Here is a 54,219-nt window from a genome sequence, read left to right on the forward strand (position 1 = left end):
TCTTGCACAACCTCGAGAGCAGCGCCATTTACGACCACGGGTCTCGGAAGAACAAGGCCATTGTACATGACTTTAGTTTTATTTAGGTTCATTCCGAGACCCACACGTCGCGAAGAATCGCTTAGGCCGTTAAGCATCAGCTCCAACTCCTGCAGAGATTCCGCCATGATGACTATGTCATCTGCAAATCGCAGGTGTGAGATGTACTGACCGTTGATGTTCAATCCCCGTCCTTTCCAATCAAGCGTTTTAAAAACGTCCTCCAATGCGTTTGTAAACAGTTTCGGAGAGATTACGTCTCCCTGTCTTACTCCTCGACGCAATTGGATTGGTTTTGTGCTCTGTTCTTGTACTTGAACGGTCATTGTCGCGGCCTTGTACAAACACCTCAGCACCTCGACATATCGGCAGTCCACGAGACATCTCTGCATGGATTCCATCACAGCCCAGGTCTCGACGGTGTCGAAGGCTTTTTCGTAGTCCACATACGCTAGGCATAGAGGTTGATTATACTCCTCTGTCTTCTGTATAATTTGCCTTAGCGTATGTATGTGGTCCACGGTGCTGTAGCCTTTTCGAAACCCGGCCTGCTCCGGTGGCTGGAAGTCATCGAACTTTTGGGCGAGACGATTCGAGATAACCCTCGAGAACAGCTTATACACATGGCTCAGAAGTGAAATGGGGCGGTAATTTTCAAGCCGCGTATTATCGCCTTTTTTGAAAAATAATACCACCACGCTTCTGCTCCATGCCTCCGGTGTTATGCCAGTATGGATGACGGAATTGAAGAGCTTAACAAGCTCTGTCAAGACAGGTGTTCCACCTGCCTTGAGCAGCTCAGTGGTTATTCCGTCATCTCCCGGAGCTTTGTTGTTGTGTAGCTGTCCGAGAGCTATTCTAATCTCACCCATGTCAATGTCGGGAAGCTCGTCTGTAAGGTGGCGTGTAAGTCTGGCTCGTGGGTCATCCGCGCTGTGTGCTTGGGGCGGGCTCGATTTTGGTGAGTATAAGTCCCCATAATACTTTTCGACTTCAGCGAGTATCTCTGGCTTCGAGGTAACGGTAGTGCCCTGTGACGTACTGAGTTTTGTCAGGTGACAACGGGAGATATGAGCCTTGGAAAATACTTTTGAGCCTTGGTTCCGCTCTATAGCTTGCTCAATGGATCGGGTATTCGCACGCCGAGTATCGCGTCTTATCAGCTTTTTTATCTCCCTGTTAAGTACCTGACGCTCAGACGGTGTTGCGTTTATGTTTTCTCGCCGTTTCCTCATCAATTCCAGGGTCTCGCTGGTGAGTGCCGACTTGGCGTCCATTACTCATCGGTCGAAAATACTTATAGCCCACCTCACGGACAACCCGTACCAGACAATCGGTGGCGTCGTTAATATCCTGAGTAGTTTCCAACATAGCGAATCGATTTCGTAGCTCCAACTGGAAGCTTTCGCAGCCAGCCTCGACCTGGGGCAGGGTTGGTCTGAGAGTTGACTTCATCAATCGCGCTCGCTCGATTTTGAGATTTATACTCAGAGTGCCTCTTACCAGTCGGTGATCACTACCGGTATTGACCCTGTTAATCACAGAGACATCTCTGAATATCTGGCGCTTGTTTGACATAATGAAGTCTATCTCGTTCCTCGTCACTTATCGGGGCTCCGCCAGGTCCACTTCCTTTGGGGCTTCTTCTGAAAGAATGAGTTCATCAGGAAGAGCCCCTGAGCCTCGAGGAAGTTTACCAGCATTTGCCCCCTGTGATTTCTGCGCCCAAAGCCGAAGGGACCCACTCTCGACTCGCCATTCTCTTGTACTCCTACTTTGGCGTTGAAGTCACCCATGACAACAGTGTAGAATGTTTTGGTACGAGACATAGCTTTCACTATGTCTTCGTACATGGCCTCGACTTCGTCGTCTGGGTGCGAAGACGTTGGGGCATACACTTGAATGACCTTCAAAGTGTAACGCTCCGTTATTTTAAGAACAAGGTATGCCACCCTTGCCGACACACTGCCAACTTCCACAATGCTGCCCTTGAGTGACTTGTGGATCATAAAACCGACGCCACCTTGAGATGGTTGGTGTCCTTCTCGGAAATAGAGTAAGTGACCAGCCTCGAGAGTTATCGTCTCCTCCCCCTGTCTTCGAAGTTCTGATAACCCTACGATATGCCAGTTAATACGACTTAACTCTACTTCCAATTCGGCAACGTGCTCGTTCAGCCGTAGTGTACGTCCGTTATACGTCGCCAAAGTCAATTTGCGTAGGTACCCTGCCGTCACCCGGGGATTCTTAGCACCCCCCACTGCACCGTTACCGTGGCCGGTACCATGGCCAGGAATAGTGCAGCTACCGGGAACTGGGGGCCGTGAATTTAAATTGTGCTGCATAAGGGGGGGATTTGCCGTAGTCACCACGCTTGGCATGCGGGTTGGTGACCGCAGTTCTGTGGTATAGTTATTCTCCGTGGGGCGCTGCTGCCCGCCCCCGGTGTTGTTTTGTCCCTTAGTCGCCTCCTACGACACCCACGAGAAGAAATGGGGTGGTGCAATTCTAGCCCGGCACCACACGGGAAACTTACTACTTAAATAATAAATTAATATTCACTTAAAAATCAATAAATTTATTTTTAATTTTATTTTGTGCCCTTAAAATAATTTACCCGAAAATATGACTTATACCCGTAGGGCATAAAGTTCAATTTATATTTACTCCATTTTAATTAAATAGTAATGGCTTTAAAAATAATTTGGATTTATTTTTTTATTCCTCTTGTGGTTGTCGAATGACCAAATGACAATCAACCTTATAGCTTTAGAAATATGATACAATTTTGAGCATATTGTGTCCTCAGCGCCTGTAGTTTTACTTCTCACTCTTATTTTGAATCTCTCTCTTTCATTTTGGGCATGACGTCATTGGCGTGTGTTTTGTTTTAAGACCTCTGCAATGCTAATCTCTGAGTTACACTTCTTCTCGTGGTGGGATGAACTACCGTTCTCTTTCTAATTGTCTACTTTTCTCTTTCATTTCGAGCATGACGTCACTGACGTGTCTTTTGTTCGTATTAGCATAAGATATTGTCAACCTTATTTATAAGGCAATTTGCTACATTTTTGAACACATGTTGCTAGTGGCTGTAGTTTTATGTTACGTTCTTTTTGTGCTCTATCTCTTTCATTTTGGGCATGACGTCACTGCCATGTCTTTTGTTTTGATATCAAATTGAGAAACGGTAAAATTTATATGAATATTTTTTTTAGTTGTTTATCTTTCTCTTTCTAACTATCAGTCTTTCTTTTTCATTATCGACGTGACGTCATTGCCGTGTCTTTTGTTTTTACTGGAATACGACATCACGTGTGCACAGGAATGTTAATCTTACTGCGTTAGATATAAAGTTGCAATCTCAATGTCATTATCTGACGCCATTACAGCTGACAGTTTGTAAACGACCGACGCAAAGGTGCGTTTTTGATATTTGTGTTTGTATTTGTGTTCCGTAATATGGCATATATATATATTTTTATTTGGTGGACGAGAGATGCTTTCGAATTTATAATATTAGTATATAGTTTATCGGTTTATACCAAACCTTTCGCGATCAACCGCGAAAGGTTGTTAAATACCAAGATGGCATTTAAGGAATTCACCTTTATAGTACACTCGTGAGAATTATGGATAAAAATAAAACTCCATTGTACTGTTCTAGAGCATGCACATTTTATTGTTTTTCTTGTCAACATTGACACTTATATTTTTCTTGACAAACCATAGCGCGATTCAAACGCGATAGATGTCAACGCCATCTATCGCGCACAAGGGATGCTGTACAATGATTGCTTCGTAAACATACCGCCCACCAAGGACGTTACTGAAGGAACGTCCTTCTAAAACAAAAAATCTTATTAAAAAAAACAGAAAGACATATACACTATTTTTTAGGTAAAAAATAAAATAATTTATATTAAGTATATATATAATATACATCTCTATTTCAAACATATACTTGTTGAAGTCGGTGTCAAACCAATTTTCATTTGATTCGCTGCCTACAGAAAACCGTCACGTGCCCGCGATTCTCGTTACAGCGGGGATCGCTAAATTGTACTCTATGTCTAGTATGCTACGTTCCATATTGCATTGCTGATTCCCGGCTACGTTCATCGGAAGGTAAATTTAAATTAATGTTTCACCGGCCGCGTAGCTCAGAGGTCAGAGCGACCGATCCCAGCATCGGCGGTCGCAGGTTCGAATCCTGTCGTGGCCACCCAGAAGCATAAAACCTTTTGTTACTTTAAATATTATTTCTCTTAAGATGAAGTTTACACAAGTTATGTTACCAAAATAACATACATAACAAAGGCATTTATATAAGTGACTAAGTCTTATAATAATTTCATTTTTCACTTTTTAGTGGAAAGTTAGTGATTTTTAGTATGGGTAGGCCTACTAAACGCGCTGCCCAAATGAGTTCCTTGCCCCCGTGAAACTGCCCAGAATTCCCAGTGATATTTGTTCGAAAGCCTCCACCCAGTCTGTTACCATTTGAGAGTGATGTTAACTATGGAGGCCATTTTGAATAACCGAATATCTAATTATGTTTATTTTAGTTTCAGTATTGCGTTTTTTGTAAAACTTTGTAAGTGCCCTTGAACATAATTTTTTTTCGAAATAGTTTTTATAACCTTTGTAGTGACTACAAGCGTGATAATATGTTGTGTGATGGCGTAAACAATGCTTAGATATGCTATAGCAACAATTGCGGTTAATCTGCTGTTATTTATTGAAGAGTTCCCCCGATTTCTACAAGAGCCCATCATCAGATATTGAAATGGTGATAATGGGACCACACGGGAAGCACAAGCTTTCAAATAAAAAAAGAATCATGAAAATTGGTTCACCCAATCGCAAGTTACGAGGTAACAAACATAAAAAAAAATATACAGTCGAATTGAGAACCTCCTCCTTTTTTTGAAGTCGGTTAATGAACTAAATTTAAATTGTTCATCATCAGAGTGAGTTGAACTTAAATATTGAACTTTAAAATACAGTTTGAACTTGAGACTACACATCGAGGTTAACTCTTTACTAACTACAATCACAAATTTAAATTATCATAAATTGTAACACGTGAAATAAAATAGTAAAATTAGTCGATAACTTTCTTTCGTAACTACCGGTAAAATACATATTTCCGATGTAGGTATTTTTATTGTAGAACTAGTGCGTTACGTGACGACGCGAGTGATATTGTCATCACCAGGATGGTTGTCTACTATTCTACCCATCAACCAACGACTTGGCGGTACATCGTCTTCTTTGACTAGAACAAAGTCTCCAATTTTTTGTTCATCCGTTTTGGAAGCCCATTTATAGCGATTCATCAACGTAGCCAAATACTCGTGAGACCAACGTCTCCAAAACGCTTGTAGCATGCGTTGGATGAATTGCCAGCGTGCTAAGTGATTTATATTAGAGTTCTCGTAATCATAATCTGGTACATTCACTAATGGCTCTCCAATTAGAAAATGTCCAGGCGTTACTGGCATTGGTTCACCAGGATCGTCGACATTAATTGTACTCATGGGCCGTGAGTTTAAACACGCTTCTATCTGACTAAGAAGCGTAGTCAGTTCTTCGTACGTGAGTGTCGCGTCACCAATCACTCGTTTCAAGTGAAACTTTGTGGACTTCACTCCGGCCTCCCAAAGTCCTCCAAAGTTGGGACTATGAGGAGGAATGAAGTGCCACTCGGTACCATTAGCCTCGAGCTGTTCGGCTATGGTCGGTTGGATGGCCTTTAATTGTTGCAACTCCCTTGAGGCACCTACGAATGTGGTGCCATTATCACTCCACATTTTGGCACAATGACCTCGTCTAGACACAAAACGTCTAAACGCTGCTAAGAAGGCTTGAGTGCTTGTGTCTTGGCTTGTATGAACGGTGACCTCGATCTTTAGTTGATCTTAAGTTAATTGGCCTCGCGTAATCAATTGGTGTTGGCTCTTTGTTCTGCACATGTTACACACTTTATTACGTGGTACTTGACCAATTTTCTGACCCCTATAATCCAATAGGATGACCTTAAATAGTTCATCATCAGCTGAGGACCACCATGGAGGGTTTACATTCTGCATCAGCTATGATCAATAGGGTAAGGCTACTGGAACGTGGCAAAACAATGGGATTTATCATTTGTTCACTCAGTTGTGATTTCTCCAGTCTACCTCTTACTCGGATTATGCTCTTGTTGTCCAGATAGGAGCAGGGTGATATTAACGGGCTACCCTTAGATACATATCCTTTGTCCTTCAATTCCTTATATTCTGTTGTAAACAGTTCTCCTTGTGTTTTTCTTATACAACATTAGAGTGCACTATCTAGTTCTACCTTTTGTAAATATCCCATCCTGTATATTTGATTTTCCTTTAAAAGCCTTCGGCAGTATGCAACAACTCGAACCAATTTTCCTAACTTGAGAATCGTTCGAATAAGGAACTATCTGGGAGCAAAGCTACGTGTGTCTTTGTTGACTCTTCTAAATCTGTACTACAAACATTACTTGGCCTATTATAAATTATGGGTTGTCCTTTAAGGGAACTGGGCAGTATTCCTCTAGAGGCGCAGTCTGCTGGGTTGTCCTTAGTGGAAACGTGAAACCTCTGAGACGCTTTCATAGAGGTCAGGATTTCAGACGTCCTGTTAGCCACGAAAGTTATCCATAGCAAAGATGTGTGCTTTGTTGATCTTTTAAAACATTTATCAATTCTTCCATTTTCTAAGTTTAAATCTTTGATGATCAAATCAAATCAAATCAAAATTCATTTATTCAAATTAGGCTACTAAGTAGCACTTTTTGAAGGTCAGCATCATTTACATTGGACAGCACCCAGTTTCGCCCACCCTTCACCGCTTCCTAAGTGCTTTTGCTGTGAGAGAAGAAACGGCGCAACAAACTCCCCAGCAGCACGCTGTCTTTCCAATTACAAAATTATTAGATATTATTATTATACAAAACAATAACAAATAAGTGTGTAGGTGCCGTGCCAAACAAACAAAAATTTGAGGTCGCTGTATCTAAGCCTATACGAAATTAAACTGTAAGTACAAAGGCCAAGGTCAGCAGACCGACCAGCCACCGCAAGCAGCACCCGTTCACGAGTATGACGCAAGGGTCAGCCATCACCTCCCTCGCCATATTTGAGGGAAGGAGGTGACCCGACCCAAGACGCCACCGCAGGCAGTGACGACTAAGGGAGCATGACGTATCTGCTGCCGGCTAATAAAATAAAACTTAAAGAAAGAAATACCCCAAACGTTGATTTACCCGGCACAGCCCCGAACACGGAGGCGGCATAAATTGCTACGTCATTCAATTTTATAATTAATAAATTATACATGTCAAAATTTATAAAAAATAATATATACGTGTATGCGTATAATTATACCAAAAATAAAACTAAATAGGTAACACAATGTTACACACATACATAGAGTATGTCTATCAAATTACACAAATACGCGTCAAACATTAATCCACACTAAACCGTCCTGTGCAAATCACGGCGACCAACTATTTTTATCATTTAAATAATCATTGATTGATTATTTAGATGAAATAGAGTTGCTTGAATCTTGAACTGATTGTCCCGTTACATGGACGACCTTGTAAGTAAAGAAATGTTCTCACAAAATGCACTTCACACAAACACTTATACGGAATCTGCCGGTGGCGCCCCCTGCGGCTGCTTGCTGAACTGCACGTGTCGTCACCTGTGACGTCGCTTGATCTCCGCGGCTGCGTCACCTTGCTGTCCTCCAATGCGTTGTGTTGATCTAAGAGAGGTGCTCTGTGTGGCCACTCCTTGAACTGCTCCGCCGGTGCTGGCTCAGCTCGTTATCCAAGCTGGGCAAAGCTGTCGCCGCTTGTGGGCGAACTGTGTACCTTGCGCAGCGATCCACTGCAGGTACACTTGGATGGAAAAAACTGTCCGTATGATCCGGCTCGATCTAGGACCAATGTTAAATACCGAGATGGCATTTAAGGAATTCACCTTTATAGTACACTCGTGAGAATTATGGATAAAAATAAAACTCCGGTGTACTTAACTGTTCTAGAGCATGCACATTTTATTGTTTTTCTTGTCAACATTGACACATATTTTTCTTGTCAAACCATAGCGCGATTCAAACGCGATAGATGTCAACGCCATCTATCGCGCACAAGGGATGCTGTACAATAATTGCTTCGTAAACACAGATCCTTAAGTGAATTTATCCTTGTTGATACAGGTAGCCCAAAATCGGTTAGTGATTTATGGCCTATCGCATTAATTTTATCTTCAATTAAGATTAGTGCATCATTGTATATGTCATCATTATATGCTAATGTCATATCCTGATTTTCATTACGCATTCTGTTAAATATATCTTCACATAAAGCATTACGAAATTAATTCCATAACTCTAAGGGGTCAGATGGTTGGCAAAATATCAGGATGATGGTAAATAATTCTCTTAATTTTGTGGCCGGCTCGGACATGACAGCATCTGACATTGTATTTTGATTCCCTGTAGAGTGTCGAAAATTTTAGCGATAAAACAGCTGTATCTTTTTATTGCGTTGTCTTAGAAGTTCAATTTTTTCACAGCTTTAGGAGACTGTAGGCTTGAATATCCGGTATAAATATCAGCTTGATACCTCCGCGCGTTTCTGAGAAAAAAGGTCTTGACGGACAGACTAGCGGAAAGGCAACAAACTGATGCTAGAAGGGTTCCGCTATAAGCCTTTTGAGGTACGGAACCTTCAAAACCACGGGAAGTCAGTTTTTTTTTGCATTTTTTATAACATTTCTTCTTTGGATCATATCTCCGAATCTATCCGGTTTATAAGTGAGAAAAAAAATCCTGAGTGTCTCTGATAGCTGTATTTTGTAAATCCACTTCATTTTTGCCAATTTTTAAAATATTTTTATTGAGTTTAGCGCCATCTATTATACCATTGCTGTACTAACTCGCTAGAGGTGTAGAGCGCGACGCCACGTCAACACTAACGTTTGCGATGGAAGGAGTTGTGTATCGTAGTATCGTGCCTTGGTCACAGATGGCGCTATTCGCAGTCAAAATAATAAATGCGAGTCAGACTCGACCATGACGGGTACCGTAGCAGAAATTAATATTATATTGGTTTCTCGGAGCTACGCGACCGAAAATCCACCAAATCTGGTCAGGCCACTTGTTTAAGGAGCAAGGTTGGGGCGTCAGTGTTCTTATTCTACAATGATTACTTTATTCGTTCAAAATAATCATTAAATATGATAAAGAAAAGCCAAAAAAATGACTTGATACAAGCAATGGCAGATAGTGAAGGTTTTTGTCGTCAAAAAGTTCACAGGGCGCGCGCCGCGCTTCGCCGCTTCACCCAGTCAATCACTCAGAGTCATGTCACTAGATGGTGTTAAATAAAAGAGAAATAAAAGAGATATAGAGGCTGCAAGGTATAATGAAACCAATGGCGATGCATATTTCAGGATAAATCTGTTTTGCTTTAGCCTTGGTGCCATATGAAAAAGCGGTGCGGGGAGCAAAATGGGTTACAAGTACAAATCAAAATTTTACAACTTCTCAAGACGTACAGACTCAAAACTCTCACAGTTCCAGCGAAAATATTCTATGTATAGTACAATATTTATTAAATCTACAAATTACACAGAACTTCCTCAAAATTGGAAACTCAAACCCACGTATTCTGTGCCTCTAACTCAGTCATGTCCTCGAAACCAACTCATAACACACTCCGCTAATTCTCAGAGAACCCTTTTTGTACTTCTTCATCTTTTGTTATTATCACAGTTAGGTTGATTTCTGAATATTGTGAATTCGACATGTAGATGGTTGTTTTATACTTTTTGTTCATTTACGTATCTCAATGAACAAAAATTACAATTTATTAGTCTAAACGTCGCCGTCGCTTTTTATTAGCTTCACCTGTATGTTTGTTTGTAACCGACTTCTTTGGGCGCGATTTTGACCCACTTTAAACGGCCAGATTTCGTTCAAACTTTGTAGATTTATTGAGGTCCGATGACAATACACTAATTTGATAAAATTATTCCATTTTTTAATTTGCAAAATTTGATTTTTGTTAATTTATATAAAAAAAAATCGATCGTAAAGCACTCTCTGATGCTTCGCATCATGAGTCGTGCAATAGTTTAAAATTAAAAAAAACAAGCTATTATAAATAAGCCAAACTAAAAAGTAAAAAATATTTTTTTTTAACACTATTTTCTTAATTTAAATTATTTTTTTAGTCCGGTTTTCTATAAAAAACGTGTTTTTTAAAACTATTATACTGATTATCTCAAAAGAGTTTCGAATACTGGTTTTATTGATTTTCTCCGCCTTGTAGTCGGTAATTTGAAATATGTTCACCACGGCCCGTTAGCTCAGTTGAGAGAGCGTCGTGCTTACAGTACGAAGGTCGTGGGTTCGATCCCCACACGGGCCATATATCTATTTCCACACATGCCTCCTTTTTGATATTTTATCAATGTTTCGTGATGTTCCTTCATTAATCAGTAATTAATGTGCCAGCTTCAAACCAAAATCGGCAAAATTACATGCGAGATGATTAATTATAACTAGCTGCTGCCCACAACGTGGTCTGCGTGTAAACTTTTACTGAAATCCATACTCACAAATATTATACATGCGAAAGTGTCTCTGTCTGTCTGTCAAAGGACAGGGCGAGCCTCCAGTTACGACTGAAGTTTACTGTTAGGTTAGGTTAGAACTGCGACCTTCTATGAAACTAGAAACGGCTCGCATTGCGATACTGTTGGCATTTACAGTCAGCCGCTCACTCACTCATTATATAACCCTAATTTATACATTTTGACACTTGAAATTGTAATTTACAGACACTCGTTTATTTCTTTTTCTTTATGGGTCGCATAAAAAATAGTACCTAATTAAATATGTACGCGACTTCGTCCATTTTTACTGTGGGAAATGAAAGTTGAAAATAATTTCAATACATTGGTAGTTTTTATTATTTTTCTGCAGATTTATGTTCAAGCAGTGATTCCCAAAGATATTTAATGAAATTAAGTAACATTATGATTTTCAAAAAAAATCCTTTGAGAATTTCTGAGATCAGAGCGTTCAAACAAACAAACTTAAAATTCACAAAAGCTAAAAAAACCGCTACAAATTCATTTCCTCGTAAATAACTTCTGCTTACTTGGATAAAGGTTTGCGATTTCAAACAAAACACACACCAGTGACGTCATGCCTGAAATGAAAGAGATAGAACAACAACCAGACAGAGAACGGTATACAAGAAAACATTATTTTATTGAAATTTCACGTTTTGATATCCCAAGCTGTGAGACTTGAACAGAAACAAAACACACGTCAGTGACGTCATGCCCGAAAGGAAAGAGACAGTGTAAAGATTAAAAAAGCGTGTTAAAAAGAGATAGATATAAGTATGTGATAATAAAAAAAATATATATTGTTTAATTCCGGCGTTACTTAAATAATAAATTAATATTCACTTAAAAATCAATAAATTTATTTTTAATTTTATTTTGTGCCCTTAAAATAATGAACCCGAAAATATGACTTATACCCGTAAGGCATAAAGTTCAATTTATATTTACTCCATTTTAATCATTTTAATGGCTTTAAAAATAATTTAGATTTTTTTTTTATTCTTCTTGTGGTTGTCGAATGATCAAATGACAATCAACCTTATAGCTTTAGAAATATGATACAATTTTGAGCATATTGTGTCCTCAGCGCCTGTAGTTTTACTTCTCACTCTTATTTTGAATCTCTCTCTTTCATTTTGGGCATGACGTCATTGGCGTGTGTTTTGTTTTAAGACCTCTGAAATGCTAATCTCTGAGTTACACTTTTTCTCGTGTTGGGATGAACTACCGTTCTCTTTCTAATTGTCTACTTTTCTCTTTCATTTCGAGCATGACGTCACTGACGTGTCTTTTGTTTGTATTAGCATAAGATATTGTCAACCTTATTTATAAGGCAATTTGGTACATTTTTGAACACATGTTGCTAGTGGCTGTAGTTCTATGTCCCGTTCTTTTTGTGCTCCATCTCTTTCATTTTCGACGTGACGTCACTGTCATGTCTTTTGTTTTGATATCAAATTGATAAACGGTAAAATATATCTGAATATTTTTTTGAATGATTATCTTTCTCTTTCTAACTATCAGTCTTTCTTTTTCATTATCGACGTGACGTCATTGCCGTGTCTTTTGTTTTTGTCATTGTCAAGTTGCAATCTCAATGTCATTGTCTGACGCCATTACAGCTGACAGTTTGTAAACGACCGACGCAAAGGTGCGTTTTTGATATTTATGTTCGTATTTGTGTTCCGTAATATGGCATATATATATTTTTATTTGGTGGACAAGAGATGCTTTCGCATTTATAATATTAGTATACAGTTTATCGGTTTATACCAAACCTTTCGCGATCAACCGCGAAAGGTTGTTAAATACCGAGACGGCATTTCGTGAGAATTATGGATAAAGTTAAAACTCCGGTGTGCTGTTCTAGAACATGCACATTTTATTGTTTTTTATTGTCAACATTGACACTTATATTTTTCTTGACAAACCATAGCGCGATTCAAACGCGATAGATGTCAACGCCATCTATCGCGCACAAGGGATGCGGTACAATGATTGCTTCGTAAACACAGATGCTTCAGTGAATTTATCCTTTTTGATACAGGTCTGTAGCCCAAAATTGGTTAGTGATTTATCGCCAATCTCATGAATTTTATCTTCAATTAAGATTAGTGCATCATTGTATATGTCATCATTATATGCTAATGTCATATCCTGATTCTCATTACGCATTCTGTTCAATATATCTTCACATAAAGCATTACGAAATTAATTCCATAACTCTAAGGGGTCAGATGGTTGGCAAAATATCAGGATGATGGTAAATAGTTCTCTTAATTTTGTGGCCGGCTCGGACATGACAGCATCTGACATTGTATTTTGATTCCCTGTAGAGTGTCGAAACTTTTAGTGATAACACAGCTGTATCTTTTTATTGCGTTGTCTGAAGTTTTTTTTTTCACAGCTTTAGGAGACTGTAGCCTGAGTATCCGGTATAAATATCAGCTTGATACCTCCGCGCGTTTCTGAGAAAAAAGGACAGACGGTCAGACAAGCGGAAAGGCAACTTATTGATGCTAGAAGGGTTCCGCTATATGGCTTTCGAGGTACGGAACCTTAAAAACCACGGGAAGTCAGTTTTTTTGCATTTTTTATAACATTTCTTCTTTGGATCATATCTCCGAATCTATCCGGTCTATAAGTGCGAAAAAAAATCCTGAGCGTCTCTGATAGCTGCGTTTTGTAAATACACTTTATTTTTTCCGATTTCTGAAAATATTTTTTATTGAGTTTAGCGCCATCTATTACACCATTGCTGTACTAGCTCGCTAGAGGTGTAGAGCGCGACTAGACGCCACGTCCACACTAACGTTTGCGATGGAAGGAGTTGTGTATCGTAGTTGCGTGCCTTTGTGACAGATGGCGCTAAAGAAATAAAATGCGAGTCAAGTGCGAGTCAGACTCGACCACGGCGGGTGCCGTAGCAGATGTTAATATAATTTTAAATTCATGATCCTTAGCACTGCGGAAAACGACGCGACGCAAGATATGATCATTATAACTGTGATCGAAGTTTTTAACTAACTGATTGTTTTTAACTGTTGATACATGAATTTACTATTCGTTGTGACATTGTCATCTAAAATAAGTCACCTGTGAAATCTCAACTGCTCAAGAAACACAGTTCTTGTGATACTGGACGGACTGCTGCGGTCTCGGACGGACGGACAGACAGACAGCGGAGGCTCAGTATTCATGTTTATTTTCAAGTCCTGGGGATTAGCTCTGAAAAAATCAGAATAAAATATTTATCAATCTTCTATCTATATGAAACTGAAAGCCGTTTCCCGTTGTCACGCCATAACATGAAAACGGCTAGACCGATTTGGCTGATTTTTTTGTAGTTTTCTAATACTCTGTAAAAGATTCTTATGGAAAAAATAATAATAAAAATCTGTCACAAAGATTAAAAAATGTACATTTCAACGTCTGAATGCCAACGTTATTCAGACATAGACTATGTTAAAGGAGCACCGTAGGTTCGGAAACGCGGTTACGTCATTAATTAAATTCTATCGCAGTAATTTATTATTTTTGGAAATAACCTGCCACGGAATGTTTATTTATAGATAAATATTATTTAATGTACCGATTTTAACATTTAATATTTAATGTTAATAATAAGAGTGATGATTTCATTTTAATAAGTATTTAAAAATATGTATACTATGAGTTAGATTTCCGAACGCATATTAAGTTATTTAGTTATCTGTGGTGATTTGTCACATAAATAACCGCGCCAACAATGATTTTATTAAAGTTTTTGATAATCTGGTTTTTAAAGACTAATGAGGTTTTGTTTGCTAATAAGTGTTTGTTAGTCACGGTGAGTTTACAGCTTAATATCGATTTTTGGTAACTTTTGATAACTACACAATATTACTGTAAGGCGCGATATTAAATGTAATTATTTAAGAAGGTCATTTGACTAATTCGCGTGCGTGAGCAAATGAGGCTGTCTGGATATTAAAAAAAAAAATAAACGAACAGAAGAAAAATATGAAAATTGGCGGGAAGGAAAAGGGACAATTCATGACGGACAATTCTGGCGGGAGCATCGGAAAATACGTTTACGCTGGATATTCGTTTTAAAGATTATTGTTAAAGATTTAAGAAGGTGTGGTATCGGAATAAAGTTGTATTGTCGACAAAGGAATTTTATTAAATTACAATATATGGGGGCAACAACCAACCAGACGTACAAACTTAGGCCGCAGAACTCGAAATACTTCAAGTCAAAGATCCATAAGAGCAACTCAAACTGATGGCTATGCTAAGGCGGTACGAAGTTCGCCGGGTCAGCTAGTTGAATAATACAATATCTACAAGTTTGCTTTAGAACTTTGATTTTTTATTGCGTCAAAGGCTTTTAATGTACACCAGCCCAATTGTGAACTTCCATTTGTTCAAGTTGCTAAATTATACAAACTTGATTAGATGTCAAACTTGAATAAAGATCAAGAAACATTCCCAAAATATCAAAAAGCACGACTCGAGGAGGAACAGTAGCCCGTGTGGGGATCGAACCCACGACCTTCGCACTGCAAGCACGACGCTCTCTCAACTGAGCTAACGGGCCGTGGTGGACGAGCTTCAAATTACTGACTGCAAGGCGGAGAAAATCAATAAATATGCGCAATTGCAAAGCTTCAAGAACAAAACTATATGAAGTGAAACTTCTTTATCGGAAATCGGGTAGACTCTGAAAAAATAATCCGATTTTAAAAATTCCTTATTTAAGTATATCTTCTAACCACGCAAGATCTTGTACACCAGTAAGCGTAATTATCACCAGTTTATAATATTTTAATATAGTAAGTTTATTATTCAGTTTTTGTTATATTAAGAGATAGTTACTGTTCTTAACACTGGTTTGAAAATGTTTTTTGCATGCCATGCTATAATGGCCGAATGTACATGAATCCTACACACTTGTACCCACCTTGTTGTCAACCTACATTCAAGCAAATAAGTGAATATTATTATTATTATAACAGCTAGTAGTAAATAAAGTGAGATCGGTGCCTTGAACCCGCTGCTCACACTTAACAATTCATCGTGCGTTAGATATTATTTTGGAGTGTCAGAATATTTTTATAACGTCATTAAAATATTGTGAAATTGTGATAATTTTGTTTTGTGCTCGCATTTACCCTGATGCCGTCCACTAGCCCCGCTACCACTAATGACGATGTCGTTGTGCACAATGCTCCGACATAGCCCTACTGAATATATAAATGTGGAAGTAAGGTTGTTACGTTTTCACTCGAAAACGACTCAACCGATCATCGTGAACGGCGCAACAAACTCCCCAGCCGCTTTTTTTCCGGGGTGAAATGCTAATGTCTTCAACCCACGTCGAGGGCACGGCGTGGGATATGTCGGACTTCCACCGACTAAAAACACCCCGGGCCCCTTCTACTGCTTTAGCCAGAGTCACGGGATCGCTCGCGCACACTCTGCGCGACTCTGGCTGGCTCTAGTCCTCTGGACTCCTTCTCAAGGGATAGGTGTAAGAAGCCCACCCCTCACTCCTAATAAGAACGGGTACGCAGGACGACGCGCCCCTCTCCTCGGCCTGCTGGCTGATCGAGTGACAGGGTCCCCTCCCGCCACCCGCAGGCCCGACCTTACGGCGGCCGTAGGTCGTAACAAACTCCTCAGCCTGGCGCTGTCCAACATTATCTAGTTACTTTACACGATCTATATTCACAATGTTACGCCACAACTGCTAAATATGGTAGCAATAGGTAAGCAATTATAAATTCTTATTCAAATATCCCGCCCTTTTATGTTACAACCTGCCAGTATTGGCGGGAATATTATAAGTATATAGGCTTCATGAATGAGGTTGCGGACTATTTATCACAAATGGGGTTTTATACATAATATTTAAGTAATCAGCAAAAGCAATTTTTGTGGCAATGGTTTATTTTTGTCTGTTTTTCTTATACTTGGGTGTGATTGTGGTATTTATTTTTCTAAAACATTTTTTTTCTTTTTATTTACGGGGTATTTTCTGAGTAGAAGATGTCACCCCGATTATTGATACAGATATTTTTTTAAATTAACACTTACATAATATAATAATCTAACTAGTGGCTTTTATGTACATATTTACATCAATCAGGCCGAAATTTCTGATCCGATTTGCGTGATTCCTTGTTCGGTGCGGAATATATGCCATTAGATCCCATAAATAATTCAATTTGGCTTATTGGTTTTTATTTAATGAGCCTATCGAATAAGAATCATAGAAAAAACTGTTCAAAACAGAAGATTCTTAATAGAAGCCGGTTATTACATCGTCCGTGTACCTGCATATGTAAAGCAAATAATGGTTTCTTTGATATATTCTTTTTTTTAATTTGGCCTCCTTGCGCAATTGTTATAAACTTTTAAGAAATTTGGTAGAAAAAAAACTTTGAATGTCATCTAGAATGTCAAAATATAGTCTTGTAAAAATACATTGAAATACGTTTAATATAATTACGGAGAAAACTAAAAATGCTACATTTCGAATTCACAATATTGCCGGCGACTGATGGGAAATCAAAATTGAATTGAATTTGAAGTGAAAAATAGTTTAAAAAGACATCAGACACGAAAAGTTTGGATAACAATGACAGACGAACTAAGTACAGCATATATATATAATAGGTATAGATGAAGATGGTGATTACAATTTGAAGAGAAATGAAATAAAAGCAAGCCTCTGAGTCTCGAGGATTAATCCCCGCGTTCATGGTGAACAGACGTTTAGAAACATTGTTTAAATCTAAATTCCATTGTCCAGTGATTTCCAGTGTTGTTGTGTTCTCTGTATCCAATGTATAGGATTTCTAATAAAAAGGATTCGAAACTGTCTTCTGCAAAGAGAAAATTATATGACGAATCTCAGAATGAGTCAAAATTCCAATGTCTCGTTATAATCCATTTGCATTTCTCTATTCGGCCGCTGCTGCTGTTGTTCCCTTCGCCGACAACTTTTCTTCTGTCTTCTTTCTAATTAATTGAGTGTGCAGTAAATGTATCTTAGTTACCTTACCACGTCTTCTTTGAATATATTTAGGGTTTTAAGTATTTTCTTATGATGCATCGTTCGTATAGTAATATAGTAAAAATAAATCTACAAAATGTGGTCACCCTACACACTGAATATACAAAAATATTGTTAGGTTATTGTTTTTCCTATCTACATTGCTGAACTGCGCAGACATTTCTGCTAATTGTATTGAAACCGTAGTCAACCGGGGTTCGCGGTTGAGCGGGTATCTGTTGACATAAAAAAAATTCTTTCCATTATTTACAGAAAAATGCTTTCGTCTATTAGGTACGAGACGTACGAAATTCTTTATTATTAAATTGCAGTAAAAATATCCTCATTGTTATAAACAGCTTTTTTAAATACTCTATTTGAAAACATGGACCGGGTACAATAACACTGCTTTGGTTATGACCTCTTCTTGTGTGTTAACGTAAAGAAATTCCATTTCCTCAATATATTGAACACATCGGTGTTACAATGAGTGAGCTGCGATCACAACTTCACTGTATCATCTATTTATATATTTATGAGATAGTGACTTTCTGTACTAGTTATGGCTTGCCTGATTAGGTGTTTAGTGCTGTCTTGTTCCTCATTTTTTGAAGTATCGTCACTCCGTTGACTGAATACGCTGGTCTGAATGAGCTTTCCCCGAGTCTTCAGTTTTTTTTGAAAACCAGATAAAATTAAACTGTCTGTACTTAGGTTCGGTTGACAGTCCGTTTTTAGTTCGAATTTGCAAAATTAATGTTTTAAAGCCTATCTTGATTGAGCCTTTTTGTAAACAATAACTTTATCCCTTCTGACTTAATATCTTCTTATTAGTTCTTATCTATCTTAATATCTGTGTGAAAAGATCATGAAATGTTGTCCATTCATCATATTTGCCAGAAAATATTGGAATAGAAATTTTGGGTAACTTTACAAATGAACCATTTGATTTGCCGATAATACATGAAGCGCAAACCTTGGGCTGTATCTCTTTCGTTAAATTTATTTTATTAAGGGTTGCTTTCATTAAACTTTTATAGTTAATGTAAGCATCCTCAGTGGCCTCGTAAATAGTAACTACTTTCTGTGATATACCTTCAGTCATATATCGTTCATACAATTTAGTGTTAGTTTCTTTGAACAAATCCCAATCCTTTTCCAATAATTCTTGCCTTGTCTCGATGTACTCAGAAGTCAATCTATCATTTCCACACTTCTTAAAATATGTTAAGCCCTTTGTTATTACATTTTGTTGATCTTTTAAAACATTTATCAATCCTTCCATTTTCTAAGTTTAAATCTTTGATGAAATAGAGTTGCTTGAATCTTGAACTGATTGGCCAGTTACATGAATAGATGTCAACGCCATCTATCGCGCACAAGGGATGCTGTACAATAATTGCTTCGTAAACACAGATGCTTCAGTGAATTCATCCTTTTTGATACAGGTAGCCCAAAATCGGTTAGTGATTTATCGCCTATCGCATTAATTTTATCTTCAATTAAGATTAGTGCATCATTGTATATGTCATCATTATATGCTAATGTCATATCCTGATTCTCATTACGCATTCTGTTCAATATATCTTCACATAAAGCATTACGAAATTAATTCCATAACTCTAAGGGGTCAGATGGTTGGCAAAATATCAGGATGATGGTAAATAATTCTCTTAATTTTGTGGCTGGCTCGGACATGACAGCATCTGACATTGTATTTGCCATTGTATTTTGATTCCCTGTAGAGTGTCGAAACTTTTAGCGATAAAACAGCTGTATCTTTTTATTGCGTTGTCTTAGAAGTTTAATTTTTCACAGCTTTAGGAGACTGTAGGCCTGAGTATCCGGTATAAATATCAGCTTGATACCTCCACGCGCTTCTGAGAAAAAAGGACTTGGGGTCAGACAAGCGGAAAGGCAACTAATTGATGCTAGAAGGGTTTCGCTATATGCCTTTCGAGGTACGGAACCTTAAAAACCACGGGAAGTCAGTTTTTTTTGCAATTTTATAAAATTTCTTCTTTGGATCATATTTCCGAATCTATCCGGTTTATAAGTGAGAAAAAAAATCCTGAGTGTCTCTGATAGCTGTATTTTGTAAATCCACTTCATTTTTGCCGATTTTTGAAAATATTTTTATTGAGTTTAGCGCTATCTATTACACCTATGCTGTACTAACTCGCTAGAGGTGTAGAGCGCGACGCCACGTCAACACTAACGTTTGCGACGGAAGGAGTTGTTTATCGTAGTAGCGTGCCTTTGTCACAGATGGCGCTAAAGAAATAAAATGCGAGTCAATGCCAGTCAGACTCGACCATGACGGGTTCCGTAGCAGAAATTAATATTATATTGGTTTCTCGGAGCTACGCGACAAAAATCCACCAAATCTGGTCAGGCCGCTTGTTTAAGAAGCAATTGTTTCTTTGAATCTATTGCATCTACGAGTTCTCATTTTGAAATCAAACCCAAATGTCTCCTCACCACCGCCACAGCCAAGTCCTCACAGTAACCTTCACTCTTCTACATACACACAGTCCGGTACATGATGAAGACTCAGCCTCGAGTAGTGTTCAGTCATACATTTCACAGTTTGCACCTGATTCTAATGATCATTCAGAAGTTTATATTTGCCAGGAGGACAAATTATTAAATTCATGCTGCCAAGAAATTTTTTTTTTCATTGAAAAAAAGAAAAAAAAAATGCATTAACACTAAAATAACATTGTATTTTGATCAAAATAAACAACCTATTTTGTTAACGTACCTCAAAGTTACAGCGAGTCTCTCTTCAGCTGGCACAGACAATCAATAAGTTCACATTTTCATAAATTTCTACCGTCAGGATTGTCATATTGACGTTGTGTATGTAATTACGTTAATTATGCTGCAATCCTTAAATAGCGGTCCGAGAAAGCTTCTACCTATTGTAACGAGCATCTTCAAAGGCGTGAAAGTGATTTAAATCTGACAAATGTACGCAAAAATACGAACATTTACAGTGAGTATTCATTGTTATTACCTTCACCCATAATAACAAAGCGTGAACACTGTCTTGGATTTAGTTTTTGAGATGTACATTTTTCAATTAAAACCTTACCATCCACTTTTTTCCTGTGTGTGTCTGTTTCTAATCCAATCTCAAACATTTCTCTCGAAATTGTAATTACCATCTTCATCTTTATGCTTTACTTAGTTCGTCTGTCATCGTCATCCAAACTGTTCGTGTCTGATGGCTCTCTTTTATTTTTTTTTCACTTTTTTAAGCAATTTTTTGAAGACTTTACCGAAGACTAAAGTAGACTAGAAGACTAGACCTTTTCGAAGAACCTCACCCTTTTTGTAGTTCTTCATCTTTTGTAATTATCACAGTTAGGTTGATTTCCCATCACTCGCCGGCAATATTGTGAATTCGAAATGTAGGCGATTGTTCCATAGTTTTCGTTCATTTACGTATCTCAATGCACAAAAATGACAATTTATTAGTCTAAACGTCGCCTTAAAGCTAAAAAGTGATTACAAGAAAAGCTGTTTTTACACGCTTTAGCTTCACCTGTATGTTTGTTTGTAACCGACTTCTTTGGGCGCGATTTTGACCCACTTTAAACGGCCAGATTTCGTTCAAACTTTGTAGATTTATTGAGGACCGATGACAATACACTAATTTCATAAAATTATTCCATTTTTTAATTTCCACAATTAGATTTTTGTTAATTTATATAAAAAAATCGATCGTAAAGCACTCTCTGATGCTTCGCATCATGAGTCGTGCAATAGTTTAAAATTAAAAAAAACAAGCTATTATAAATAAGCCAAACTAAAAAGTAAAAAATAATTTTTTTTAACACTATTTTCTTAATTTAAATTAATTTTTTAGCCCGGTTTTCTATAAAAAACGTGTTTTATAAAACTATTATACTGATTATCTCAAAAGAGTTTCGAAGACTGGTTTTATTGATTTTCTCCGCCTTGTAGTCGGTAATTTGAAATATGTCCACCACGGCCCGTTAGCTCAGTTGAAAGAGCGTCGTGCTTACAGTACGAAGGTCGTGGGTTCGATCCCCACACGGGCCATATATCGTTTTCCACACATGCGTCCTTTTGATATTTTGTCAATGTTTCGTGATGTTTATTCATTAATCAGTAATTAATATTATTCTATGTTTCTTTGTGTCGTACATTGTCAGCACGTTTTGCCAGTGCCGTGTAATGACATTTTGGATATTGTGCCAGCTTCAAACCAAAATCGGCAAAATTACATGCGAGATGATTAATTATAACTAGCTGCTGCCCACAACGTGGTCTGCGTGTAAACTTTTACTGAAATCCATACTCACAAATATTATACATGCGAAAGTGTCTCTGTCTGTCTGTCAAAGGACAGGGCGAGCCTCCAGTTACGACTGAAGTTTACTGTTAGGTTAGGTTAGAACTGCGACCTTCTATGAAACTAGAAACGGCTCGCATTGCGATACTGTTGGCATTTACAGTCAGCCGCTCACTCACTCATTATATAACCCTAATTTATACATTTTGACACTTGAAATTGTAATTTACAGTCACTCGTTTATTTCGTTTTTTTATGCGTCGCATAAAAATTAGTATCTAATTACATGTACATTTATATACATTACAATTATATGTACGCGACTTCGTCCATTTTTACTGTGGGAAATGAAAGTTGAAAATAATTTCAATACATTGGTAGTTTTTATTATTTTTCTGCAGAATTATGTTCAAACATAAAGGGAATCACTCCCTAAGATATTGAATGAAATTAAGTAACATTATGATTTAAAAAAAAAGTCCTTTGAGAATTTCTGAGATCAGAGCGTTCAAACAAACAAACTTAAAATTCACAAAAGCTAAAAAAACCGCTACAAATTCATTTCCTCGTAAATGACTTTTGCTTACTTGGATAAAGGTCTTGCGATTTCAAACAAAACACACGCCAGTGACGTCATGCCCGAAATGAAAGAGGTAGAACAACAACCAGACAGAGAACGGTATACAAGAAAACATTATTTTATTGAAATTTCACGTTTTGATATCCCAAGCTGTGAGACTTGAACAGAAGCAAAACACACGTCAGTGACGTCATGCCCGAAATGAAAGAGATAGATATGAGATTAGAACGAGATAAAAAAGGCATCGAAAGTGTATTTTATCCTTTAGTGGTAAGATAGATCTTCCACAATAAATTGTACCAGTGACGCCGAGAAAACAAAACACACGCCAGTGACGTCATGCCCGAAATGAAAGAGACAGTGTAAAGATTAAAAAAGCGTGTTAAAAAGAGAAAGATATAAGTGCGTGATAAATTAAAAAATAATTTTAAAATATAGTTTTCTAATTCCGGCGTTACTTAAACTAAAACTGAAAATATAAATAAATTTAAAATTACATCATACATGCTAAAGTAAACCTTAAGTCATAAGGAATATGTCTCACTTTAAAATTTGTCTTTGATAGTAAAATGACCAATTAATTTCTTATTTGACTGAAGAAGCTCAGAATACCATTTTATTTTTAATTTGAAATAGTGTAGTGTAATCATAATTGAACTCTACTCTGAAACAATAAAGTATATTTTACATTAATGAAGCCTAAAATAACTTTTTATATGGAATGTATTTTCCGATATTTTAATGCAAGAGTATGTCATTTTAGACTCGATTGAAGCACGAAGGTTTTTTAAGATTTAAAAATAAGAACGAAAGCAATGTTTAATTTTGACTCTTAATGAAAACTCGTATTATATTCGCACTAGCGACCCGCCCCGGGTTCGCACGGGAGCAGTGCAGTAATAAGCGTTCATACCATCGTTATGAATCACTTTGGAATAAGCGTTTGAAAGAAACATTGAATTCTGTCACAGTAGTCGTAGTTATTTATTTTGATAAGGATAAGTACAGTCAGCGCCAAAAGTCGATGAACAGAATCAACTTTACAAAACAGCTGTTCACAATAAAATGCCATAAGTTATAGTCGCAACTGGGAAACAAAATAGAATGTACAACAGAAAATTTACAAAAGTCGTTAAACACGAGTATTTCAAAAGTATCTGTGCACTAGTATTCCTAATGTCGCTGAACATCATTCTATCAAAAGTCACTAAACAGCAGAAAAAACAAAATTAGGCTAACAAAGTATATTTTTAATGTTTTATAGCGGACTGCTTGTCAAATCCCAGGTTCGAAAGAGGTTTCACTAAGGATCTTGAAGGAGGTTTCACTTTGTGAAGAAGGTTTCGTTAACAATATCTAAAATATTTTCATTTGAATTATTACTTAAAGTAATAAATGAAATATGTGAAATAATAAATTTAATTTAAAATATATTATTTTAATATTTTACAAAAAAATAATGGATTAAAAATTCTAAATATCCATGTTTTTAAATGTCACTCCATTCAAATTGTATCAAAATCGGTCCAGCATTTTTATAGTTATAAATTGTATTGATATAGATACAGCAAGCACTGTCCCAAAAGTAGCTCAACAACATAAGCGTCAAAAGTAGGTACATTAAAACAGTCACGGCAACATTAAAAATATACTTTGTTAGCCTAATTTTGTTTTTTCTGCTGTTTAGTGACTTTTGATAGAATGATGTTCAGCGACATTAGGAATACTAGTGCACAGATACTTTTGAAATACTCGTGTTTAAGGACTTTTGTAAATTTCTGGTGTACATTCTATTTTGTTTCCCAGTTGCGACTATAACTTATGGCATTTTAGTGTGAACAGCTGTTTTGTAAAGTTGATTCTGTTCATCGACTTTTGGCGCTGACTGTACCATCTCAACAAAAAAAGCTTCGCAAAAATGTTTTGTTTTGGAATAAAGTCAATAGCCAAAATAATGTTTATTGTGAGTCAATCTTATAAGATTTCTTAAGGCATAAAGTTCAATTTATATTTACTCTATTTTAATTAAATAGTAATGGCTTTAAAAATAATTTAGATTATTTTTTTTATTCTTCTTGTGGTTGTCGAATGACCAAATGACAATCAATCTTATAGCTTTAGAAATATGATACAATTTTGAGCATATTGTGTCCTCAGCGCCTGTAGTTTTACTTCTCACTCTTATTTTGAATCTCTCTCTTTCATTTCGACGTCACTGACGTGTCTTTTGTTTGTACTAGCATAAGATATTGTCAACCTTATTTATAAGGCAATTTGCTACATTTTTGAACACATGTTGCTAGTGGCTGTAGTTCTATGTCCCGTTCTTTTTGTGCTCCATCTCTTTCATTTTCGACGTGACGTCACTGCCATATCTTTTGTTTTGATATCAAATTGAGAAACGGAAAAATTTATATGAATAATTTTTTCTCACTTGATTGTCTTTCTCTTTCTAACTATCAGTCTTTCTCTTTCATTTTCGACGTGACGTCATTGGCGTGTGTTTTGTTTTTACTGGAATACGACATCACGTGTGCACAAGAATATTAATCTTACTGCGTTAGATATAAAGTTGCAATCTCAATGTCATTATCTAACGCCGTTACAGCTGACGACGCAAAGGTGCGTTTTTGTTTATTTGTGTTCCGTAACATGGTGTATACAGTCGTGGTCCACTAATCAGGGACGCTTTATCAGGAAACCTCAAGCGTTTCGATGAGGGTCAAGAAATCATTCCTAAATGAAGATAGTGAACCTTTTACCATTGACAACAACAACATTGACTAGTTTTCGAAATATTTTGTAGTCAGGAAAGGCAGTAGGTACTCGCCATCTCTTTTTTAATATATACGTCACTGCTGTTTTCTCATTATTGACTCATTTGTGGACAACTAATTAGGGACATGTTCAGTTTTGACTACAAAAATAAAAATGCCGGGAAATATTTAAATGTTTATTATTTAAAATTGTTATGTTACAATATTAAAATAAACAAAAAAAAATGAGAAATCGAAATAATATTCTAACAACTATTATGGTTTCTTTTTGTAAGGAACTCCTCTCTCAACTCGTGTGAATATTCAGGAAATTATTAAAACTGCTTACTTTGAATAACGATTATATTACTCACACTCGTAAATTACAACTTTTCATTTCATTCGACGAGATGTCCGAACAGAATGCCTTTTTCCTTCTTTTTCCAAAATTCCCGCCCAGTCACATTTTTCTCGACCGAACATCAGAGACTAACGAAATAATGGCATTCTGCCTCTATTAACATACCAATACTTTTTTTAAAATAAATATAATTTAACATGACAAATTTATTAAAAACATATTGAATAAATATAAATTCATTACACTTTGTTAGTTAAAACCATTTGACATCGGCGGGGCATCGACGCAAGCAAATCATTGCACGTTTCTAAAGGAATATTATTCCAAACAGCTCGGAATTCGTTGAACAGCTGATTTTAGTAAAGTATTGGTTTTTCTTGGTTTCGAATCGAGTCGTTATCTTGTTGAAACGTCCACGACACTGGCAACACTTCTTCAGCATGCGGTATCATCGTCTCTTCTAATATTTATTTTTATTGAAACTGGTCTAGTCTTCCTTATTTCTTTTTATAGACCCTCCTCCATGTCCTGAGAAACAGCCACAAAATTTGCATATTGTCTCCTCCATGTTTCACCTGCTTTTTTGTGTGTTTTGGATTCAGGGTCGAATTCATAGGCCTTCGGACGCATTGTCTGCCATTTGAAGAAATTAAATTTATCTTGGTCTCACCAGAAAATAGCACATTTTTCCATTGAGCAACAGTCTAATGTCCAAACTTTCTTGCAAACTCCAGTCTGACTTATTTTCTTTCTTCAGTAACGGACCTATACGTGCAACTCTCTCCCTACACATTTTGCCTCCACTATATGCCTTCTGACCGTCCTGGCTGATACTCCAGCATTCAATTCTGGTGTAATAACTTCGCTCTTGATATAACCGGAGTCTTTAAAAGGGGTTTTTCTTGGCGAGAGCAATCATTCTGCGACCATCATCGTGTCGAAATGTTCTCATGACCTCCAGCAGAGCTGTCAATACAACCTCAAGTGCTACGACAGTTATCAAAGCGACGGCACGCTGCAACTACAAAAAGAGTTCGTATTATTTAAGAAAAATAAAGGACTATGCGAAACTACATGACATTTGAAGAATATTTTCGCGAAACGTCAACGGTACAGATTCTGATTGTAAGAAACGGGAACCACCGCGCGCTGTCAACTAAATTCCACGCGGACGGAATCGCGGGAAGCAGCTAGTTTCAAATAATAACAGACAAGTGCGAGTGGGACGCTTCCGACGAGGGTTCCGTAAGTGAGATAATGTGCATATCGAGATTATTTTCTGTACTACGACTACGTGGTGGCAGTACTACTGCTGACAAACAGATTGACCGACGGACAGCAGACTGACCTCAGAGTTCAGTTTGGACATTCAGAACCCTGAAACTATTTATTTATGAGTAGAGAAACCGGTCGAGTGCGGTCGGAGTCTGTACCGAGGGTTCCGCACAAACCTGTTGCTTGGATATATTAAAATAAACAGGATTTTGATTCCCTGTAGAGTGTCGAAAACTTGTAGCGATAAAACAGCTGTATCTTTTTATTGCGTTGTCTTAGAAGTTTAATTTCATAGCTTTATGGGACTGTAGGCCTGAATATCCGGTATAAATATCAGCTTGATATCTCCGCGAGTTTCTGAGAAAAAGGGACTTGACGGACAGACAAGCGGAAAGGCATCAAACTGATGCTAGAAGCTGCACCCACAAAGCTTCAGAGACCACGTCTGTCCATCTTTACCGTATATAGTTTCTTTTGGCTCGATCTTTGCCCATTTTTCACCAGAAATCACCAAATTCAACTTTATTGAGTTTAAGCTGGTTCCTGTGTCGGTATTCTGGTTTTCACACTCACCGTCACTGTAATTGCTACTGTCCACGGAAATGCTCAATTCCCGCTCTCTAATGCCGAAAAGATCCAAGATGAGATCTTTAAACCCATTACGATTATTATTAATTATAGTATGAACGTGCTTCGGCGTAATGACAGACCCTTTATCAGCCATCATATAATTTGCTATTGTTCGATATACCTCATGGGAAGGTGGAAAAAGACGCCCACCATCATCAATGGTACGACAATCAGCATTCGATAGAATTTGCTGTAAAGCAATTTTATCGTTTTGTCCGCATTTTATTTTGATTTTGCTTAACAAGTTGTCGAACGGGAAAGATCGTTGGAAGGGCCTCGGCGAGACCTATTCAACGGTGTATATACGGAAGGTTGGAATGAATATAAGGACGGAAGGAAAATTTAGACTTATTGAAGGAGAACTAATGAAACAAGCTGATAAGCTAAAAAAAAAATTATTAAAACATACGTTAAAAAGGACAATAAACTAAATTATTTCGCGCCTAGATGGTATAGAACACGTCTAGGGTTTTGGCGGAGCCAAGTTAAGCAGGCAAGGATCGAAAACCGCGAAGGAATACAAAATTTTATCACAAAGTGTTTTCGAATGTATGGCGGTTTCGTACCCTACAGGTAACCTCGGTTTCTATTGGAATTTCAACGAAACTCAAAAAATCTGAAGTTTCACGCAAAATGGATGAGGTGTCGTTGGAAGCGCGTCAGCGAGAACTATTCAATGGTCTATATATGTAAGTGTAGTGTATTTTTTTTAATTTAAGGCCAAAAGTCGTTTTTTTTTGTACAAAATTTAGTCCTCTTTCAAGGATATAATAAGGATCAGATGAGGATATTCACTAATATTTTAATGCAGAAACTGTTTGGATTCCAAGCACACTACGTGAACCGGACACCAGCCTCGAAAGAAAGTAAATTTGAAGTATTGTAATGAAACAAACTGATGAGCTATTTGGAAACGTTAGAAGTGATTTTTTTCGAGTTTTCTAACGGTTTTACCTGATCTGCTGATACTTCCAGGTGAGTTCTGGGCTGCAACCAAGTTCTAGATTATAGTTCTGTTACTAATGTGTAAGAAACAAAGGAGTTCTAGCTTTTGAGAGTTGTTTGAGACGTTGGAAGTGATTTTCTTCAAACGTTTGATCTGCTACAGGAGGTCGGCAGATCATTTCATTCATTCACATTTTTCCAGGTGAAGACACCAGAACTATTTTTTAAAATTATCACGAACTATAGAACTCAGCTACATGCGAAAAGAACTCAAACTTTGCTTTGACTTTGACACTATATTTATAAAAAAAAAATCCTTTGAGAATTTCTGAGATCAGAGCGTTCAAACAAACAAACTTAAAATTCACAAAAGCTAAAAATCGCTACAAATTCATTTCCTCGTAAAGGACTTTTGCTTACTTGGATAAAGGTTTGCGATTTCAAACAAAACACACGCCAGTGACGTCATGCCCGAAATGAAAGAGACAGAACAACAACCAGACAGAGAACGGTATACAAGAAAACATTATTTTATTGAAATTTCACCTTTTGATATCCCAAGCTGTGAGACTTGAACAAAACAAAACACACGCCAGTGACGTCATGTCAAAAATGAAAGAGATAGATATGATATTAGAACGAGACAAAAAAGTGTATTTTATTCTTTAGTGGTAAGATAGATCTTCCACAACAAATTGTAGTGACGCCGAGAAAACAAAACACACGCCAGTGACGTCATGCCCGAAATGAAAGAGATACATTAGGAAAGACGAACGAGACAAAAAACTGCAGTCGTAAATGAAAAGCATCGAAAATGCACCGTATGCTTTAGCGGGTAAGATTGATATTCCACAATCAACTGTACTAGAAAGTACAAGAAACGTAGTGAAAACAAAACACACGCCAGTGACGTCATGCTCAAAAGAAAAGAGACAGTGTAAAGATTAGAAAAGCGTGTTGAAAAGAGAGAGATATAAGTGCGGGATAATTTAAAAAAAGTATTTTAAAATATATTGTTCGAACTCCGACGTTACTTAAACTATGTGGAGCTATTTGCCGGGAGAAAATATAAATAAATTTAAAATTTCATCATGCATGCTAAATTAAACCTTAAGTCATAAGGAATAGGTCTCACTTTGAAAAAAAACCTTAATATTAAAATGATCAATTAATTTCTTATTTGTGTGATTTCTTATTTCTCAGAATAATATTTTATTTTTAATTTAAAACAGTGTAATCGTAATTGAACTTTACCCTTTCACAATAAAGTGTATTTTACATTAATGAAGACTAAAATGTATACCTATCATTATGGAAGCATCAGGAATAGTTCCGGAGCGGTGTGTCTGTGAACCTAACAGATCACTTACCAGCAGTCGCATGCAGCTGAGTTCTATAGTTCCTCATAATTTTTAGAAATAGTTCTGGTGTTTTTCCTTGAAAATGTTAATTAACAAAATGATCTGCTAACTTCCCGTAGCACATCATTGTCAAGCAAATCAAAATTAAATATGAGTTCTTTCAGGAAGTCACTTTTATCGTAGACAAAGTCGCGGGCAACAACTAGTCTTCAATAAAATAGTCTCTTTCCATTTTGTTACACAATCTATATCTATACTATCTATACTAATATATAAAGCTGAAGAGTTTGTTTGTTTCTTTGAACGCGCTAATCTCACGAACTACTGGTGCAAATTGAAAAAATCTGTTTGTGTTGAATAGACCATTTATCAAGAAAGGTTATATACCATCACTCTGTGACTAATAGGAGCGAAAATACAAGAACATTTTCCATGGTCCATGGAAAAAACAGGGAAATATATTCAGTTTCGAATATACGAACCGAACTTACGAACAAATCATCTTAAATTCAAATCAAACGTCAAAACCCACCCAGCGACTGCTTAGTCAGTAGTTAAACCATGTGTCGCCTTGGATTAAACCTGAGTGTAGGTCTAGTCCGTGTTTAATAAGACCGTTAAAATGTATTTAATTCAATGGCGTTATTGACGGACTCCATTTTGTCTACACGCGGTTCGACCTTCAATCGAGATAAAGGTCACGCACACACATTAATATTCGAAAGTGAAAGTTATTTACAGTATCAATCTAACACACACATAGAAAAAATAAATTCCTAAATATTAAAATAACAACCATTAACTTTGAACACTACTGCTCGAACATAAAGCTCAATTCCGTTTGTGAAACATTAGTTTAAAATTATAATACAAAATATTAAATTAATATTCTCTTCAAATCAAGAAATTAATTTTTAATTTTATTTTGTGCCCTTAAAATAATTTACCCGAAAATATGACTTATCCCCTAAGGCATAAAGTTCAATTAATGTTTACTCCATTTTAAAATAGCTTTAAAAATTGGTTGTCGAATGACCAAATGACAATCAACCTTATATCTTTAGAAATATGATACAATTTTGAGCATATTGTGTCCTCAGCGCCTGTAGTTTTACTTCTCACTCTTATTTTGAATCTCTCTCTTTCATTTTGGGCATGACGTCATTGGCGTGTGTTTTGTTTTAAGACCTCTGCAATGCTAATCTCTGAGTTACACTTTTTCTCGTGGTGGGATGAATTACCGTTCTCTTTCTAATTGTCTACTTTTCTCTTTCATTTCGAGCATGACGTCACTGACGTGTCTTTTGTTTGTACTAGCATAAGATATTGTCAACCTTATTGATAAGGCAATTTGGTACATTTTTGAACACATGTTGCTAGTGGCTGTAGTTTTATGTTCCGTTCTTTTTTGTGCTTTATCTCTTTCATTTTCGACGTGACGTCACTGTCATGTCTTTTGTTTTTACTGGAATACGACATCACGTGTGCACAGGAATATTAATCTTACTGCGCTAAATATAAAGTTGCAATCTCAATGTCATTGTCTGACGCCATTACAGCTGACAGTTTGTAACCGACCGACGCAAAGGTGCGTTTTTGTTATTTGTGTTTGTATTTGTGTTCCGTAATACGGTATGTATATTTTTATTTGGTGGACGAGAGATGCTTTCGCATTTATAATATTAGTATATAGTTTATCGGTTTATACCAAACCTTTCGCGATCAACCGCGAAAGGTTGTAAATACCGAGATGGCATTTCGTGAGAATTATTAATAAAATTAAAACTCCGGTGTACTGTTCTAGAGCATGCACATTTTATTGTTTTTTCTTGTCAACATTGACACTTATATTTTTCTTGACAAACCATAGCGCGATTCAAACGCGATAGATGTCAACGCCATCTATCGCGCACAAGGGATGCTTCGTAAACATACCGCCCACCAAGGACGTTACTGAAGGAACGTCCTTCTAAAACAAAAATTCTTATAAAAAAAACAGAAAGACATATACACTATTTTAAGGTAAAAAATAAAATAATTTATATTAAGTATATTATATAATATACATCTCTATTTCAAACTTATACTTGTTGAAGTCGGTGTCAAACCAATTTTCATGACAAAGAAGAACGCTGCTTTATTAGATACTAGCTATCGCCCGCGACCTCGTCCATGTATTTGATGATATAAAAAGGAATGTTTAAAATCGGATTCATTTTTAAGTCCTCGCAACTTTTTCTCTATAGTTTACTATTTGATTGTCTGTCGCCTATACAAACCGTACCGAAAAAAAATAATGTTCAAGGGCACTTACAAAGTTTTACAAAAAACGCAATACTGAAACTAAAATAAACATAATTAGATGTTTGTTCTGATGAGATATTCGGTTATTCAAAATGGCCTCCATAATTAACATCACTCTCAAATGGTAACAGACTGGGTGGAGGCTTTCGAACAAATATCACTGGGAATTCTGGGCAGTTTCACGGGGGCAAGGAACTCATTTGGGCAGCGCGTTTAGTAGGCCTACCCATACTAAAAATCACTAACTTTAATAAACTACTAACTAAAATAAGCCAAACTAAAAAGTAAAAAATAATTTTTTTTAACACTATTTTCTTAATTTAAATTAATTTTTTAGCCCGGTTTTCTATAAAAAACGTGTTTTTTTAAACTATTATACTGATTATCTCAAAAGAGTTTCGAAGACTGGTTTTATTGATTTTCTCCGCCTTGTAGTCGGTAATTTGAAATATGTTTACCATGTTTTCAAACAGTGATTCCCTAAGATATTTAATGAAATTAAATAACACTACGTATATCAAAAAAACATCCTTTGAGAATTTCTGAGATCAGAGCGTTCAAACAAACAAACTTAAAATTCACAAAAGCTAAAAAATCGCTACAAATTCATTTCCTCGTAAATGACTTTTGCTTGCTTGGATAAAGGTTTTGCAATTTCAAACAAAAGACACGTCAGTGACGTCATGCCCGAAATGAAAGAGATAGATATGATATTAGAACGAGACAAAAAAGGCATCGAAAATGTATTTCATCCTTTAGTGGTAAGATAGATCTTCCACAACAAATTGTACCAGTGACGCCGAGAAAACAAAACACACGCCAGTGACGTCATGCCCGAAATGAAAGAGACAGTGTAAAGATTAAAAAAGCGTGTTAAAAAGAGATAGATATAAGTGCGTGATCATTTAAAAAAGTATTTTATAATATTATATTGTTCGAATTCCGGCGTTACTTAAATAATAAATTAATATTCACTTAAAAATCAATAAATAATTTTTAATTTTATTTTGTGCCCTTAAAATAATTTACCCGAAAAAATGACTTATACCCCTGAGGCATAAAGTTCAATTTATATTTACTCCATTTTAATCAAATAGCTTTAGTAATAGGCTTTAAAAATAATTTAGATTTATTTTTTTATTCTTCTTGTGGTTGTCGAATGACCAAATGACAATCAACCTTATAGCTTTAGAAATATGATACAATTTTGAGCATTATTGTGTCCTCAGCGTCTGTAGTTTTACTTCTCACTCTTATTTTGAATCGCTCTCTTTCATTTTGGGCATGACGTCATTGGCGTGTGTTTTGTTTTCAGACCTCTGCAATGCTAATCTCTGAGTTACACTTTTTCTCGTGGTGGGATGAACTACCGTTCTCTTTCTAATTGTCTACTTTTCTCTTTCATTTCGAGCATGACGTCACTGACGTGTCTTTTGTTTGTACTAGCATAAGATATTGTCAACCTTATTTATAAGGCAATTTGGTACATTTTTGAACACATGTTGCTAGTGGCTGTAGTTCTATGTCCCGTTCTTTTTGTGCTCCATCTCTTTCATTTTCGACGTGACGTCACTGTCATGTCTTTTGTTTTGATATCAAATTGAGAAACGGAAAAAATTATATGAATATTTTTTTCTCACTTGATTGTCTTTCTCTTTCTAACTATCAGTCTTTCTCTTTCATTTTCGAGGTGACGTCATTGGCGTGTGTTTTGTTTTTACTGGAATACGACATCACGTGTGCACAAGAATATTAATCTTACTGCGTTAGATATAAAGTTGCAATCTCAATGTCATTATCTGACGCCATTACAGCTGACGACGCAAAGGTGCGTTTTTGTTTATTTGTGTTCCGTAACATGGTGTATACAGTCGTGGTCCACTAATCAGGGACGCTTTATCAGGAAACCTCAAGCGTTTCGATGAGGGTCAAGAAATCATTCCTAAATGAAGATAGTGAAGCTTTTACCATTGACAACAATAACATTGACTAGTTTTCGAAATATTTTGTAGTCAGGAAAGGCAATAGGTACTCGTCATCTCTTTTTTTAATATATACGTCACTGCTGTTTTCTCATTAGTGACTCATTTGTGGACAACTAATTAGGGACATGTTCAGTTTTGACTACAAAAATAAAAATGCTCGGAAATATTTAAAGTTTTATTATTTAAAATTGTTATGTTACAGTATTATAACAAAAAAATATGAGAAATCGATATTCTAACAATTATTATGGTTTCTTTTTGTAATGAACTCCTCTCTCAATTCGTGTTAGAATTCAGGAAATTATTAAAACTGCTTACTTTGAATAACGATTATATTACTCACACTCGTAAATTACAACTTTTCATTTCATTCGACGAGATGTCCGAACAGAATGCGTTTTTTCCTTCTTTTTTAAAAATTCCCGCCCAGTCACATTTTTCTCGACCGAACATCAGAGACTAACGAAATAATGGCATTCTGCCTCTATTAACATACCTGTTGTGGAGCTAGTGGACTGTATATTTTGAAGGTTTCTGTTTCGGTTTTCTTTCTTGTTCTTATTCGTCTTCAATAAAACTCATACGTTATCCAGTATACATTTATTGCACAAGTTTCGAGTGATTGGGGCCCATTCACAGGAAACGACTGATCGTCGACGTCTGTGAACGACTGCTCGATAGAGGCTACCATGAGCGACTAACGCGAGCGACTGCCTTAGGGTCTATTCACAAGGAACGACAATCGTCGACTTCTGTGAATGACAGCTCGATAGAGGCTACCATGAGCGACTAACGCGAGCGACTGCCTTAGGGTCTATTCACAAGGAACGACAATCGTCGACTTCTGTGAATGACAGCTCGATAGAGGCTACCATGAGCGACTAACGCGAGCGACTGCCTTAGGGTCTATTCACAAGGAACGACAATCGTCGACTTCTGTGAATGACAGCTCGATAGAGGCTACCATGAGCGACTAACGCGAGCGACTGCCTTAGGGTCTATTCACAAGGAACGACAATCGTCGACTTCTGTGAATGACAGCTCGATAGAGGCTACCATGAGCGACTAACGCGAGCGACTGCCTTAGGGTCTATTCACAAGGAACGACAATCGTCGACTTCTGTGAATGACAGCTCGATAGAGGCTACCATGAGCGACTAACGCGAGCGACTGCCTTAGGGTCTATTCACAAGGAACGACAATCGTCGACTTCTGTGAATGACAGCTCGATAGAGGCTACCATGAGCGACTAACGCGAGCGACTGCCTTAGGGTCTATTCACAAGGAACGACAATCGTCGACTTCTGTGAATGACAGCTCGATAGAGGCTACCATGAGCGACTAACGCGAGCGACTGCCTTAGGGTCTATTCACAAGGAACGACAATCGTCGACTTCTGTGAATGACAGCTCGATAGAGGCTACCATGAGCGACTAACGCGAGCGACTGCCTTAGGGTCTATTCACAAGGAACGACAATCGTCGACTTCTGTGAATGACAGCTCGATAGAGGCTACCATGAGCGACTAACGCGAGCGACTGCCTTAGGGTCTATTCACAAGGAACGACAATCGTCGACTTCTGTGAATGACAGCTCGATAGAGGCTACCATGAGCGACTAACGCGAGCGACTGCCTTAGGGTCTATTCACAAGGAACGACAATCGTCGACTTCTGTGAATGACAGCTCGATAGAGGCTACCATGAGCGACTAACGCGAGCGACTGCCTTAGGGTCTATTCACAAGGAACGACAATCGTCGACTTCTGTGAATGACAGCTCGATAGAGGCTACCATGAGCGACTAACGCGAGCGACTGCCTTAGGGTCTATTCACAAGGAACGACAATCGTCGACTTCTGTGAACGACTGCTCGATAGAGGCTACCATGAGCGACTAACGCGAGCGACTGCCTTAGGGTCTATTCACAAGGAACGACAATCGTCGACTTCTGTGAATGACAGCTCGATAGAGGCTACCATGAGCGACTAACGCGAGCGACTGCCTTAGGGTCTATTCACAAGGAACGACAATCGTCGACTTCTGTGAATGACAGCTCGATAGAGGCTACCATGAGCGACTAACGCGAGCGACTGCCTTAGGGTCTATTCACAAGGAACGACAATCGTCGACTTCTGTGAATGACAGCTCGATAGAGGCTACCATGAGCGACTAACGCGAGCGACTGCCTTAGGGTCTATTCACAAGGAACGACAATCGTCGACTTCTGTGAATGACAGCTCGATAGAGGCTACCATGAGCGACTAACGCGAGCGACTGCCTTAGGGTCTATTCACAAGGAACGACAATCGTCGACTTCTGTGAATGACAGCTCGATAGAGGCTACCATGAGCGACTAACGCGAGCGACTGCCTTAGGGTCTATTCACAAGGAACGACAATCGTCGACTTCTGTGAATGACAGCTCGATAGAGGCTACCATGAGCGACTAACGCGAGCGACTGCCTTAGGGTCTATTCACAAGGAACGACAATCGTCGACTTCTGTGAATGACAGCTCGATAGAGGCTACCATGAGCGACTAACGCGAGCGACTGCCTTAGGGTCTATTCACAAGGAACGACAATCGTCGACTTCTGTGAATGACAGCTCGATAGAGGCTACCATGAGCGACTAACGCGAGCGACTGCCTTAGGGTCTATTCACAAGGAACGACAATCGTCGACTTCTGTGAATGACAGCTCGATAGAGGCTACCATGAGCGACTAACGCGAGCGACTGCCTTGAGGTCTATTCACAGGGAACGACGATCGTCGACTTCTGTGAAAGACTGCTCGTTAGCTACTACCATGAGTTACTAATGCGAGCGACTGTCCTTGAGCTACTCTTGCGAGTGACTGTTCTTGAGCTACTCTTGCGAGTGACTGTCCTTGACCGCTCTGAGGCCTCCTTTTATAGGCGACAACGGCCAATCAGGACGCTTGAATTTCCATACGGCCCCGGCAACCAATCAGAGAGCCGGATTCATTCTGACTTCTAAAATTCGTGCCGTATGCAAACTCTCGTTACTTAATCTATACAATTTATAGTTATCCTACTTTCAATAAGGTTTTAAAACAACTTAATCAATTTTATATCTAGTAAAAGTAGTCCTTGTTGCCGGTGAAGCCCGATTTACAATTTGTTCACCGGCAGCGCCATCTAGTGTAATATTTACAAACTATGCTTGAGTTAAATCAACTCGGCGTCCGTAACAGCTCTCCCCCCGGCGCAGCCTGCGTAGCCTCTTCCTTCTTCAGCAGGACGACGAGTTTCCCGACGGGGCGTCGGAAAGTCCCGGTCCTCGTCCGCACCTCGACGACTCTGATGCTGCCGTCCGGTCCGCTGTGCGTGCGCTCGACGACTCCCATCGGCCACGTGTTACGTGGCAACGTGCTGTCGACGATGAGGACTACGTCGCCGGTCTGTACGGGTCGTGCGTTGTTTCGTGGCTCGCCGCGTGGGATCAGAGTGGGAAGATACTCGTGAACCCATCTCCTCCAAAAGTGGTCGGCGAGCGCCTGGCTGACTCGCCAGGTCCTTCGGTCGGCTTCGTTGCAGGGTCCCGTCGTCGGCAGTCCGCCCGACGAGCCCAACAGGAAGTGGTTCGGTGTCAGCGCTTCCGGATCGCTTGGGTTCACGCTGACATGAGTTAGAGGTCGAGCGTTGATCGAAAACTCGGCCTCGGTCAGCAGGGTCAGCAACACTTCCTCTGCCGGCGCCTTCTCGCGGAGCGTCACACTCAGCGCGGTTTTCACAGAGCGTACCATACGCTCCCAAGCACCGCCTTGGTTGGGCGCACCAGGAGGAATGAAGCGCCACTCCATCCGATGCAGCAGTCCCTCGTCTCGCAAGGCAGGCGCCCACTCGGCGTAGGCGTTGCGCAGCTCTTGGTCGGCCCCACGGAAGTTGGTTGCGTTGTCGCTGTACATTAGTCGAGGCCAGCCTCGTCGCGCAGCCATTCGTCTCAGCGCCATGATGGCCGAGTCGGTGGACAGCGACGCGACGAGTTCGAGGTGTACAGCGCGGCAGGTAAGGCACGTGAAGAGTGCACCCCATCTCTTCTCTCGGCGGCGCCCCACCTTGACCATCATGGGCCCGAAGTAGTTCACTCCGCAGTTGGTGAACGGGCGGTGGAAAGGGTCAAGGCGGGCGCGTGGCAGGTCTCCTGTGGCTGGCGTTCGTGGCGTAGCTCGACGCCGTCTGCAGAACGCACAGCTCCTCTCCACGGCGCGTACTGTGGGTCTAATATGAATTATCCAGTAGCGCTGACGCAAGTCGTTCGTCACGCGCTCTCTATTTGCGTGGCCTGCAGCGCAGTGCTCCTTCTCTACCAACAACTTGGTCAGCGGATGGCGGCCGTCCAATATAACAGGTCGCTTGGTCTCTGTCGGCGCGAGGGAGGCTTCAATCCGGCCCCTCACTCGCATGACGCCGTCTTCAAGCACGGGGTCTAGCTTGTATAAGCGACTTCCTTTGGCGAGCGGTCGAGCCGATCGTATTCTGTTTAGTTCGTCCCCGAAGCTATCTTCTTGAGCTCGCCGTATTAGCTCGGTCTCGGCGCGTTGGATATGACGGTGCTCCAACTTCGTCGCTCTCCGTCAGCAGATGTCAGTGAACGCCAGCACTCTCGCTGTGGCCCTCACTAACGTCTCGTATTTCGAGAAGCGGGCAGGATCGGGTAGCCAGCTCTCGGTCGTTGGACCGTCGGTGATATGTAACACCTCCTGGTCCTGTTCTTCATCGCATGGTCCTTTCTGGGGCCATTGCTCTTCTGGCAGGTGTAGAAAGCCGGGGCCCCTAAACCATCGGTCGGTCGCGCAGATCGGCGCGTTGGTGAGTCGTGTGGCGTCGTCGGCTACGTTGAGGTCTGTAGGTAGCCAACGCCACTCCTCCTTAGCGGTAAGCTCACTAATCTCACCCAGCCGGTGCGCGACGAATGGCGTGTAGCGTCGCGCGTCGTTTTGAATCCAATGTACTACTGTAGAGGAGTCTGTCCAATACACTGTTCGGGTTATTCTTATTCGGTGTTCCTTACGAATGGTATCGGCGAGTCTAGCTCCGATGACTGCTGCTTGCAGCTCCAGCCTAGGAATCGTCTGCGTCCTCTTCGGTGCCACCTTAGCCTTGGCGGCGACTATCATGACGCTCACGGTTCCGTTACAGTTTTCATGTCGCCAATAGGCGACGGTCGCGTAAGCCTGTTCGCTTGCGTCACATAGAACGTGTAGTTCCAGGTCTTCATACTTTCTCGGGGCGTAGCACCTGGGCAGTCGGATTTGTGCGATAGTTCCGAGTTGAGCAAGCCATGCTGCGAAGAGCTCGTTCTCTCCCTCCGGTATCGGCTCGTCCCAGGTGATTTGGAGGCGCCACAAACTCTGGAGGACTATTTTCGCTCGGACGGTGTAGTGGCTCAGCAGTCCGAGAGGGTCGTAGATCGACATCACGGCGCTGAGTGCTTCTCGTTTGGTCGGCGCACGTATTCGATCTCGTACGGCGGACGGAACTCGGTTCATGGCCGTGTTGAAGCCGAGCTCGTCCCGTGCGGCGCACCAGTACAGTCCGAGTATTTTATTCGTCGTGCCTTCTCCTCCCAGCTGCGTAGGTGTGGCGGCGCGCAGCTCTTGTGGTACGTCGGTCAGTACCGTCGCGTCGCTGGCGCTCCATCCTCGCAGAGTGAAACCGGCGACTACGTGTACCTTACGTATCTCTTCTATCGCTTTCGTAGCTTCCTCTGCGGTGTCATAACTGATAACTAAGTCGTCCATATAATGGCTCCTTTTTATGGCATCCAATGCACGCGGGTATTCAATCTTGTGCATGTCTGCGTTATAATCACGCACGTAGTGAGCCATATATGGTGAGCTGGCCGCGCCGAAAATCATGCTGGTCATCTTGTAACGGCGCGGAGGCTCTGTTCTGTTGTCGCCTCGCCACAGGAATTGCTGCGCCGGTTGGTCTTCCGGTCGGATCTTAATGCGCAGGAACATTTCCTGTATGTCGGCGGTGACGGCTATCGCCTTCTCCCGGAACCTGTATATTATTCCCGGGAGTGACAGCAACAAGTCCGGGCCTTCCAGAAGCCTATCGTTCAAGCACACGCCGTGGCTTCTCGCCGCAGCGTCGAACACTAGCCGTTGCTTGCCTGGCTTATTCGGATTCTTCACAGCGAAGTGAGGTAGGTACCAGCAAACGGCGCTTCTTACTACTGTACCATCGCATGGCACTGCGTATCCTTTTTCTAGCAAATTATTTATTTGCGTGCTGTATTGCTCGGCGAAGTCAGGCGCGGCGTCCATCTTCTTTTCAATCGCCTTCAGTCGGCGCAGCGCGGCGTTATAACTCGGTGGCATGGTGACGTCATCGTATTTCCACGGCAGTCCGACCTCGTAGCCACCGTCGATCTTCTTAATAGTTTTCTTGACTATAGCGGTTGCTCGTTGGTCGGTCTCGCGCACGCGTGGTTCTTGTTTGACGCCGAGCGCTTCTATTTTAAAATGTGCTTCCACCAAGTCGTGAAGCTGCTGATCGTAATCAACAATGTGTAGCACATTGTCTTGGTTCACGGTGATGGCTTTTCTCGGCGCCGTCCCGTGTATCACCCAGCCGAGTTGCGTACGTGATGCCGCTGGTTGATTCGGCCCGCCGACTCGGAGCTCTCGGGACACAATGCACTCCCAGTGGTCTGTCCCCACTAGAAGTCCTGGGCGTGTCAGTTCATAGCATACTTCGTTCTTAGGGAGGTCACGCAGGTGTTCGTACTCTAGGACGGTGTCGGGAATCGACTGTCGGTGAAGCTTCAGGTTCTTCATGGTTCGCGCATGAAGCTTATGCGACGCGCTGTCCTTTCTTACGCCCTTCACTCGTACTTCGACGATTCGACTCTTCTGCTCCTGCGAGGACATGTTGACCCCCTGGATACGTAATGGGAGCATCGAACCTTCAGCGCCGATGCTCGTGGCCAGGTCCTCATCGATGAGAGTAACGGTGGCTCCCTCGTCGAAGAGCGCGAGTGTTTTCACCTCCCCCCGTGGACCCGCGATGACTACCGGACACATCTTCAGCATAACGGTCTTTGGGCCGGTGGCTGTTCGGGTAGCCACTGACATGACCGCCTCCTTGTCCGCAGGCTCCGTGGGTGTTCTTTGCGTCACCGACTTGTCCTCGGGTGACTCTGCTCTCTCTTGGTGTAAGGTAACATGATGAGGTCGGCGGCACTGGTCTACACCGCACGACCTTGCCTTGCAATTGATGCGCCTGTGCTTGCGTTGGGCGCACTTGAAACAAATTTTATGTAGCTTTACAATTTCCCAGCGTTGATTAACGTTCATCGCCTTGTACTTCGGGCACTGAGTCAGCACGTGAGTCTGTCTGCAGCAGGGGCATTGATAGTCTTCTTCGCTCGTACTGTAGACCGCGTTTGTTTTCTTCTTCCACGTCACGGCTGGCCTGGTCTCCTTTCTTGCTGTTGCAGGGGCGGTACTGGTCGGCGGGGCGTAAGTATAACGTAACGCCCGGTCCGCCTCGCGCATCAAGAATCGCGACAACAGCACGACCTCGGGCTCTGCTGCGCCTTCGTTGTCGCAGGCGAAGTCGCACCACCGTGATCGCAGATGTGGACTCAGCTTCTCGAGTATTTCCCTTGTTAGCAAAGGGTTGTACAGATAACCTCTTCTGTCTATGGTATTAAGTACGCAGATCGTGTTCTGTACTTTTATAGCGAAGCTATTTAGGTCGCTGGCCGATGCACTTGGCTTTGGCATTTTCTTCATTTCTTCCAGCGCCTTGTCTATTATTACTTCTGGTCGGCCGAAGCACTGCTCCAATGTTTTAATTATGGTGTCAGGTTCGGTGGCCGCGTGCAGAAGTGCTGCCACAGCTTCTCTCGCCTCTCCCTTGAGGCAACTTCTCAACCGCTGCAGGTTCTCTGATGGCGACACACAGTACATTTTCGTTGTGTCGTAGTAGGCTGCTTTGAACGGCAGCCACTCGCTGACAGCACCGGAGAAAGTAGGAAGGTCTGTATGGCGTATTCGTGGTCTAGCCATCTTCTCTAGTGTCGCTGCTAGCTGCTCGATACTATTCCTCGCCTTAGTCGGCGTAGGTGACCTTCGGCGCGGCGCGTCGGAACGCTGTTGCATTCGTTCCTCGCGAGTTTCTGTGTCACGGCCCCCCTCCCCCCGTGACTCAAGAGGGTTGGTGCGTAGCCACTGATCCACTCTATATTGCTGGCATTCTTCCTGCATTGGATCGTGAATGCTTTCTTGATCATCTTGGATCACTGATACCTCGGCAGCCAATCTCTTCTTCACTAAGTCTGCCTCGAGTTCTAGTTCCTTTCGGCGAATGTTCGCCAACTTTTCTGCTGCCTCCAATTCGGCTAGCCGTAGCCGCGTCGTCGCACTGGTGGTGGACCTCACTGACCGCGGCGGCGATCGGGTAGGTCGTCGCTCAGACGATGGTCCCGCCGTCGCGACGTGCGTGGTCGTCGTAGGTCCGGTCATACTCTCCGCCTGTGGCGACGCCGGAGGGTTAAGCGACACTCGTCGTAAGCGCTCCCGTTCGATTCGTTCCGCTTCCCGGCGACGAACTGACACCAGCAATTCTTCGTCCCTTCGTTCTAGGGCCCGCCGTTGCTCTTCCAACTCAGCCAAGTCACTTTGACTGCGGGTGACGACCATTTTGTTCCGTAAATGGCTGGCACAGTGACTTGTTGGAAAGTTCTCGACGCACGTAGAATTGCAGGTCGTAACCGGTTCGGACTTCTTCGTGCTCCCAGTCGCAGATTCTTCAAGCCTCGGATCCGGCTCGAAGGACCAGAAAAGACTGTTGTGGAGCTAGTGGACTGTATATTTTGAAGGTTTCTGTTTCGGTTTTCTTTCTTGTTCTTATTCGTCTTCAATAAAACTCATACGTTATCCAGTATACATTTATTGCACAAGTTTCGAGTGATTGGGGCCCATTCACAGGAAACGACTGATCGTCGACGTCTGTGAACGACTGCTCGATAGAGGCTACCATGAGCGACTAACGCGAGCGACTGCCTTAGGGTCTATTCACAAGGAACGACAATCGTCGACTTCTGTGAATGACAGCTCGATAGAGGCTACCATGAGCGACTAACGCGAGCGACTGCCTTAGGGTCTATTCACAAGGAACGACAATCGTCGACTTCTGTGAATGACAGCTCGATAGAGGCTACCATGAGCGACTAACGCGAGCGACTGCCTTAGGGTCTATTCACAAGGAACGACAATCGTCGACTTCTGTGAATGACAGCTCGATAGAGGCTACCATGAGCGACTAACGCGAGCGACTGCCTTAGGGTCTATTCACAAGGAACGACAATCGTCGACTTCTGTGAATGACAGCTCGATAGAGGCTACCATGAGCGACTAACGCGAGCGACTGCCTTAGGGTCTATTCACAAGGAACGACAATCGTCGACTTCTGTGAATGACAGCTCGATAGAGGCTACCATGAGCGACTAACGCGAGCGACTGCCTTAGGGTCTATTCACAAGGAACGACAATCGTCGACTTCTGTGAATGACAGCTCGATAGAGGCTACCATGAGCGACTAACGCGAGCGACTGCCTTAGGGTCTATTCACAAGGAACGACAATCGTCGACTTCTGTGAATGACAGCTCGATAGAGGCTACCATGAGCGACTAACGCGAGCGACTGCCTTAGGGTCTATTCACAAGGAACGACAATCGTCGACTTCTGTGAATGACAGCTCGATAGAGGCTACCATGAGCGACTAACGCGAGCGACTGCCTTAGGGTCTATTCACAAGGAACGACAATCGTCGACTTCTGTGAATGACAGCTCGATAGAGGCTACCATGAGCGACTAACGCGAGCGACTGCCTTAGGGTCTATTCACAAGGAACGACAATCGTCGACTTCTGTGAATGACAGCTCGATAGAGGCTACCATGAGCGACTAACGCGAGCGACTGCCTTGAGGTCTATTCACAAGGAACGACAATCGTCGACTTCTGTGAATGACAGCTCGATAGAGGCTACCATGAGCGACTAACGCGAGCGACTGCCTTAGGGTCTATTCACAAGGAACGACAATCGTCGACTTCTGTGAATGACAGCTCGATAGAGGCTACCATGAGCGACTAACGCGAGCGACTGCCTTAGGGTCTATTCACAAGGAACGACAATCGTCGACTTCTGTGAATGACAGCTCGATAGAGGCTACCATGAGCGACTAACGCGAGCGACTGCCTTAGGGTCTATTCACAAGGAACGACAATCGTCGACTTCTGTGAATGACAGCTCGATAGAGGCTACCATGAGCGACTAACGCGAGCGACTGCCTTGAGGTCTATTCACAGGGAACGACGATCGTCGACTTCTGTGAAAGACTGCTCGTTAGCTACTACCATGAGTTACTAATGCGAGCGACTGTCCTTGAGCTACTCTTGCGAGTGACTGTTCTTGAGCTACTCTTGCGAGTGACTGTCCTTGACCGCTCTGAGGCCTCCTTTTATAGGCGACAACGGCCAATCAGGACGCTTGAATTTCCATACGGCCCCGGCAACCAATCAGAGAGCCGGATTCATTCTGACTTCTAAAATTCGTGCCGTATGCAAACTCTCGCTACTTAATCTATACAATTTATAGTTATCCTACTTTCAATAAGGTTTTAAAACAACTTAATCAATTTTATATCTAGTAAAAGTAGTCCTTGTTGCCGGTGAAGCCCGATTTACAATTTGTTCACCGGCAGCGCCATCTAGTGTAATATTTACAAACTATGCTTGAGTTAAATCAACTCGGCGTCCGTAACAATACCAATACTTTTTTTAACAAATATAATTTAACATGACAAATTTATTAAAAACATATTGAATAAATATAAATTCATTACACTTTGTTAGTTAAAACCATTTGACATCGGCGGGGCATCGACGCAAGCAAATCATTGCACGTTTCTAAAGGAATATTATTCCAAACAGCTCGGAATTCGTTGAACAGCTGATTTTAGTAAAGTATTGGTTTTTCTTGGTTTCGAATCGAGTCGTTATCTTGTTGAAACGTCCACGACACTGGCAACACTTCTTCAGCATGCGGTATCATCGTCTCTTCTAATATTTATTTATATTGAAACTGGTCTAGTCTTCCTTATTTCTTTCTATAGACCCTCCTCCATGTCCTGAGAAACAGCCACAAATTTTGCATATTGCCTCTATTGAATTTTAGGTAGGGGCTGATAATAAAAACACTCAGTCACTTGTAAACTAATTTTATATTTCCTTTTAAAAAAACTTGGAAGTAATACGTCTGGATCCTACCACACAGTATGACAGAAGGAATGAATGAATGCGTTAGAGATTGATTGAAGTTAAATACCAAGATGGCGGTTCGAATGTATCATTCTAAGAACTGTCAATCTTTAGTCAATACAAAGATTGTTTTTTGCAATCTCAATTGAATAAATCAACACGCCCCCTCAAAAAATAATCTGGAGTATAATAACAATCTTCCTAACCAGAACTGTATATCTTCCAAGTAGGTCTGGGAAAAATACAATTATAATTATGATCCAACATTTGTTGCTTGGATAAGGAAAACCCAGTAAAACCTTATCAGATCATTTCATCAAAACAATCAATAATAATATAATCAATATAACAGTAGGAACATCAATGACAAATCACAACATAAGTTTAAAAATCATAACTCTTTACTGCAAGCCCATATTTTGTGTCATTTCGTGGAACGTCACTGCAGGCAACGGCTTTGTCAGTGCATCTGCCAATTGTTGACCTGTGGGAATGTAATTAAGCTTGATTACATTTTTCTCTATTTGTTCCCTAGAAAAATGATACTTTATATCTATGTGTTTTGTCCGCTTATGATTAGTCGGATTGTTTGCTATGCTAATACAGCCATTATTGTCCTCATATATTATAATAGGAGTAGGAATAATAATATGAATACTATTTGCTAAGGACTTAAGCCGTAAGGCTTCTTTGACAGCTTCATATAAAGCCATATACTCAGCCTCAGTGGAAGAGGCTGCAACTGACTGTTGTTTCTTAGTATTCCAGGTTATTGTACATTTCTCAAATAATTTAAATATATACCCGGTTGTACTCTTTCTGTCATTTGTATCATTACCCCCCCAATCGGAGTCTACATAACCAGTTAAGATCTGATTATACTCACACCTCTTGTAAATTAGTTTCAAATCACTTGTGCCTTTTAAATATCTAAGTACCCTTTTAAGACATTTCCACAATTCTTTATTATTTTTATTTGTATACCTACTCAGTATATTAACACTAGTACTCAAGTCGGGTCGAGTACATAACATTATATACATCAGACAACCTATTACATTACGACATGGAGCATTGTAATTATCGTCTGAATTTAGTGCTTCATAATCAAGTTTGCTCTCTAAAGGCGTTTTTACAGGTTTACAATCCTGCATGCCAAATTTAGCTAAAATTGTTTTAATATAAGCACTTTGATCTAACATCAACATATCATTAGAACGAGTGACTTTAATTCCGAGAAACAATTTTATTTCTTGCAAATCTGTCATCTTAAATTTACTCATTAAATACATTTTAAAATCATCTATTGTTATTTTATTAGCACTAATTATAACCAAATCGTCAACATAAAGTATCACATAAATATTACTTTGTATATCTCCTTTATTTAGTATATAAATACACCTATCTACTGATGAATTTTGAAAACCTTTCTCTTTAAGTGACTGCTCAAAAATTTCAAACCAACACCTAGCTGCCTGCTTAAGCCCATATAACGCTTTATTTAGTTTGCACACATAATCCTTTTTGCAAGATATACCCTCTGGAACTTTCATATAAATCTCTTCTTTTAATTCCCCGTTAAGAAATGCAGTTTTTACATCCATATGGTGAATTAGCAATTTATATTGATTAGCAAAAGCAATAAGGAACCTAAAACTAGCTATTCTGGCAACAGGTGCAAAGGTCTCATTATAATCAATGAGATATTGCTGACTAAAGCCCCTAGCAACAAGTCTAGCTTTGTAACGTAAAGGTTTTCCGAATTCATCATTTTTGATACTAAAAATCCATTTGCAATCTACAATATTTTTACCATTCGGTCGCGGTACCAAAGACCATGTTTTATTTAATAATAATGAATTTAATTCGTCATCAATTGCACTTTCCCACTGAGCTCTATCATGTCGAGTTTTAATCTCAAGAAATGAATTTGGTACATCATACAAAATTGTTTGAGTACACATAAGGTAATCATCGAATTTTTTAGAAGGAACAGAAGGACGACCCTTGAGTCTATCACTCCTACGAAGCTCAACATTACTGTTTGTATTGTCATCACCAATGACGGAACGTGTATTTATTTGCTCCGATTCTATTGTGTCGTGGTTACTTTTGCGAATTTTATGAGGACTCTCATAATCATCAGATTTAGAACTATCTGATTCACCCCTGTCAGTATTTTGAGACTTCATTGACTTACAATTCTTGTCAATGTTAATATCTACACGAGAATTTACAACATTCTCTTCAGGCTGCAATATTGGCCTGGATTGAAGAAAATTGGTCTCATCAACAATAACATCTCTGACAGTAATAAATTTTTCGCATTCAGGATTCCAAACTTTATATCCATTTGGTTCGTATCCCATAAGTATACCTTTCCACGACTTAACATCGAATTTCGTTTTAAAAATTTTATCATGCACATAAACAGTAGAACCAAAAACTTTTAAATATTTTATCTGTGGTTTTCTATTATGCCACATTTCAAATGGTGTTTTGGATGATTTTATAGCATTTGTTGGAGTTAAATTAATTAAATACACAGCGGTTAACACAGCTTCACCCCAAAATAATTTTGGAAGATTTGCACCATTTAAAATAGAACGAGCTTTTTCAGTAATACTTCTTACCATTCGTTCGGAAACACCATTTAATTGAGGTGTTCTTGGAACTGTGAAATGATAAGTTATTCCCTTTTCAACACAATAATCTTTCATATCGTTAGATAAATATTCTCTACCATTATCACAATATAAGTAAACTATTTTTAAATTGAATCTCGCCTCGCTTTTTGACACAAAATCTTTAAATGCAGAAAACACGTCTGATTTATGCGTTAATAGATACACAACACAGTAGTGAGTATACTGATCAACAAATAAAACAAAATAATTTTTGTTGTTAATTGTTGAAGGAGTGATTGGACCGCATACGTCAGTATGCACAACATATAAAGGTCGCTGAATATAACTTTTATCTTTGTTCTGATTAAATGGTAGCCTACTTTGTTTTCCATAAATACAAGATTCACATAAACTATCGCCCGGTATCACTTTGTCAATCAAATTAATATCAGAAGTCATTTTATTATTTTTCAACTCTAAAAATTTACTTTTACTCATGTGACCTAACCGCTTATGCCATAACTCATAATTATTTATCATAACATTATACACTTTAGGCATAGAGCAGCTCAAATGCACAGATACCTCAAAATCCAAAGCAATTAAATTATTGATTGACCTACCTCTCATTATTATTTTACCATCTTTACATATTTGGGTGCCTCGGTGATCAAATATGACAGTGGTTCCAGCTTGTTGCAACCTTGACACAGACAACAGGTTGTAGGGAGCCTCGGGGCAGAAAAGAACATCCTCCAATGTCCCTCGAACACCCATATTGCTAATGACGTGTAATGTTCCTCTCTTGTTAGCTGAAATGAAATGCCCTTGTTTAGCAATTGAAATTTTTATAGGAATAGATAAATCAACAGAATTAATAAATAGATCTTCCCTGTTGATTATATGGTCCGATGCTCCGGAATCTAACAGGAATGTGATCTTCCGTTCGGCTGCGTCCACGTTGTATTCACCGGTCATGAATGCAAAACCAGAAAAATCTGCTGATGACTGAGCTGATGCGGAAGGCTGATTAATATCGACTGCTTGTACTGTCCTCAGCCTGTCCGTAGATTTCGGTTGATTTAATCGCTTGAAATAATAACAGTCGTTTTTCACATGTCCTTTCCGGCCACAATGATAACATTTTGCAATATTAAACTTCTTCCTTGTATTCTGATCTTTCTGGTTGTTACTGAATGTATGATTTTCAAAATTCCTTTTTCTAAACTGTCTCTTCTTGCCTTCAGCAGCAGCTTGTAAAACTTTAGCACTCGTATCATTGGATTCATTCTTCAGTTTGACCTCGTGGTCCAGGAGCCTCGTTTTTACAAAGGCTAAGGTCAGGTTATCTTCTGACAAAGTTTCGATAGCAGTTATAACACCATCATAACTTGAAGGAAGTGTTAAAAGTAAATGAGCGACTTTGTCGGTTTCTTCAAGTTTAGCGCCAGCCGCAAGCAACTCAGTGATTAAGTCGTCAAACGCAGCAAAGTGTCTAATCAAAGTAACATCACCTTGCAGTTTCATGCCCAACAATTTTTTTCTTAACGCCAACTGAGTAGCAATACTCTTACGTTCATAAAGTGCATCCAAACTTTTTAAAATATCCTTCGCCGTACTATCTTCATTTGCAAAACCAAGGTAAGAATCCGATAAATACTCGACGATTATACTTTTTGTAATTCGGTTACTTTTGTCCCATGAACTGTCTTGAATAATTGGATCACTTTCAATTACTTTTAAAACGTTCATTTCGCTTAACAAAGCACGTATTCTAAATTTCCAAATACTATACTTCTCGCCGTCGAACGGTTTTATATTTCGTTTTAATTTTAAGTCCATTTTCTTTGTTCGGCAATAACGGTTATTATTTGAATAGAGATGAATTTAACAGTGGAAATTATTTAACACTCGCGCACACTGGGCCCATAACCTATTGAATTTTAGGTAGGGGCTGATAATAAAAACACTCAGTACTTGTAAACTAATTTTATATTTCCTTTTTAAAAAAACTTGGAAGTAATACGTCTGGATCCTACCACACAGTATGACAGAAGGAATGAATGAATGCGTTAGAGATTGATTGAAGTTAAATACCAAGATGGCGGCTCGAATGTATCATTCTAAGAACTGTCAATCTTTAGTCAATACAAAGATTGTTTTTTGCAATCTCAATTGAATAAATCAACAGCCTCCTCCATGTTTCACCTGCTTTTTTGTGTGTTTTGGATTCAGGGTCGAATTCATAGGCCTTCGGACGTATTGTCTGCCATTTGAAGAAATTAAATTTATCTTGGTCTCACCAGAAAATAGCACATTTTTCCATTGAGCAACAGTCCAAACTTTCTTGCAAACTCCAGTCTGGCTTATTTTCTTTCTTCAGTAACGGACCTATACGTGCAACTCTCTCCCTACACGTTTTGCCTCCACTATATGCCTTCTGACCGTCCTGGCTGATACTCCAGCATTCAATTCTGGTCTAATAACTTCGCTCTTGATATAACCGGAGTCTTTAAAAGGGGTTTTTCTTGGCGAGAGCAATCATTCTGCGACCATCATCGTGTCGAAATGTTCTCATGACCTCCAGCAGAGCTGTCAATACAACCTCAAGTGCTACGACAGTTATCAAAGCGACGGCACGCTGCAACTACAAAAAGAGTTCGTATTTCTACCTCGGCCGCATTATTTGAGAAAAATCAATGACTATGCGAAACTACATGACATTTGAAGAATATTTTCGCGAAACGTCAACGGTACAGATTCTGATTGTAAGAAACGGGAACCACCGCGCGCTGTCAACTAAATTCCACGCGGACGGAATCGCGGGAAGCAGCTAGTTTCAAATAATAACAGACAAGTGCGAGTGGGACGCTTCCGACGAGGGTTCTGTAAGTGAGATAATGTGCATATCGAGATTATTTTCTGTACTACGACTACGTGGTGGCAGTACTAGTACTGACAAACAGATTGACCGACGGACAACAGACTGACCTCTGACCTGAAACTATTTATTTATGAGTAGAGAAACCGGTCGAGTGCGGTCGGAGTCTTTACCGAGGGTTCCGTACAAACCTGTTGCTTGAATATATTAAAAAAAAACAGGATTTTGATTCCCTAGGAGAGGTGTCGAAAACTTGTAGCGATAAAACAGCTGTATCTTTTTATTGCGTTGTCTTAGAAGTTTAATTTTTACAGCTTTAGGAGACTGTAGGCCTGAGTATCCGGTATAAATATCAGCTTGATACCATCAAGCGTTTCTGCGAAAAAAGGACTTGACGGACAGACAAGCGAAAAGGCAACAAACTGATGCTAGAAGGGTTCCGCTATATGGCTTTCGAGGTACGGAACCTTAAAAACCACGGGAAGTCAGTTTTTTTTGCAATTTTATAAAATTTCTTCTTTGGATCATATCTCCGAATCTATCCGGTCTATAAGTGAGAAAAAAAATCCTGAGCGTCTCTGATAGCTGTATTTTGTAAATCCACTTCATTTTTGCCGATTTTTTAAAATATTTTTTATTGAGTTTAGCGCCATCTATTATACCATTGCTGAACCAACTCGCTAGAGGTGTAGAGCGCGACTAGACGCCACGTCAACACTAACGTTGGCGATGGAAGGAGTTGTGTATCGTAGTATCGCGCCTTTGTCACAGATGGCGCTATTCGCAGTTAAAATAATAAATGTGAGTCAGACTCGACCATGACGGGTTCCGTAGCAGAAATTAATATTATATTGGTTTCTCGGAGCTACGCGACCAAAAATCCACCAAATCTGGTCAGGCCGCTTGTTTAAGAAGCAATTGTTTCTTTGAATCTATTGCATCTACGAGTTCTCATTTTCAAATCAAACCCAAATGTCTCCTCACCACCGCCACAGCCAAGTCCTCAAAGTAACCTTCACTCTTCTACATACACACAGTCCGGTACATGATGAAGACTCAGCCTCGAGTAGTGTTCAGTCATACATTTCACAGTTTGCACCTGATTCTAATGATCATTCAGAAGTTTATATTTGCCAGGAGGACAAATTAAATTCATGCTGCCAATGCATTAAAAAAATGAAAAGAAAAATGCATTAACACTAAAATAACATTGTATTTTGATCAAAATAAACACCCTCTGAAATTACTTATTTTGTTAACGTACCTCAAAGTTACAGCGAGTCTCTCTTCAGCTGGCACAGACAATCAATAAGTTCACATTTTCATAAATTTCTACTGTCAGGATTGTCATATTGACGTTGTGTATGTAATTACGTTAATTATGCTGCAATCCTTAAATAGCGGTCCGAGAAAGCTTCTACCTATTGTAACGAGCATCTTCAAAGGCGAGAAAGTGATTTAAATCTGACAAATGTACGCAAAAATACGAACATTTACAGTGAGTATTCATTGTTATTATCTTCACCCATAATAACAAAGCGTGAACACTGTCTTGGATTTAGTTTTTGAGATGTAAATATTTCAATTAAAACCTTACCCGTAATGTATTTTGAAATCTTGTGTGTCTCAATTATTTTGTACTAGCGATCCGCCCCGGCTTCGCACGGGAGCAGTGCTAATATACGCCACAGAATTTTTTAACGTTCTTTATCTTGATAAGGATTCATACCATCGTCGTTGCATCGGAATAAACGTTTGAAATGTGAAAAATAGAATAGTTGTATTTATTTTGATTTTGATAAGGATTACTATCTCAACACAGACAGCTTCGCAAAGATTTTTGGTTTTGGAATAAAATTATTAGCCAAAAAAATGGTGAGTCAACCTTAAAAGATAGGTATATGCTGTGTGAGACTTTTTTGTAGATCATTTTATGGTGTACAAAATTGTAGAACTTTATTTGATGTAGCTCTTGCGGTTAAGCCAGCGTTGCAATGAAAGCGTAAAAAAATTGTGAATACATTTGAAATCGCTAAAATTGACTTTGTTCCTGCACGAAAACATGCATAGATTATACTTAAAAAGTAAAAAAAACCTTCCTCATAAAACACTTTATCTATTAAAGAAAACCGCATCAAAATCCGTCGAGTGGTTTCGAAAATTTAAGTGTTCAAGGAGAAATAGGGACAGAAAAAGCGGTCCTTTTTTATAATATGTAGTGATTTGACGTTCAAAAGCGCCATATACTGGTCTAATTGAAATAAAGAATTTGACTTTGACACTATATTTATAAAAAAAAATCCTTTGAGAATTCTGAGATCAGAGCGTTTAACAAACAAACTAAAAATTCACAAAAGCTAAAAAAGACGCAAGTAATTCATTTCCACGTAAAGAGAGAGAGAACGGTATACAAGAAAACATTATTTTATTGAAATTTCACGTTTTGATATCCCAAGCTGTGAGACTTGAACAGAAGCAAAAGACACGCCAGTGACGTCATGTCAAAAATGAAAGAGATAGATATGATATTAGAACGAGATAAAAAAGTGTATTTTATCCTTTAGTGTGAAATAAATCTTCCACAGCAAATTGTACCAGTGACGCCGAGAAAACCAAAACACACGTCAGTGACGTCATGCCGAAAAGGAAAGAGACAGTGTAAGAGATAAAAAAGAGATAGATATAAGTGCCTGATAATTTAAAAAAGAATTTTAAAATATATTGTTCGAATTCCGGCGTTACTTAAACTATGTGGAGCTATTTGCCGGGAAAAAAATATTAAATAAATTTATAATTTCATCATGCATGCTAAATTAAACCTTAAGTTATAAGGAATAGGTCTCACTTTGAAAAAGAACCTTAATATTAAAATGATCAATTAATTTCTTATTTGTCTGAGGATGCTCAGAATACCATTTTATTTTGTATTTAAAACAGTTTATTCGTAATTGAACTTTACCCTTTAACAATAAAGTGTATTTTACATTAATGAAGACTAAAATAACTTTTAATATGGAATGTATTTTCTCATATTTTAATGTAAGAGTTTGTCATTTTAAACTCGATTGAGGCACGAAGGTTTTTAAGATTTAAAAATAAGCACGAAAGTAATGTTTAATTTTGACTCGCTCTTT

The 54,219-nt window shown here is 39.5% G+C and overlaps 2 protein-coding genes and 4 non-coding genes across 6 annotated transcripts; 3 read left to right on the forward strand and 3 right to left on the reverse strand.

The window, feature by feature from the left end:
* Positions 1 to 4,191: 4,191 nt before the first annotated feature.
* On the forward strand, positions 4,192 to 4,264 carry Trnaw-cca. Its single transcript has one exon. It is a non-coding gene; the product is annotated as a tRNA-Trp (tRNA).
* Positions 4,265 to 10,434: 6,170 nt separating this feature from the next.
* Trnav-uac lies at positions 10,435 to 10,507 on the forward strand. Its single transcript has one exon. It is a non-coding gene; the product is annotated as a tRNA-Val (tRNA).
* A 4,717-nt stretch (positions 10,508 to 15,224) lies between these two features.
* Positions 15,225 to 15,297, reverse strand: Trnaa-ugc. The gene has a single exon. It is a non-coding gene; the product is annotated as a tRNA-Ala (tRNA).
* A 6,458-nt stretch (positions 15,298 to 21,755) lies between these two features.
* Positions 21,756 to 21,828, forward strand: Trnav-uac. The gene has a single exon. It is a non-coding gene; the product is annotated as a tRNA-Val (tRNA).
* A 15,642-nt stretch (positions 21,829 to 37,470) lies between these two features.
* LOC113506628 lies at positions 37,471 to 38,703 on the reverse strand. Its single transcript, XM_026889464.1, has one exon. It carries the CDS (start codon positions 38,701 to 38,703, stop codon positions 37,471 to 37,473), a length of 1,233 nt encoding a protein of 410 aa, XP_026745265.1.
* Positions 38,704 to 38,874: 171 nt separating this feature from the next.
* LOC113506629 lies at positions 38,875 to 42,954 on the reverse strand. Its single transcript, XM_026889465.1, has one exon. The coding sequence runs from the start codon at positions 42,952 to 42,954 to the stop codon at positions 38,875 to 38,877; it is 4,080 nt and encodes a 1,359-aa protein (XP_026745266.1).
* Between the last annotated feature and the right edge of the window lie 11,265 nt (positions 42,955 to 54,219).

The sequence above is a fragment of the Trichoplusia ni genome (genome assembly GCF_003590095.1).
Source record: "Trichoplusia ni isolate ovarian cell line Hi5 chromosome 20 unlocalized genomic scaffold, tn1 tig00003896_group19, whole genome shotgun sequence".
NCBI lineage: Eukaryota > Metazoa > Arthropoda > Insecta > Lepidoptera > Noctuidae > Trichoplusia > Trichoplusia ni.

Coding starts and splice junctions, on each gene's coding strand:
- LOC113506628 (XM_026889464.1), bottom strand. CDS start 38,703: ATGCGAGTGAGGGGCCGGATTGAAGCCTCCCTCGCGCCGACAGAGACC.
- LOC113506629 (XM_026889465.1), bottom strand. CDS start 42,954: ATGGTCGTCACCCGCAGTCAAAGTGACTTGGCTGAGTTGGAAGAGCAA.